Here is a 72,089-nt window from a genome sequence, read left to right as displayed (position 1 = left end):
GACTCAATAAACTGTGTATTTCCTCCCCTATATCTGTCTGTTCCCCAACTCTGTTCCCTGCTTCTGCATTAATTGTCGTATGTCTTTGTATTACCCGGTTCTGACACTGTTCCTGTCCTGTTCTATGTCTGTGCTAATTAAATGTTCACCTCTCCGTACCTGCTTCTCATCTCCAACTGTCGGTTCTAACACTATTGTTGTTTTAAATCAACCCTCTTCACCCTCATTATTCAGTTGGGAGTCATTTAAATGTAATTGTGAAGTGCACAATTATTGCCCATTCATCCATTTGTCATTCATTCAGTGAGGAGAGAGAGGCGCATTAGTGCCTAGCTGGGAACCATCGTCCTACAGCACATAGTCTTGGTGGGTTAAGTTGGGAATTGACATGAAAAACACTCTAAAGGCTCTAAATACTATGTTGTTTGTGATTTCAAAATTCTGTCAAATGAGCAGTGTAAAATACAAACAATTAGTAAAAGTCAGGGAAGAAGCAGGATATAGCTTCTTTGGGGGGGGGCAGATTTTTTTAAATGTACAATATCAAACTTCAGTGGCCGTTGGACTATGGCGGTTCTAGTGTTAATTGTAGTAGGGTAACTGTGTTATGATAGCATACCTAGAACAATAAGAAACTATTATTGGATATAATCAATGGGATAGTTGTTGTTGTCATGGGAGACTTTTAAAAAAATGATGTGGCTGGCCACCCCTTTACAACTCGGAAGGCAAGGTTTTGCAGATAGTAAATGTGAACTACCCAGTTTCGGTAAGCAATTGCCCTCAAACATTTAGTTTCAAGGTGAAATCATAGAAAGAGAAAACCTTAAACCTCAGTTTTGAGTTAGAGCAGCAGACAATCTGCAGCGGATGTTTTTACATAAAGCATAATGCACCCATCAACTCAGTGGCCTTGGGGTTAGAGTGTCTGCCCTGAGATTGGAAGGTTGGGTTCGATCCTCAGTTAAGTTGTGCCAAAGACTCTAAAAGCGGGACCCAATGCGTCACTGCATGGCATTAAGGAGTTGGATTCTGGGTAAGGCATTGCAATAGACTAGGGTTTGGTCCGGGGATGTACTTGTATATCAAGCTGCCTTAAACAGGACATATGCTTCTGCCCTATGGACTGTTAAGGCTAGGACAAGGCTAATTATAATGCAGGAGGTAGTGCTATTTCACATAAATGTTTCACCAAACCTAAACTTCTTAAGCATGTTGATTATGTTTACTATGTGAAATGCAAAGTTTTCTACATTGTTGACACTGAATGATGGTGAAATGTAATTCCCGATTGCGGATTGTTCTGTTACGCACCACAGATACAGTATGTCGTAGAAAACGATTGGAATTTTTTGGCACGATTCAGTTAACAGTTTGTGTGACTTTTTATTGGAACTTTTCATGACTAACATTTTCTTCTTTCAGACCGAGTGAATGATGTGCAAGTAGTGCTCTGCCTGTGTGTGCCGTAAGCAGTGTAAGCAGTGTCATTGGTCAGGTATATGCTCTGGCCTTGTACATGTAACAGTGTAGGTTCCGTCCCTCTCTTCGCCCCAACCCGGGCTCGAACCAGGGACCCTTGCACACATCAACAACTGACACCCACGAAGCATCATTACCCATCGCGCCACAAAAGCCACGGCCCTTGCAACGCAAGGGGAAACCCTACTTCAAGTCTCAGAGCGAGTGACGTCACTGATTGAAACGCTATTAGCGCGCACCACCGCTAACTAACTAGCCATTTCACATCGGTTACATACACTCCGCCAGCCTCAGACTGCAGTGGTCTGCTGACTACACGGAAAGAGGGAGAGCTCGGTTTGTTGGGGAAAGTTTTGAAAGTCTCTGAAAAAGTGTTCTATTGAAAAAGTTTGGTTACAAGGCGCTACCTTTTGAGTTTGGATTCTCTGATGCGGATGGCATCAGTTGTTGGGACTGTTGCTATATGTCCAGGGATCCTGCCTGGTCTGATGAGCTGCTTGGTTAGCTGCCTATCAAGCTAGCAGGGTTTCCTTAAGGGCTTGAACACAACCCGTGACGCGGTTAGCCCTTGTGGCTGGGACTGTGGATTGTCACATGGCTTATTGCTGTCTAGATCCCTGCAGTTTGTTGCTGTTTCCATCTTCCCTGTGACCTTCCCTGTCTGGAACTGCGAGGAGTAACAGTGTAGCCTACGTTGCTACCATGACAAAGACCAAAGCTGGTGGGAGTACCGTTGAGGACAGTGGTGTCTCTATCACAGGTGAAGGATCTTTTTAAACAAACAAAAAAAAGAGTTCTACAAGCAGTCGTTACAACAACAAGAAAATAGCTTCAAGTGTTGTGTCCAAGTACTGGTAGTGTCAACTAATAAAAGAATGAACGACCTGACCAGAGAGGTCCAGGACCTGATGAACAGTTTGCAAGTTCTCCCAGGGTCAGCTCGATGAGTTTAAACAGGAAAATTGCAAGATGACAGCAATCTATATGTCATTGAGAGAGGAAATCAGTTCTGTATGTGAATCCATGATAACAGTGATGGCGAAATCAGATTATCTCAAGGGACAATCCAGGTTGAACAACATTGTTGTGGACGGAATTGCAGAATCTCCACATGAGAACTAGACAGAGTTTGAGGACAAAGTGGGGGTAGTGATCTCGGAGAAACTGAAGTTGGACCACAGGAAGATTGAGGTGGAGCGCACCCACAGGAATGGAAAATCCACCACTGACCCAGGTGACATACCCAAGTGCAAGGTAGCTGTTCTGGAAAGAACCAAGAACTGTTCTGGAAAAAGCCAGGATAGTCCTCATTGAGGAACGTACATCTTCCTCAACGAGGACTATCCTGAAGCTGTGCGCCAGGAAAGAAAATAACTTATCCCGGCCATGAATATGTCCCCAGAGCTCATGGGGACATTGCTCACATCCGCTATAACCTGTTTGGGCTAGGGGGCAGTATTGAGAATTTTGGAAAAAATATGTGCCCATTTTTAACTGCCTCCTACACCAACTCAGAAGCTAGAATATGCATATTATTGTTCAGGTTTGGATAGAAAACACCCTAAAGTTTCTAAAACTGTTTGAATGGTGTCTGTGAGTATGACAGAACTCCTATGGCAGGCAAAAACCTGACAAGGTTTCATGCAGGAAGTGGCCTGTCTAACAAGGAGTCGTGCGTCTTGCATCTGTTTATTGAAGAGTAAGGATCTTAGCTGTAACGTGACAATTCCCAGGGCTCCAATAGGCTCTCAGAACCTGGGAAAAACCTGAACGATGACGAGGCAGCCTCTGGCTGAAACAGATTATCGCCTTATCCAAGTGGCCGATCAGAGGACCATTGAATGAGGCGCGTGCACGATTCGCCCCCGTGGAGAAATTTCATTCGGCTGTTTAGCTTATTGCAGATTCCCGGTCGGAATATGATCGCTTTTCTATGAGATAAATGGCATAAAAATTGGTTTTAAACAGCGGTTGACATGCTTCGAAGTACGGTAATGGAATATTTAGAAATCTTTTGTCACGCCATGCGCCATGCGCGCGACCGTTATTTACCATTCGTATAGTGTCTAGAACGCACGAACAAAACAGAGGATATTTGGATATAACGATGGATTATTTGGGACCAAACCTACATTTGTTATTGAAGTAGAAGTCCTGGGAGTGCATTCTGACGAAGAACAGGAAAGGTAAGAACATTTTTCTTATAGGAAATAGGATTTTGGTGAAGGCTAATCTTGCCGGGTGTCTAAATAGCTAGCCGTGATGGCTGGGCTATGTACTTAGAATATTGCAAAATGTGCTTCATCTGAAAAGCTATTTTAAAATCGGACATATCGAGTGCATAGAGGAGTAATGTATCTATAATTCTTAAAATAATTGTTATGCTTTTTGTGAACGTTTATCGTGAGTAATTTAGCAAACTGTTAGTAAATTCCCCGGAAGTTTGCGGGGGGTATGCTTTTTCTGAACGTCACATGCTAATGTAAAAAGCTGTTTTTTGATATAAATATGAACTTGATTGAACAGACATGCATGTATTGTATAACATAATGTCCTAGGTGTGTCATCTGATGAAGATCATAAAAGGTTAGTGCTGCATTTAGCTGTGGTTTGGGTTTTTGTGACATTATATGCTAGCTTGAAAAATGGGTGTCTGATTATTTCTGGCTGGGCACTCTCCTGACATAATCTAATGTTTTGCTTTCGTTGTAAAGCCTTTTTGAAATCGGACAGTGTGGTTAGATTAAGGAGAGTCTTGTCTTTAAATGTTTGAGAAATTGAAGTAATAGTATTTCAAACGATTCAAAAATCGCGCCACTGAATTCAGGTGGCTGTTACGTAGGTGGGACGAATTCGTCCCGCCTTGCCCATAGAGGATAACAGGCTCATTGTCCACCCTTCATTCCAAAATCCTGAAAAGGATGAGAGATCCAAGCCTATGGTTTCGTCGCTTCAACACCGCAGCACACACACACACTTACACACACCAACTGATTAATGGACTGCTGAATATTTGTTATTTTCCAGATTATGTCTATCTCTGAGAAGCTATCCAGGAAAGGGCTGAAAATAGCCCATATTAATCAAATCTAATTTTATTTCTCACATGCGCTGAATACAACAGGTGTAGACCTTACCTTGAAATGCATATTTACAAGCCCTTAATCAACAATGCAGTTCAAGAAATACAGTGAAGAAAATATTTACTAAATAAAGTAAAGTAAAAAAACGCTATTAAATCACATTACAATAATGAGGATATATACAGGGGCTACCGGTACTGAGTCAATGTGCGGGGGTACAGGTTAGTCGAGGTAGTAAAGTGCCTATGCATAGATAATAAACAGCGAGTAGCAGCAGTACAAAACTGGGGGGTGCAATGTAAATAGTCCATGTGGCCATTTGATTAATTGTTCAGCAGTCTTATAGCTTGGGGGTAGAGGCTGTAAAGGAGCCTTTTGGACCTAACCTTGGCCCTTCGGTACCAGTTGCCGTGCAGTAGCAGAGAGAACAGTCAATGACTTGGGTGACTGGAGTCTTTGACAATTTTTTGTGCCTTCCTCTGACACCGCCTAGTATATAGGTCCAGGATAGCAGGAAGCTTGGCCCCTGTTAAGGCAAGGGCTGATTTCAAGGTTTTACTGCTAACCTACAAAGCATTACATGGGCTTGCTCCTACCTATCTTTCCGATTTGGTCCTGCCGTACATACCTACACGTACGCTACGGTCACAAGACGCAGGCCTCCTAATTGTCCCTAGAATTTCTAAGCAAACGGCTGGAGGTAGGGCTTTCTCCTATAGAGCTCCATTTTTATGGAATGGTCTGCCTACCAATGTGAGAGACGCAGACTCAGTCTCAACCTTTAAGTCTTTACTGAAGACTTATCTCTTCAGTAGGTCCTATGATTAAGTATAGTCTGTCCCAGGAGTGTGAAGGTGAACGGAAAGGCTGGAGCAACGAACCGCCCTTGCTGTCTCTGCCTTGCCGGTTCCCCTCTTTCCACTGGGATTCTCTGCCTCTAACCCTTTTACAGGGGCTGAGTCACTGGCTTACTGGTGTTCTTCCATGCCGTCCATGGGAGGGGTGCGTCACTTGAGTGGGTTGAGTCACTGACGTGGTCTTCCTGTCTGGGTTGTGCCGTGGCGGAGATCGTTGTGGGCTATACTCGGCCTTGCCTTAGGACGGTAAGTTGGTGGTTGCAGACATCCCTCTAGTGGTGTGGGGGCTGTGCTTTGGCAAAGTGGGTGGGGTTATATAGGGTCAGTCTAAGGGTTAATTAGTATTGTAGTTTGGTCAGGACGTGGCAGAGGGTATTCGTTTTATGTGGTTCGGGGTGGTGTGTTTGTTAAAAGGGTGTTTGATTTAGTATTTCCGGGTTTTGGTTTATGTTTAGGTATTTCTATGTTTAGTCTAGTGTGTCTGGTTCTATGTTGAGTTAATTGGGGTTGGACTTCCAATTGAAGGCAGCTGTTTGGTGTTGCCTTTGATTGGAAGTCCTATATTAGTTGGGTGTGTTTGTCTTGTATTTTGTGGGTGATTGTTCTGTGTTGAGCCTATGCTTTGCCAGACTGTTGGTTGTTCGTTTATTCTCGTGAGTTCGTTTAGTTTTGTTGTTTTGATGTTCATTTAGTCTGTAAATAAATACACGCGATGAGCATACACATACCTGCTGCGTTTTGGTCCTCATTCACCGACGACAACCGTGACAGAATCACCCACCAACTATGGACCAAGCAGCAGAAGAAGGAGCAGAGGGACTTCGAGTTGGACTGGCGGGAGAAGTGGACCTGGGAGGAAGTACTGGACGGGGCCGGACCTTGGCACCAGGCTGGGGATTATCGCCGCCCGCAGTGGGAAATTGAGGCAGCCAAGGCAGAGAGGCGGAGGTACGAGGCCATGGACGCGCTGAGGGTGAAGCACGAGAGGCACCCCCAATAAAAAAATTTGGGGGGGCACACGGGTAGTTTGGCTAGGCATAAGAAGAGCCGGAAGCCAGCTACCCGTGGTTATATGGAGGAGCGTATGGGGTGGAGAGCGCCATGTTTCGCTGAGGAGCGCACTCTCACCCATACGCACGCACAGTCCGGTGCGCGTTGTTCCAGCCCCTCGCAGGTGCCGTGCTAGAGCGGGCATCCAGCCTGGTAGGAGGATGCCTGCGCAGCGCATCTGGTCGCCGGTACGCCTCCGAGGACCAGGCTACCCAACTCCCGCTCTACGCACGGCTACCATCAGGCCCCTGCACAGCCCAGTCTGCCCTGTACGAGCACCCCGCTCGTACAGGGCTACTAGTTCCATCCAGCCAAGGCGGGTTGTGCAGGAGGTAAGATCTAGACCGACTGTGCGCCTCCATAGCCCTGGGTTTCCAGCTCCTGTCTCTCGTGCGGACCCGGAAGTGCGTCAACCCAGTCCGACTCGTCCTGTTCCCGCTCCCCGCACTAGCCTGGAGGTGCGTGTTCATAATCTGGTAAGCCCAGTACCAGCACCACGCACCAGGCTACAGTCAACAGAGCTGCCCGCCAGTCAACAGTCGTCATCAGAGCTGCCCGCCAGTCAACAGTCGTCATCAGAGCTGCCCGCCAGTCAACAGTCGTCATCAGAGCTGCCCGCCAGTCAACAGTCGTCATCAGAGCTGCCCGCCAGTCAACAGTCGTCATCAGAGCTGCCCGCCAGTCAACAGTCGTCATCAGAGCTGCCCGCCAGTCAACAGTCGTCATCAGAGCTGCCCGCCAGTCAACAGTCGTCATCAGAGCTGCCCGCCAGTCAACAGTCGTCGGAGCTGCCCGCCAGTCAACAGTCGTCGGAGCTGCCCGCCAGTCAACAGTCGTCGGAGCTGCCCGCCAGTCAACAGTCGTCGGAGCTGCCCGCCAGTCAACAGTCGTCGGAGCTGCCCGCCAGTCAACAGAACTGCCGGAGCGGCCAGACTGCGCTGAACTGCCCCGAGTGGCCAGACTGCCCAGAACTGCCCCGAGTGGCCAGACTGCCCAGAACTGCCCCGAGTGGCCAGACTGCCCAGAACTGCCCCGAGTGGCCAGACTGCCCAGAACTGCCCCGAGTGGCCAGACTGCCCAGAACTGTCCCGAGTGGCCAGACTGCCCAGACTGTCCCGAGTTGCCAGACTGCCCAGACTGTCCCGAGTTGCCAGACTGCCCAGACTGTCCCGAGTTGCCAGACTGTCCCGAACTGCCAGACTGCCCAGACTGTCCCGAACTGCCAGACTGCCCAGACTGTCCCGAACTGCCAGACTGCCCAGACTGTCCCGAACTGCCAGACTGCCCAGACTGTCCCAAACTGCCAGACTGCCCAGACTGTCCCGAACTGCCAGACTGCCCAGACTGTCCCGAACTGCCAGACTGGCCCGACTGCCCCCCGGCGATGCCAGACTGGCCCGACTGCCCCCCGGCGATGCCAGAGTGGCCCGACTGCCCCCCGGCGATGCCAGAGTGGCCCGACAGCCTGGAACGGCCGGAACCAGAGCCACCTCCAGATATAGGTGGGTTAGGGAGGGGGGGTGTAGCACAGTGCCGTCGTTGACGGCAGCCACCCTCCCTTCCCTCCCTTTAGTAGAGGGGAATTTTGGTTTTGTTGTTTGGGGTTGTTTTTTTTTTTTTTTTTTTAAGGTGCTTCCGGGGTTAGCACCTTTAAGGGGGGGGGTACTGTCACGTCCTGGCCAGTATAAGGGTTAATTAGTATTGTAGTTTGGTCAGGACGTGGCAGAGGGTATTCGTTTTATGTGGTTCGGGGTGGTGTGTTTGTTAAAAGGGTGTTTGATTTAGTATTTCCGGGTTTTGGTTTATGTTTAGGTATTTCTATGTTTAGTCTAGTGTGTCTGGTTCTATGTTGAGTTAATTGGGGTTGGACTTCCAATTGAAGGCAGCTGTTTGGTGTTGCCTTTGATTGGAAGTCCTATATTAGTTGGGTGTGTTTGTCTTGTATTTTGTGGGTGATTGTTCTGTGTTGAGCCTATGCTTTGCCAGACTGTTGGTTGTTCGTTTATTCTCGTGAGTTCGTTTAGTTTTGATGTTCATTTAGTCTGTAAATAAATACACGCGATGAGCATACACATACCTGCTGCGTTTTGGTCCTCATTCACCGACGACAACCGTGACAATGGTTGAAAGAGCTGGGGCAAAAGGAGTGGCTCATAAGTCTGGCTGCACATCTGACTGACTGTCTGACTTACTGCAAAGTGAGATATTATGTGACTAAATTAAACAAAGAAGAAGAAACTGTATTATGAAACCAAGATCAATGATATCAATAACAATTTATTGATATATTTCTTTATACATAAAGGGGTCTTACATTTCAAATTCAATTATCAAAATGATCCTTGGTATGACCTTCTTAAAACAATTCCATATAGCTAAGTAGAACCCTCCCTGTTTAATGCCAAAAATAAGTGGTTAAATACATGTAAAAAAAACTAAAACTAATATTTCCTGCTCTTTCTTATATCACTCAGGACAGACACTTCTGACACTTTTTTTTAGAGTTCCCAGTTATCTTGACTGATTAGCACTGAAGTCGGAAGTCAGAGAATTACGAGTTCACAGTTGTTTTGAACATGGCATTTCTACCACTGTTCTTGTTGCGCGCTAGCTCGCAATGTCATCACGACAAGCGCTATTTGATTCACCAGATACTCTCCATGCCCATGTTTTGGATATGAAAAATGCTAAACGCCTCTCCCTGACTGAAATTGAAAAAGTATGACCCTTCCCCATTTTCCTCCGGGTAACTATTGTGTAAATTTCGACCAGTCCCTTATTAGGACCCCATCATATGTTACAATGCAGCAGCTACTCTTCCTGGGTTCCAACAATGATTAAGTTGTATCCAAGTATATCTCTTTACAGGACAATAGAACAGTGGTGGTAGCAGCAGATGGGTTTTTTGGTTTGCATAAGAAAAAGTAGTCCGGATCAAGTTATGAGCCACCAAAACATGAGGAAAAGTACTTTTCAAACTAAGCTGATGTGGATTGATTCATGTGCAAGCCCATATCACATACAGGGTCACTGCATTTTCAGGATGCATTACTTTTTGTTAAGTCCATTGTTACTTTATGCAGAACTGGATGGGAATGTGAACTAAACAGTCTCAAATCTACAAAGAACAAAAATATATATAAAGTGTTGGTCCCATGTCTCATGTGCTGAAATAAAATATGTTTATATTCCTGTTAGTGAGCATTTCTCTTTTGCCAAGATAATCCATCTATCTGACAGGTGTGGCATATCAAGAAGCTGATTAAAGAGCATGATAATTACACAGGTGCTCCTTGTTACACAGGGACAATAAAAGGCCACTCTAAAATGTGCCCTTTTGTCACACAATGCCACAGATATCTCAAGTTTTGAGGGAGCGTGACAATTGGCATGCTGACTGCAGAAATGTCCACCAGAGCTGTTGGCAGAGAATTGGATATTCATTTCTCTACCATAAGCCGCCTCCAACTTGGTTTTAGAGAATTTGGCAGTACGTCCAATCGGCCTCACAACCGCAGACCACGTGTATGGCATTGTTTGGGCGAGCAGTTTGCTGATGTCAACATTGTGAACAGAGTGCCCCATGGTGGCGGTTGGGTTATAGTATGGGCAGCTATAAGCTACGGACAATGAGCATAATTGCATTTTGTCCATTGTAATTTCAATGCACAAAAAAATACAGTGACGAGATCTTGAGGTCAATTTTTTTTAAATTCATATCAGATTCATATCTGTATTCCCAGTCATGTGAAATCCAGAGATTAGGCCCTAATGACTTTATTTCAATTGACTGATTTCCTCATATGAACTGTAACTCAGAAAGTTGTTGAAATTGTTGCATGTATAGAATTATTTGAACTCATGAACCTTGTCACTAATTCCTATTTAAATAATGCAGTTGTTTCTCCATTTCATCTGTTTGACTCTGTGATCTTAAGGTTGGAGACGGTATGTTATTTTTGTGTATGTTGAACATAATATTATTGGTTGTTTCACGCAACATCCATTTAGGCACTGAACCTGGGACAAGTGAGTGTTATCTGATTTGGGAAACAGCTCAGTTGTCACGTCCTGACCAGTATAGGGGTTATTTGTGATTGTAGTTTGGTCAGGACGTGGCAGAGGGTATTTGTTTTATGTGGTTCGGGGTGGTGGTTTGTTTAGAAGGGTGTTTGATTTATTATTTCCGGGTTTTGGGTTATGTTCTATGTTTTATGTATTTCTATGTTCTTTCTAGTTTAGTATTTTCTATGTTAGGTATTGGGTGTTGGACTCTCAATTGGAGGCAGGTGTTTGTAGTTGCCTTTGATTGAGAGTCCTATAATTAGGGATGGTTTTTGTTTGTTAATTGTGGGTAGTTGTCTTTAGCACTGCTGTTATGTGTATAGCCTGCTAAACTGTTTCCTGTCGTAGTTTCTTTGTTTATTGTTTTTTTGGTGTTCACATTTAATAAATTATAATGTTGAGCACGCAACCCGCTGCGCCTTGGTCCTCTCTTCACGAAGACAGTCGTTACATCAGTATGGTATACCTGTTGTCACGACCGTCGTATGAATAATTGGACCAAGGCGCAGCGGGTTCCACATTTTAATGATAGTGAAACTTCCAAAACAACAAAGATATAACGATCATGAAATACGTAGCGCACGTAGGCACTCATAGAAAACAATATCCCACCAAAAGGACACACTAAGTATGATCCCCAATTAGAGGTAACGATTATCAGCTGCCTCTAATTCGGAACCATACACACACACACCAACAAAGAAATATAATACCTAGAAACCCCCCCTAGTCACAGGGCGTGACAGTACCTCCCCCCCCCCCCCAAAGCTGCGGACTCCGGCTGCAAAACCTGAAACTAGATGGGGAGGGTTAGGGTGGGCAACTAGCGTCGGTGGCGGCTCCGGTGCAGGACGTAGCACCCGCTCAGACCGCGGATCCGGCCATGGAGCGGGACTGGACGCCGTGCCTGGACTGAGCACCGGCGCAGAGGAAGGCTCCAGCCATGGAGCGGGACTGGACGCCGTGCCTGGACTGAGCACCTGTGCAGAGGAAGGCTCCGGCCATGGAGCAGGACTGGACACCGTGCACGGATTGGGCATCAGCGCCGTGGACCGTCACTGGAAGCTCCGGGCCGTGGCCGGTCACTGGAGGCTCCGGGCCGTGGGCCGTCACTGGAGGCTCCGGACCGTGGACGTCACTGGAGGCTCCGGACCGTGGACATCACTGGAGGCTCCGGACCGTGGACCGTCATTGGAAGCTCTGGGCCGTGGATCGTCGCTGGAAGCTCCGGGCCGTGGACCATCGCTGGAAGCTCTGGACTGTGAACCTTCGCTGGAAGCTCAGGACTGTGAACTGTCGCTGGAGGTTCCGGGCTATAGACTGTCGCTGGAGACTCCGGACTGTACACACGCACTGGTGGACGAATGCGGGTAGCCGGCACAGGACGTACCTGGGCTGGGGAGGCGCACTGGAGGCCTGGTGCGTGGAGCCGGCACAGGTTGCACCGGACTGATGACACGCTCCTCAGGGCGAGTGCGGGTAGCCGGCACAGGACGTACCGGGCTGGAGAGGCGCACTGGAGGCCTGGGGCGTGGAGCCGGCACAGGTTGCCCGGACTGATGACACGCTCCTCAGGGCGAGTGCGGGGAGCCGGCACAGGATGTACCGGACTGGGAAGGCGCACTGGAGGCCTGGTGCATGGAGCCGGCACAGGTTGCTGATGACACGCTCCTCAAAATGCCTGCACTGCAGCATACTCCTAGCCAACATCTCTCTCCGATATCCCTCCTCAAACTGCTCCATCGACTCCCAGACGGTCTCTGGCTCTCTCCTCAGCCGACCGCCCCTTGTGCCCCTCCCCCAAAAAACCTTGGGGTTGCCCTTGGGTTGTTTGTGGCCGCGGACCCCGGCGTCGTCGCTGTCCTCCTTTACTCCTCGGCGACTCCCGCCAAGGTAGGGTCTCGCATCCACCAAGTATCTCTTCCCATGACCAACTCTCCTTCACCTCCTGGGCACGCTGCTTGGTCCTGTTTAGGTGGGATATTCAATCACGACCTTCGTATGAATAATTGGACCAAGACGCAGCATGAGTAGAGTTCCACATTTTAACCTGTTGGGGCTAGGGGGCAGTATTGAGAATTTTGAAATAAATATGTGCCCATTTTTAACTGCCTCCTACACCAACTCAGAAGCTAGAATATGCATATTATTGTTCAGGTTTGGATAGAAAACACTCTGAATTTTCTTAAACTGTTTGAATGGTGTCTGTAAGTATAACAGAACTCATATGGCAGTCAAAACCCTGAGACAAATTCTGACAGGAAGTGGATACCTGATGTGTTGAATTACCTTTAAGCCTATGCCATTGAAACACACAGGGGTTTAGTCATCTTTGAGCACTTCCTATGGCTTCCACTAGATGTCACCAGTCTTTAGAAAGTGGTTTGAGTCTTCTACTGTGAGAACTGAACGAACAAGAGCCTTGGAACGGTGATGGCCGATTAGACTCTGGCGCGCGAGTTCATGTTGGGTACTCTCGTTCCAATACGTTTTAAAAGAGAATGCAATCGTCCGCCTTGAATATTATTCATGTTCTGGTTAAAAAAGGCAGTAATGATTTATGCTATACAACGTTTGACATGTTTGAACGAACGTAAATATTTTTTTCCCCCTCGTTTATGAAGACAAGTCCGGCGGGCATAGATCATGGGCTAACAACACGGAGCTTTTTGGACATAAATTATGAGCTTTTTCGAACAAAACTACATTTGTTATGGACCTGGGATTCCTGGAAGTGACATCTGATGAAGAGAATCAAAGGTAATGGATTATTTACATAGTATTTTCGATTTTATATCTCTCCAACATGGCGGTTAGTCTATATCGCAAAGCGTATTTTTCTGGGCGCAGTGCTCAGATTACTGCAAAGTGTGATTTCCCAGTAAGGTTATTCTTAAATCTGGCAATCCGGTTGCGTTCAAGAGATGTAAATCTATAATTCTTTGAATGACAATATAATATTTTACCAATGTTTTCGAATAGTAATTATTTAATTTGTTGTGCTGATTGACTGGCGGTTATTGGAGGGAAACGATTTCCTCAACATCAATGCCATAGTAAAACGCTTTTTTTGGATATAAATATGAACTTGATAGAACAAAAAATGCATGTATTGTCTAACATAATGTCCTAGGAGTGTCATCTGATGGAGATTGTCAAAGGTTAGTGCATAATTTTAGCTGTTTTTCTGCTTTTGGTGACGCCTGTCTTTGAATTGACAAAACATTACACACAGCTATTGTCAATATACTCTCCTAACATAATCTAACTTTATGCTTTCCCCCGTAAAGCCTTTTTGAAATCGGACAACGTGGTTAGATTAAGGAGATGTTTATCTTTCAAAGGTTGTAAGATAGTTGTATGTTTGAGAAATTTGAATTATGACATTTAATTGTTTTCAAATTTGGTGCTCTTGATATTTCACCTGTTGTTGATAGGGTGTACCAGGGGTGGGACGCTTGCGTCCTACATAGCCCATAGAGGTTATTAATGATAGTAAAACTTCCAAAACAACAAAGATATAACGATCGTGAAATACGTAGCGCACATAGGCACTCATACAAAACAATATCCCACATAACAGGTGGGAAAAAGGACACACTAAGTATGATCCCCAATTAGAGGTTGCGTAATACCCTAGATGCAGTCGCACCCCTAAAAACAAAAAACACTTGTCATAAGAAACTAGCTCCCTGGTATACAGAAAATACCCGAGCCCTGAAGCAAGCTTCCATAGAATTGGAACGGAAATGGCGCCTCACTAAACTGGAAGTCTTCCGACTAGCTTGGAAAGACAGTACCGTGCAATATCGAAGAGCCCTCACTGCTACTCGATCATCCTATTTTTCCAACTTAATTCAGGAGAACAATCCAAAATGTATTTTTGATACTGTCGCAAAGCTAACTAAAAAACAGCATTCCTCAAGAGAGGATGGCTTTCACTTCAGCAGTGATAAATTCATGAACTTCTTTGACGAAAAGATCATGATCTTTAGAAAGCAAATTACGGACTCCTCTTTAAATCTGCGTATTCCTCCAAAGCTCAGTTGTCCTGAGTCTGCACAACTCTGCCAGGACCTAGGATCAAGGGAGACACTCAAGTTTTTTAATACTATATATCTTGACACATTCATGAAAATAGTAATGGCCTCTAAACCTTCAAGCTGCATACTGGACCCTGTTCCAACAAAACTACTGAAAGAGCTGCTTCCTGTGCTTGGCCCTCCTATGTTGAACATAATAAATGGCTCCCTATCCACCGGATGTGTACCAAACTCACCAAAAGTGGCAGTAATAAAGCCTCTCTTGAAAAAGCCAAACCTTGACCCAGAAAATATTACAAACTATCAGCCTATATCGAATCTCCCATTCCTCTCAAAAAATTTAGAAAAAGCTGTTGCACAGCAACTCACTGCCTTCCTGAAGACAAACAATGTATACGAAACGCTTCAGTCTGGTTTTAGACCCCATCATAGCACTGAGACGGCACTCGTGAAGGTGGTAAATTACCTTTTAATGGCGTCAGACCAAGGCTCTGCATCTGTCCTCGTGCTCCTAGACCTTTGTGCTGCTTTTGACACAATCGATCACCACATTCTTTTGGAGAGATTGGAACCCCACATTGGCCTACATGGACAAGTTCTGGCCTGGTTTAGATCTTATCTGTTGGAAGGATATCACTTTGTCTCTGTGGATGGTTTGTCATCTGAAAAATAAACTGTAAATTGCGGTGTTCCTCAAGGTTCCATTTTAGGACCACTATTGTCTTCACTATACATTTTACCTACTGGTGATGTCATTTGTAAACATAATGTTAACTTTCACTGCTTTGCGGACAATACACAGCTGTACATTTCAATGAAACATGGTGAAGCCCGAAAATTGCCATCCCTGGAAGCCTGTGTTTCAGACATAAGGAAGTGGATGGCGGCAAATGTTTTACTTTTAAACTCGGACAAAACAGAGATGCTAGTTCTAGGTCCCAAGAAACAACGAGATCTTCTGTTGGATCTGACAATTAATCTTGATGGTTGTACAGTCGTCTCAAATAAAACTGTGAAGGACCTCGGCGTTACTCTGGACCCTGATCTCTCTTTTGAAGAACATATCAAGACTGTTTCAAGGACAGCTTTTTTCCATCTACGTAACATTGCAAAAATCAGAAACGTTCTGTCCAAAAATGATGCTGAAAAGTTAATCCATGCTTTTGTCTCTTTTAGATTAGACTACTGCAATGCTCTACTTTCCGGCTACCTGGATAAAGCACTAAATAAACTTCAATTAGTGCTAAATACGGCTGCTAGAATCCTGACTAGAACCAAAAAATTGGATCATATTACTCCAGTGCTAGCCTCTCTACACTGGCTTCCTGGTAAGGCTAGGGCTGATTTCAAAGTTTTACTGCTAACTTACAAAGCATTACATGGGCTTGCTCCTACCTATCTTTCCAATTTGGTCCTGCCGTACATACCTACACGTACGCTACGCTTACAAGATGCTGGCCTCCTTATTGTCCCTAGAATTTCTAAGCAAACAGCTGTTGGCAGGGCTTTCTCCTATAGAGTTCCATTATTATGGAATGGTCTGCCTATCCATGTGAGAGACGTAGACTCGGTCTCAAGTTTTTAGTCTTTATTGAAAACTCATCTCTTCAGTAGGTCCTATGATTGAGTGTAGTCTGGCCCAGGGGTGTGAAGGTGAACGGAAAGGCACTGGAGCGACGAACCACCCTTGCTGTCTCTGCCTGGCCAGTTCCCCTCTCTCCACCAGGATTTTCTGCCTCTAACCATATTACGCGGGCTGAGTGTCTGGCTTACTGGTGCTCTTCCATGCCGTCCCTAGGAGGCTGCGTCACATGAGTGGGTTGAGTCACTGACGTGATCTTCCTGTTCAGGTTTGGCGCCCCCCTTGGGTTCGTGCCGTGGTGGAGATCTTTGTGGGCTATACTTGGCCTTATCTCAGGGTAGTAAGTTGGTGGTTGAAGATATCCATCTCGTGGTGTGGGGGCTGTGATTTGGCAAAGTGGGTGGGGTTATATCCTACCTGTTTGGCCCTGTCCGGGGGTATATTCGGACGGGGCCACAGTGTCTCCCGACCCCTCCTGTCTCAGCCTCCAGTATTTATGCTGCAATAGTTTGTGTCGAGGGGCTAGGGTCAGTCTGTTATATCTGGAGTATTTCTCCCGTCTTATCCGGTGTCCTGTGTGAATTTAACCTCTATGGGCTAGGTGGGACGCTAGCGTCCCACCCGTGGTGCACTCCATCAACAGCAGGTGCATTTCAAGAGCGGCAAATTTGAATCCAAATAAATGTCAAAATTCAAATTTTTCAAACATACAACTATTTTACACCCTTTGAAAGATAAACATCTCCTTAATCTAACCACGTTTTACGATTTCAAAAAGGTTTTACGGCGAAAGCATAAATTTAGAGTATGTTAGGACAGTACATTTACAAGAGTTGTGTGTCACCAAAACCATAAAACCAGCTAAAATGATGCACTAACCTTTTACAATCTCCATCAGATGACACTCCTAGGACATTATGTTAGACAATGCATGCATTTTTAGTTCTATCAAGTTCATATTTATATCCAAAAACAGCGTTTTACTATGGCATTGATGTTGAGGAAATCGTTTCCCTCCAATAACCGGCAGTCAAGTCAACACCACAAATTAAATAATTAAAATTAGAAAACATTGGTAAAATATTATATTGTCATTTAAAGAATTATAGATTTACATCTCTTGAACGCAATCAACTTGCCAGATTTAAAAATAACCTTACTGGGAAATCACACTTTGCAATAATCTGAGCACTGCGCCCAGAAAAATACGCGTTGCAATACAGACTAGACGTCATGTTGGGGAGATCTAAAATCGAAAATACTATGTAAATAATCCATTACCTTTGATTCTCTTCATCAGATGTCACTTCCAAGTATCACAGGTCCATAACGAATGTAGTTTTGTTCAAAAAAGCTCATCATTTATGTCCAAAAATCTCCGTCTTGTTAGCACATGATCTAAGCCAGCCGGACTTCTCGTCATGAACGAGGGGAAAAAATATATTTACGTTCGTTCAAACATGTCAAACGTTGTATAGCATAAATCATTAGGGCCTTTTTTAACCAGAACATGAATAATATTCAAGGTGGACGAATGCATACTCTTTTATAACGTATTGGAACGAGGGTACCCAACATGAACTCGCGCGCCAGGTGTCTAATGGGCCATCATCGTTCCATGGCTCTTGTTCGGTCAGATCTCCCTCCAGAAGACTCAAAACACTTTGTAAAGGCTGGTGACATCTAGTGGAAGCAATAGGAAGTGCCAAAATATTCCTCAGCCCCTGTGTTTTTCAATGGGATAGGTTTAAAGGTAATACAACACATCAGGTATCCACTTCCTGTCAGAAAATGTCTCAGGGTTTTGCCTGCCAAATGAGTTCTGTTATACTCACAGACACCATTCAAACAGTTTTAGAAACTTTAGAGTGTTTTCTATCCATATATAATAAGTATATGCATATTCTAGTTACTGGGTAGGATTAGTAACCAGATTAAATCGGGTACATTTTTTTTATCGAGCCGTGCAAATACTGCCCCCTAGCCCTAACAGGTTAATAGGGACAGATGTTCCGCTAGCGGAACGCCTCACCAATATCCAATGGTATAGAGTGGCGCGAATTACAAATACCTCAAAAATGCAAAAACTTCAATTTTTCAAACATATGACTATTTTACACCATTTTAAAGACAAGACTCTCCTTTATCTAACCACATTGTCCGATTTGAAAAAGGCTTTACAAAGAAAGCAAAACATTAGATTATGTCAGGAGAGTACCCAGCCAGAAATAATCACACACCCATTTTTCAAGCTAGCATATATGTCACAAAAACCAAAACCACAGCTAAATGCAGCACTAACCTTTGATGATCTTCATCAGATGACACTCCTAGGACATTATGTTATACAATACATGCATGTTTTGTTCAATCAAGTTCATATTTATATCAAAAAACTGCTTTTTACATTAGCATGTTTGGTTCAGAACTAGTACACCCACCGAAATCTTCCGGTGAATTTACTAAATTACTCACGATAAACGTTGACAAAAAACACAACAATTATTTTAAGAATTATAGATACAGAACTCCTTTATGCAATCGCGTTGTCCGATTTTAAAATAGCTTTTCGGTGAAAGCACATTTTGCGAAATAATCTGAGTAGATAGCCCGGCCATCATGGCTAGCTATTTTGACACCCACCAAGTTTGGCACTCACCAAACTCAGATTTACTATAAGAAAAATTGGATTACCTTTGCTATTCTTCATCAGAATGCACTCCCAGGACTTCTACTTCAACACCCAATGTTGTTTTGGTTCCAAATAGCTCCGTTTTGTTAGTGCGTTCAAATCACTATCCGAAGGGTGGCGCGCCGGCGCGTTTCGTGACAAAAAAAATTCAAAATATTCCATTACCGTACTTCGAAGCATGTCAAACGCTGTTTAAAATCAATTTTTATGTGATTTTTCTCGTAAAATAGCGATAATATTCCAACCGGGAGACGTTGTATCCGTTCAAACACTGAAAGAAGAAAATGTAGTCGTCACATTCATGCGCGCGCCAGTGCCATTGTTCTCAGAAGTACCACTCTCCAAAACCGTTACTGTTTTTCGCCCAGAGACTGCAGAGTTATCATTCCACGTTCTGGCGCCTTCTGAGAGCCAATGAAAGCCTTAGAAAATGTCACGTTACAGCAGAGATCCTGTATTTTCGATAAAGAGGCTACAGAAGGCCAAGAAATGGTCAGACAGGGCACTTCCCATATAGAATCTTCTCAGGTTTTGGCCTGCCATATGAGTGCTGTTATACTCACAGACACCATTCAAACAGTTTTAGAAACTTTAGGGTGTTTTCAATCCAAATCTACTAATTATATGCATATTCTAGTTTCTGGGCAGGAGTAATAACCAGATTAAATCGGGTACGTTTTTTATCCGGCCGTGAAAATACTGCCCCCTATCCCAAACAGGTTAAGTACGCTCCCTCTAATTCTCTCTCTCCCTCTCTTTCTTCTCTCGGAGGACCTGAGCCCTAAGACCATGCCTCAGGACTTCCTGGCCTGATGACTCCTTGCTATCCCCAGTCCACCTGGTCGTGCTGCTGCTCCAGTTTCAAATCTTCTGCTTGCGACTATGGAACCCTGACCTGTTCACCGGACGTGTTACCTTGTCCCGGACCTGCTGTTTTCGACTCTCTCTCTCTCTCTCTCTCTCTCTCTCTCTCTCTCTCTCTCTCTCTCTCTCTCTCTCTCTCTCTCTCTCTCTCTCTCTCTCTCTCTCTACCGCACCTGCTGTCTCTGGCTCTGAATGATCGGCTATAAAAAGCCAACTGACATTTGCAGACCTGTTGCACACTCTACAACCACTGTGGTTATTATTATTTGACCCTGCTGGTCATCTATTAACGTTTGAACATCTTGGCCATGTACTGTTATAATCTCCATCCAGCTCAGCCAGAAGAGGACTGGCCACCCCTCAGAGCATGGTTCCTCTCTCGGTTTCTTCCTAGGTTTCCTGCCTTTCTAGAGAGTTTTTCCTAGCCACCGTGCTTTTACATCTGCATTGCTTGCTGTTTGGGGTTTTAGGCTGGGTTTATGTATAGCACTTTGTGACATCGGCTGATGTAAAAAGGGCTTTATAAATACATTTGATTGATTGATTGTCTTAAGTGGTATTAACACAGATCTGTCTATCAGATAGTGTCATAGCTAATCAATAGATATTCACATTCACTGACACGTCAGCTATGTTACACTATCTTAGGTGACAGCTGTTTTGCCATACAATAATGGTTTACATACACAGAGAACAAGTGTAAAATATTACATTTGAAGGTCACTCTACTAAGGACATGGACTAATAAAGGATGCACGACCTGAGCTCTAGGAACATGCCTCAGGAATACCTGGCCTGATGACTCCTGGCTGTCCCTGTCCCCAGTCCAACTGGTCATGCTGTTGATGCAGTCTCTGCTGTTTCTGTCTGCTGCGGCTATGGGACCTGCTCAGGGATCACCTAAAGTGCTACCTTGTCCCAGACCTTCTGTTTGATCCTGTCTCTCTCTACCAGACCCACTATCTCAACCTCTAAATTCTCAGCTATGAAGAGCCAACTTGCATTTACTCCTGAGGTGCTGAACTATTGCACCCTCTACAACCACTGTGATTATTATTTGACTCTGTTGGTCATCTATGAACATTTAAATGTCTTGAAGAACGATCTGGCCTAAATGGCTGTACTTTTTTATAATTCCACCAGCACAGCCAGAAGAAGACTGGCAATCCTTCGGAGCCTGGCTCCTCTGAGTTTCTTCCTAGGTTCCTGCCTTTCTAGGGAGTTTTTCCTAGTCAATGTGCTTCTACATCTGCATTGCTTGCTCTTCGGTGTTTTAGGCTGGGTATCTCTATAAGCACATTGTGACAACTGCTGATGTAAAAGGGGCTTTATAAAATACATTTGATTGATTGCTTGTATATGCTTGTATTCATGTCAGTAACTTTAAATATGACATTGAGTTATCTTACATTTCCTCAATAGGACGTTGTACTTTAAACCAACACTTTTTCCTGGTCTTTCCTTCTGGGGACAGGGAGCTACAGGTTTGGGAATGGAGTACCTAGAGAATTGTAATATTAACAATAATTAGTTCCCACATTTAGGAATTAAATTACATTTGGGTTAACTGTGTATCTCATCTGATTGAGAATTGCTGATGATATACTGTACTGCCACTGAATCACACAATTCTATCTAGTGAGAGTGTACACAGAGTGCCACCAGAGATTCTGGGTTCGAGCCCAGGTTCTGTCGCAGCAGGCCGCGACCGGAAGGCCCATGGGGCGGCGCACAATTGGCCCAGCATCCTCCGGGTTAGGGAGGGTTTGGCCGGCAGGGATATCCTTGTCTCATCACGCACTAGCGACTCCTGTGTCGGGCCAGGCGCAGTGCACGCTGACCAGGTCGCCAGGTGTACGGTGTTTCCTCCGACACATTGGTGCGGCTGGCTTCCGGGTTGGATGTGCATTGTGTCAAGAAGCAGTGCGGCTTGGTTGGGTTGTGTTTCGGAGGACGCATGGCTCTCGACCTTCGCCTCTCCTGAGTCCATGCAGGAGTTGCAGCGTTGCAGCGATGAGACAAGACTGTACCAATTGGGGAGAAAAAAGGGCTAAAACATTTTTTTTACCATGTCAAAAATAACAAACATTTTTAAAGGGAGAACTGACAAAGAGGGCAGCGCTCTCAAGTAAAAGGCAGCAGCTATAGTAAGGATAAAGACAATGTTACACCACTACAACTGCATTAATGTGTGATCTCTCTATAATATTAGTTAGATGAATAATTTTCAGACCCACAAACAACAGAACAGTAGGAAGGCTATTGTTGCTGTATTGTAGCCTACTTTACCCTACCCCATCAACCAACTACTAGCTAGTGACAAGGCTACGTTGTGATCATGTAATAATGTTGTACTGTCGCCTACCTGTAGTCTACCTCGTATCAACCAACTTACCAACTAGTAGTGACAAGGCTTTAGTGCTGTCAATCAGTAATACTGTAACTGTACTGTAGCCTCAGTGGTGTAAAGTACTTAATAAAAAATACTTCAAAGTACTACTTAAGTCGTTTTTGGGGGTATCTGTACTTTTACTTTTATTTCACTACATTCCTAAAGAAAATAATGTACTTTTTACTCCATACATTTTCCCTCAAACCCAAAAGTACTCTTTACATTTTGAATGCTTTGCAGAAAAGGAAAATGGTCCAATTCACGTACTTATCAAGAGAACATCCCTGGTCATCCCTACTGCCTCTGATCTGGCGGACTCACTAAACTCACATGCTTCGTTTGTAAATTATGGCTCAGTGTTGGAGTGTGCCCCTGTCTATCCGTAAATAAAAAAAGTTCAAGCTGTCAGATCTGGAACGAATGACTCGGGCCTAGTCTGTACCGTCATTCATTTTGGACTCGGGCTGGATCCGGCTGCCAGACCCAGGCCAGCAGTCTTAGATCAGGCCAGATGTGGACCAGATGTTTGTGCTACCTGGTCAGCTAGCTAGCTACACGTCTAAACAAAATAATCCACTATGCAAGTAACCATTTCACTATACCATTTACACCTTCTGTATCCTGTGCATGTGACAAATAAACTTAGATTTTATTTGATAGAGTATGTGTTTACCAGAGACGGTAATGTGAAGAACAACATTACCTGCACCAAAGTTAAATTAGGATATAACGTTATATAACGTTATGTCTAAATAAATAAAACATTCTCAAGTAGAATGCCCTGCATTTATTTAGTCACACTCACAACCGTTAGCTATTTCCTGTAATTGGCTCGCCATTGCCTTGTAAATCATGATCTTGTTGTGAGTTTATTTTCCTGTAATAATGAATAAAAATTAGATCATTTGACTCATTAGTTCAAGGTTTTTTTAAATGTATTTTTTACTTTTTCTACATTGTAGAATAATAGCGAAGACATTAAAACTATGAAATAACACATGGAATCATGTAGTAAGCACACAAGTGTTAAACACATCAAAATAGCCTTCAAATAGCCACCCTTTGCCTTGATGACAGCTTTGCACACTCGTGATATTCTCTCAAACAGCTTCATGAGGTAGTCACCTGGAATGCATTTAAATTATTAATTTGTGGAATTTATTTCCTTCTTAATGCGTTTGAGCCAATCAGTTGTGTTGTGACAAGGTAGGGGGGGGGTATATTATACCTTTATTTCAACAAGGAACACAGACAGACCAAGGTCTCTTTTACAGCTGGGCCCTGCGTATACATGTTTACACATACAGTTTAGGTACAATGATTATTAAGAAATTACACAAGACAAACAAAACGATCACAGATAAAACAAAATACAGCAGTAGATTGTTACATTTACACACAGGTTATTCCCCTAACAGGACAAGAACTTGCATAACCCGAAGCAGTTACAAGCAATACAAAAATAAAAATCCTCCAATAAATGTTTAAAATGGGCAAGGGGAACAAGAGTCTCAAGTTTAGTCTGCAGGCTATTCCATAAACAAGGAGCGTAACAGGAAAAGGCAGCCATACCCAACTCTGTGGAGATCGCAGGGGCCTCAAGTGTAATCCATGCTTGAGACCTGGTTTTATGAATTATAATTATAATGTTGATGAGTGATGATAAATAAGAAGGTAGTTTATTCAGAAGTGCTTTTTAGACAAACACGAGAGCATGTTGTTCTCGCCTCATGGACAGCGAAGTCCAACCCACATTTTGATACGAAACACAGTGGTCAGTTCTGTAACTAGCAACCCGTAATAAACCTAAGTGAGCAATGATAAGTAGCAGTTTAAGTGTGGATGCCGTAGCAAGCATGTAAATAATATCCCCATGATCTATAACAGACATAAATGTTGCTTGCACAATTTGTTTTCTATTTTTAGAGGACAAACATGTCCTGTTCCTACAGAAATAGATTTTTAGCCATTTACAAAGTTTGTTAACATGCATTTTAAAAGACAGTTTTATATGCAGAGACCTGGCTGGAGACTTTAATGCAGGGAAACTTAAATCAGTTCTACCAAATCTCTATCAACATGTTAACCAGAGGGAAAAAAATTATAGATCACCTGAACTCCACACACAGAGACGCGTACAAAGCTCTCCCTCGCCCTCCATTTGGTAAATCCGACCACAACTCTATCCTCCTGATTCCTGCTTACAAGCTAAAATTTAAGCAGGAAGCACCAGTGACTTGGTCTATAAAAAAATGGTCAGATGAAGCAGATGCTAAACTACAGGACTGTTTTGCTATCACAAACTGGAACATGTTCCGGGATTCTTCCGATGACATTAAGGAATACACCACATCAGTCACTGGCTTTATCAATAAGTGCATTGAGGACGTCGTCCCCACAGTGACTGTACGTACATACCCCAACCAGAAGCCATAGATTATAGGCAACATTCGCACTGAGCTAAAGGGTAGAGCTGCAGCTTTCAAGGTGTGGGACTCTAACCCGGAAGCTTACAAGAAATTCCGTCAATACGCGTCAATACGCGTCAATACAGGGCTAAGATTGAATCATACGCTCGTCGGATATGGCAGGGCTTGCAAACTATTACAGACTACAAAGGGAAGCACAGCCGCGAGCTGCCCAGTGACACAACAAAGCCTATTCCCCCTCAGGAAACTAAAAAGATTTGGCATGGGTCCTGAGATCCTCAAAAGGTTCTACAGCTGCAACGTCGAGAGCATCCTGACCGGTTGCATCACTGCCTGGTACAGCAATTGCTCGGCCTCCGACCGCAAGGTAGTGCGTACGGCCCAGTACATCACTGGGGCAAATCTGCCTGCCATCCAGGACCTCTACACCAGGCAGTGTCAGAGGAAGGCCCTGAAAATTGTCAAAGACCCCAGCCACCCCAGTCATAGACTGTTCTCTCTACTACCGCATGGCAAGCGGTACCGGAGTGCCAAGTCTAGGACAAAAAGGCTTCTCAACAGTTTTTACCCCCAAGCCATAAGACTCCTGAACAGGTAACCAAATGGTTACCTGGACTATTTGCATTGTGTGCCCTCCCCCCCCGCTACTCTCTGTTTATCTTATATGCATAGTCACTTTAATTATACATTCATGTACATACTACCTCAATTGGCTCGACCAACCAGTGCTCCCGCACATTGGCTAACCAGACTATCTGCGTTGTGTCCCACCACCCGCCAACCCCTCTTTTTACGCTACTGCTACTCTCTGTTCATCATATATGCATAGTCACTTTAACCATACCTACATGTACATACTACCTCAATAAGCCTGACTAACCGGTGTCTGTATATAGCCTTGCTACTCTTATTTTCAAATGTCTTTTTACTGTTGTTTTATTTCTTTACCTACCTACACACACAAACACACACGCATACCTTTTTTTCGCACTATTGGTTAGAACCTGTAAGTAAGCATTTCACTGTAAGGTCTACACCTGTTGTATTCGGCGCACGTGACAAATAAACTTTGATTTGATTTGATTAGTACGAGAGCCATCTAAGCTCGTAAGTACAAGTATATTTTCAACCAACTTTTTTGGACCTATTAAAAATCATAAAATATGTTTTCTTTGCATTTAAAACAAGTTTCAGCTGTAAAAAAAGACCCTTGTAAAATCTTAAAATCTGTCTCCAACTGTGATAATGCTTGGTCAGTCTTTGAAACAATAGAGTACATGACAGTGTCACCAGCATATAGATGAATTTTACACTTTCTTACATCATCACTGATATTGTTTATGTAGAGAGTGAACAGTACTGGACCAAGTATAGAACCTTGTGGGACCCCTTTAACCAACTCCAATGGCTCCGACTGGATGCCGTCGACTCTAACAGCCTGACTTCTATGCTTTTGATAGTCATGAAACCAATGACAGGCATCCGATCGCAGTCCTATTACGACAGCTGACCCAAAAGTATCGCATGGTCTACAGTGTCAAAAGCTTTAGACAAATCTATGAACAAGGCGGCACAGTACTTTCTATTATCTAGGGCATTAGTAATATAATTTACAACACGTACAGTGGCCTTTGGGGTGCTGTGTTTGGGTCTGAAGCCAGATTGATTGCTAGAAAGAATATTGTTAACAGTTAAAAATGATTGTAGTTGCCTATTCACCAATGACTCAAGAATTTCAGCCAAACAGGAGAGCTTAGAGATGGGCCGATAATTATCCAATTCACAACCATCACCTCCCTTGACAAGTGGTAAAACAAAATCTGTTTTCCAAGCTTCAGGAATGTTTCCTACGACTAATGTTTGATTGAAGATGTACGTCACTGCACTAGCAATGATAGGTGCTGCACACTTGAGTAAATATGGCTCCAGATTGTCAGCGCCTAACAATTTCTTAGAATCTATAGCAGCTAGTGCAGATAAGACCTCATCTTCTGTGACTTTTTGGAAATGAAAAACCGGCTTACTGTTTTCCACATCAGCTGAAGGCCGAGGGGCTGAAACAATAGACCATTCAGGATCATGTTGGCCATTTTCTCTTTCAAAAAGAAAACTAGCAGAAATAAATTGCCTATTAAAAATATCACAAATTTCCTTTCAGTCACTGATGATCCCAGATTCCAAAGATAGCACTATTTGTTAAAAGACCAAGTCCATATTATGGCAAGAACAGCTCAAATAATCAAAGGGAAATGACAGTCCATCCTAACTTTAAGACATGAAGGTCAGTCAATATGGACAATTTCAAGAACTTTGAAAGTTTCTTCAAATGCAGTCACCAGAACCATCAAGCGCTATGATGAAACTGGCTCTCATGAGGAGCTCCACAGGAATGGAAGACCCAGAGTTACCTCTGCTGGAGAGGATACGTTCATTAGAGTTACCATCCTCAGAAATTGCAGCCCAAATAAATGCTTCCCAGAGTTCAAGTAACAGACACATCTCAACGTTAACTGTTCAGAGGAGATTGTGTGAATAAGGTCTTCATGGTCGAATTTCTGCAAAGAAAACACTACTAAATGACACTAATAATAATAAGATACTAGTTTGGGCCAAGAACCAGAGGAATGGCCATTAAACCGTGGAAATGTGTCCTTTGGTCTGGAGTCGAAATTGGAGATATTTGTGTCTTAGTGAGATGCAGCGTGGGTGAACGGATGATCTTCGCATGTTTGTTTCCCACCATAAAGCATGGAGGAGGAGGTGTTATGATGTGGGGGTGCTTTGCTGGTGACACTGTCTGTGATTTATTTAGAATTCAAGGCACACTTAACCAGCATGGCTACCACAGTATTCTGCAGCAATACGCCATCCCATCTGGTTTGGGCTTAGTGGGACTATCATTTGTTTTTCAACAGGACAATGACCCACCACACCTCCAGGCTGTGTAAGGGCTATTTGACCAAGAAGGAGAGTGATGGAGTGCTGCATCAGATGACCTGGCCTCCACAATCCCCTGACCTCAACCAAATTGAGATGGTTTGGGATGAGTCGGACTGCAGAGTGAAAGAAAAGCAGCCAACAAGTGCTCAGCATATGTGGGAACTCCTTCAAGACTGTTGGAAAAGCATTCCAGGTGAAGCTGGTTGAGAGAATGCCAAGAGTGTGCAAAGCTGTCATTAAGGCAATGGGTGGCTATTTGAAGAATCTCAAATATAAAATATATTTTGATTTGTTTAACACTTTTTTGGTGATTCCATGTGTTATTTCACATTTTTGATGTCTTCACTATTATTCTACAATATAGAAAATAGTAAAAATAAAGAAAAACCCTTGAATGGGTGGGTGTTCTAAAACTTTTGACCGGTAGTGTATATATTCAGATGCTGTACAAATCTACTATCGATTGTTAGAACTGATATGTAATTCCTAGGTTTTTTTTACCTTAAAAAACATCCTAACATCCATCCAATTGTCATCCATTGTAATTCTCAATAGTTTATTCAAAGCACTGTGTGTTATATTTAAGAAATAACGCACGAGGGGGTGTGGAATATGGCCACGGCTAAGGGCTGTTCTTCAGCTCTTAGATCAAAATGCTTAAAAATCTACCTTGAACCATGGATTAATTGCAAATCTCCAATATAAAGCCCAGAAGGTAGGCTACCATTATGTCAGATCGTGAAATGCGCATTCAAATACATTTTTACCAGAAAAATTATTAGATGGCTTGCAAAACTTTTCACTGACAATTTCCCCTCTTTGACAGTTATTTTTGTTACTTCAAATCAAATTTTATTTGTCACATGCACCGAATACAACAGGTGTAAACCTTACAGTGAAATGCTTGCTTCCAAGCCCTTAACTAATAACGCAGTTTCAAGAAAATATTTACTAAATAAACCAAAGTAAAAATTATAAGGCTATATACAGTGGCTACCGGTACCGTGTCAATGTAAGGGGGTACAGGTTAGTTGAGGTAATTTGTACATGTAGGTAGGGGTAGAGTGACTATGCATAGATAATATACAGCGAGTAGCAGCAGTGTAAAACAAAGGGGGGGGGGGTCAATGCAAAAATGGCCAATTGATTCATTGTTCAACAGTCTTATGGCTTGGAGGTAGAAGCTGTAAGAAACCTTTTGGACCTAGACTTGCGGCAGCAGGGAGAAGAGTCTATGACTTGGGTGACTGGAGTCTTTGACAATTTTTGGGGCCTTCCTCTGACACTGCCTAGTATACAGGTCCTGGATGGCAGGAAGCTTGGCCCCAGTGATGTACTGGGCCGTACGCACTACCCTCTGTAGCGCCTCATGGTCGGATGCCGAGCAGTTGCCATACCAGGCGGTGATGCAACCGGTCAGGATGCTTTCGATTGGATCTGGGGACCCATGCCAAATCTTTTCAGTCTCCTGAGGGGGAAAAGGCTTTGTCATGCCCTCTTCACGACTTTCTTGGTGTGTTTGGACCATGATAGTTTGTTGGTGATGTGGACACCAAGGAACTTGAAACACTCAGCCTGCTCCACTACAGCCCCTTCGATGTGAATGAGGGCGTGTTCAGCCCTCCTTTTCCTATAGTCCACGATCATCTTTGTCTTGCTCAGGTTGAGGGAGCGGTTGTTCTCCTGGCACCACACTGCCAGTTATTTGACCTTCTCCCTATAGCCTGTCTCATTGTTGTCAGTGATCAGGCCTACCACCTTGTTGGAGTCGTGCTTGGCCACGTAGTCGTGGGTGAACAGGGAGTACAGGAGGGGACTAAGCACGCACCCCTGAGGGACCTCCATGTTGAGGATGAGCGTGGCAGATGTGTTGTTGCCTACCCTTACCACCTGGGGGCGGCCTGTCAGGAAGTCCAGGATCCAGTTGCAGAGGGAGGTGTTTAGTTCCAGGGTCCTTAGCTTAGTGATGAGCTTTGTGGGCACTATGGTGTTGAATGCTGAGCTGTAGTCAATGAACAGCATTCTCACATAGGTGCTCCTTTTGTCCAGATGGGAAAGGGCAGTGTGGAATGCAATTGAGATTGCGTCATCTGTGGATCTGTTGGGGTGGTACGCGAATTGGAGTGGGTCTAGGGTTTCCGGGATGATTGTGTTGATGTGAGCCATGACCAGCCTTTCAAAGCACTTCATGGCTTTGAAAGGTGCTACGGCGGTAGTCATTTAGGCAGGTTACCTTAGCTTTCTTGGGCACAGGGACTATGGTGGTCTGCTTGAAACATGTAGGTATTACAGACTTGGTCAGGGAGGGGTTGAAAATGTCAGTGAAGACACTTGCCAGTTGGTCTGCACATGCTCTGAGTACATGTCCTGCTAATCCGTGTGAATGTTGACCTGTTTAAATGTCTTGCTCACATTGACTATGGAGAGCTTTCACCAATGTGATTCGGTTCCCGATGTTCACCAAAAGATCTGTTCAAAAAAATAACTGTTTATTTGTGAACGACTCATCACTACGCACAAGTCTTTTGTGACTCACTGGACAGAGCTAGCTTAACGTTCGCTAGCTAGTATAGCTAACTGTGACTCTTAGCTAACTAATGTTAGCTAGCTACAGTATGTCAACCGGCTACTGTCTTGCCTAGTCTTAGCTATATTACCGATGTTTAACAAACAAAAACACTAGGTAGCTCAATTTGCTGCCTAATGGCTAGATCGTAAATATATTCACTTACCTACTCTAACAGTTAGCTAAGATAGCTAGCTAGCTAACATTAACATTAGCTGACGTTGACAGTGAAAATTTGACAACAGCCATGAACAATCCAGAAATTAAGCTAGCTACAATGTCACAAGTAGCAACTGTGACAAAATGCACTACTACAAACACGATAGCTACAATGACCTGTTTTGAACTTTTTGGTAACTTCTTTGGCTGACCATGACTGTTAACCAACTGACTGATTCTCACAACAACCAGTGGAAAGTGAGGCGCAGAATATAATTTCAAAATGGTATGAGAAGAACGACATTGGCAGGGCAATTTAAGCATAGCCAATTCAAGCATAGCTAATATGCAGTGATAATGTATTGGGCCTATACCCTACTGCACAAATTGCATTGCAACAGAACTGTTTTTAATTGGTTAATCTTGCATAGGCTTACGTTTTTTAAGTCATGTTTTAAAACAATCTTTGCGGTAGATCTCGGCTTACATTTTGACTCTGTAGGCCTATTTTACATTCAGAAATTGCAAGAGAAAGCCTGCTTCTCTCCTCGAATAGGCTATTAGGACTAGTATAACAAATTCTACAAATAAATGTCCCATAGCTTTTATAGCTATAGCTTTTCCTGTGATTTCACAAGAAGAGAATAATAACACTGGCATTGCGTAGACTATTACGCACAGGAACAGCTGAAAGAGAGAGGCTATAGAGATATGGAGCCAAAGTAAAACGCTAAATAAAAGCTAGATATTAGGCCATTCATTAGCTAAATATTAGGGCTATAAATATTTACCTGCAATAGTGCAAGAAAGTTAACAGATTATGAAATGGCAGATATAGGCCATGCGTTCCTCTGAGGAATATGCAAAAAGCTCCACTATTGATTAGCCCTAGTTTTGTTTAGAAGAAAATGATTCTACCTAAGCTACAGCAATGAGGAATTGATTATTGTTAGTACACAATTATTGTCTAGGCTGTAAACTGCAGTAATGTAGGCTAATTTGAATAACCGCTCAAACATCCTTTTGAATGCATGTTTCATGCCAAAATTAAGCTCTGATTATACAATCAGTTATGGGTTTATTCTCGACTGTTTACAAGGTCCAGAAAGTTACATTAGTCCACTCATATGGTGTATTTTGTCAGGATGTATTGGCGTTTACAGATACCATAGGAAAATAGGCCACATATGACACTGAGATGTGCTGTCTGTCGTGGATCATCAAATCGTACTATAATTAATGTGGCCACCAGTATATTAAAAAACATTGTTGAGCCCATTAGGCTATATAGAATCCAGGATTGGCAGCAGGTCCGAAATTAATATAATTAATATGAGTGGGGTTCCCCCTAAAGAAATCTGTAGTAAAATCGAATTCATTTATAGCAACAGAGATTCTCTAAATTTGTATTTTCCTGGAGGTTATGATCGATGGAGGTTATGATATCGTTTAGGACTGTTTAGGTGCACCCATGACCAGCTCGGAAACCAGATTGATACTCCTCAGTCGAGAATAAACCCATAACTGATCCAAATGGTTGTCTAATCAGAGCTTAATTTTGGCATGAAACATGCATTCAAAAGGATGTTTGAGTGGTTATTCAAATTAGCCTACATTACTGCAGTTTACAGCCTAGACAATAATTGTGTACTAACAAAGCCAAGTTAACAAACAGATCACCGACCATTTCGAATCCCACCATACCTTCTCCGCTATGCAATCTGGTTTCCGAGCTGGTCATGGGTGCACCTCAGCCACGCTCAAGGTCCTAAACGATATCATAACCTCGATCGATAAGAGACAATACTGTGCAGCTGTATTCATAGACCTGGCCAAGGCTTTCGACTCTGTCAATCACCACATTCTTATCGGCAGACTCAACAGCCTTGGTTTCTCAAATGACTGCCTCGCCTGGTTCACCAACTACTTCTCAGACAGAGTTCAGTGTGTCAAATCGGAGGGCCTGTTGTCTGGACCTCTGGCAGTCTCTATGGGGGTGCCACAGGGTTCAATTCTCGGGCCGACTCTTTTCTCTGTATACATCAATGATGTCACTCTTGCTGCTGGTGATTCTCTGATCCACCTCTACGCAGACGATACCATTCTGTATACTTTTGGCCCTTCTTTGGACACTGTGTTAACTAACCTCCAGACGAGCTTCAATGCCATACAACTCTCCTTCCGTGGCGTCCAACTGCTCTTATATGCAAGTAAAACTAAATGCATGCTCTTCAACCGATCACTGCCTGCACCCGCCCGCCCGACTAGCATCACTACTCTGGACGGTTCTGACTTAGAATATGTGGACATCTGCAAATATCTAGGTGTCTGGTTAGACTGTAAACTCTCCTTCCAGACTCACATTAAGCATCTCCAATCCAAAATTAAATCTAGAATCGTCTTCCTATTTCACAACAAAGCATCTTTCACTCATGCTGCCAAACATACCCTCGTAAAACTGACTATCCTACCGATCCTTGACTTCGGCGATGTAATTTACAAAATAGCCTCCAACACTCTACACAGCAAATTGGATGCAGTCTATAACATTGCCATCTGTTTTGTCACCAAAGCCTCATATACTACCCACCACTGCGACCTGTATGCTCTCGTTGGCTGGCCCTCACTTCATATTCGTCGCCAAACCCACTGGCTCCAGGTAATCTGTAAGTCTTTGCTAGGTAAAGCCCCGCCTTACCTCAGCTCACTGGTCACCATAGCAGAACCCACCCGTAGCACTCGCTCCAGCAGGTATATTTCACTGGTCACCCCCAAAGCCAATTCCTATTTTGGCCACCTTTCCTTCCAGTTCTCTGCTGCCAATGACTGGAACAAATTGCAAAAATCACTGAAGCTGGAGACTCATGTCTCCCTCACTAACTTTAAGCACCAGCTATCAGAGCAGCTTACCGATCACTGCACCTGTACATAGCCCATCTGTAAATTGCAACTACCTCATCCCCATACTGTTAATTTTTTTCTCCTTTGCACCCCAGTATCTCTACTTGCACATTCATCCTCTGCACATCTATCACTTTATCTTGGCCAGGTCGCAGTTGTAAATGAGAACTTGTGCTCAACTAGCCTACCTGGTTAAATAAAGGTGAAATAAAAAAAATTAAATCTACTAGCCTAATTGACTGAATTTTAGCTCGTAAATGATTGAGCAAATTCGATTAGCCTATTTGCAGTTGAGATTATTATTAGGTCTTTGTTTTTTATTGTTCCGTCACCTGCCGAATATGAACCTAAAAGGGCCCTAGTCTACTCCTTAAAAAATTGGACGTGGCCAGAGTGCTATTAGCAGGAACCCAGAGTAATATGATTCTGCCGGACTTAGGAAGAGCTTGGCCCACATGAAGCCCTCCCCGAGTCCGAGTCGATGCCGAGTCCCCCGATTCTCAAACAGAATAGGCCCGAGCCCACCATGTTGACTGGGATTATGTTTACTGTTATTATTTTGAAATAACACATATTTGTTTGATTGTATATACATTGGGCTCCAAAATTACTGGCACCCCTGACTGGCAATGCACAAAAAATACTTTAAAAAATATAAACAATACAATTATAGAGATAAACTAAAAATACCAACATGTGAATGATACTGTACTTTGTAATGTTTCAATGGAACCCAACAAAATCATTTATTAATTTAATTAAAAATCATTGTCCTCCAAATCAACGTTTCACAATTAATGGCACCCTTAAATATTATTGTAAGTAACATCTACCAAAATGAAACTTAAATAATTGGAATTTAATTCCTGATTTATCTACGTGTTAAGGAACTATATAGAGCCATTACATCACTTCCTTTTTCACTAGGGTATAAAAATGAGGTAACACGCATGCAATATCCCTTTGTCATCCAACACCATGAAGAAAAGAAAAGAACTGGCAGTTCAAAAGGGACAGATGGTCGTAGACCTTCATAAATCTGGTAATGGCTACAAGAAGATCCACAAACAATTGAATATACCACTGAGCACTGTCAGGGCAATTATTAAAACATTCAAAAGATATGGAACAGTTGAAAACCTCACGGGTAGAGGACGTAAATGCATTTTGCCCCCCAGGATAGGGAGGAGGTGTAATGGCTGTCAAATGGAGTAGACCAAGGCGCAGCGTGGTTACTGCTCATCATGAATTTATTATACTGAGACCACAATAAACAGAGAAACAAAAGACGCCAGCCAAACAGTTCTGTCAGGTAAGAAATACTAAACAGAAATAAAACCACCCACAAAACCCAAAGGAAAACAGGCTACCTAAGTATGGCTCCCAATCAGCGACAACGATGTACAGCTGTCTCTGATTGAGAGCCATACCAGGCCAAAACAAAGAAATACAAAACATAGAAAAAAGGACATAGAACGCCCACCCTAGTCACACCCTAGCCTAACCAAAATAGAGAATAAAACCCTCTCTATGGCCAGGGCGTGACAGGAGGATTGTGAGAGAAGCAACAAAAGAATCACTGTGAAAGAATTGCAGGCCTTGGTGTCGCCAGGTTTAAAAAAGCAGCATCAGACACCACCTCCACAACCACAGGATCTTTGGAAGGGTTGCCAGAAGAAAGCCCTTAATGACCCCAAGACACAGACGGAAGTGCTTGGAGTTTGCCAAACGTCATTTAAATTATGATTGGAAGAAGGTCCTCTGGTCAGATGAGACCAGAATGGAACGTTTTGGTCAGATACAGCATCGGCATGTTTGGCGTCGAAACAGAGATGCATACAAGGAGAGGCACCTCATACTCACGGTGAAATATGGTGGTGGGTTAGTGATGTTTTGGGGTTGTTTTAATTCCAGAGGTCCAGAGGTACTGGTTAAGATTGATGGCATAAAGAATTCCACCAAGTATCAGGCAATTTTGGCTGACAATCTGGTTGCCTCTGCCAGAAGGCTGGGACTTGGCCGTATATGGACTTTCCAACAAGACAATGACCCAAAACATACCTCAAGATGCACACAGAAATGGTTCTGTGACAACAAAATCAATGTTCTGCCATGGCCGTCTCAGACGCCGGGCCTCCGTCCAATCGAAAACCTGTGGGCTGAGTTGAAGAGGGCAGTTGATAAGCGCAAACCCAAGAATGTGAAGGATCTTGAAAGGATCTGCATAGAGGAATGGTCCAAAATCCCTACAAATGTGTTCCTTAACCTTGTCAAACATTACAGGAAAATACCATGCAGTTATCCTTGCCAGAGGTGGTTGCACTAAGTACTAAATGAGGAGTGCCAATAATTATGAAACCTTGATTTTGGTGAAATGTATTAAATAATTGTATGTTTTTGGTGGGTTCCATTGAAACATTAATAAAGTACAGTATTTCTCACATGTTGGTATTTTGAGTTTATCTCTATAATTATATTTTTTATATTTTTTTAAGTATTGTTTGTGCATTGCCAGTCAGGGGTGCCAGTAATTTTGGAGCCCACTGTACGTTATATACATAGTCTTAGCAAGCGCTTTGGCAGCAATCTAAGCTTTTTTTGCTATAATATTTAGCTAGCTAGGTTTGCAAATGTTAGCCTAGCTAGCTAGCATGAAGTGTAGGCGGTATAAAAACATCTGTATAAACACCTCTGGCTTAGTTTAGAAGAAAGACTGACGAATATTTTTTACCAGAGAATTACTTTTGAATTACTTTTGATATACCGTAGCAAAGATTTGTATAATTAGCTCCTTGTTCTATCTGCGCCTGTAGTGTACAGCAGCTGCCATTTCTGCAGTAGCAAAAAATGGAAACCGGTCATCTCCCCAGAAATTAACCCCCCCCCCCGCCCCGCCACGAGAGAGATTGGCTCATTGGGAGATACAATTCCACTGAAACGCTACACTCAACTTCAAAATAACATTTCATCATCTGGAGAATACTCGCTCTCATGCACCAACTTTCCTGACAAATGTCATCATCTTGGCAACATTGAACCAATGTTAGACCACACCCCTCTCATATCTCTGCTGTGTGTCTCTCCCTCTTCTTCTGTCTCCCTTACTCTCCCCCTTTCTCTCTTTTGCATTGATCCTCCATATCGCCAGATGTTATAGCTTGTGTTGTCAATGGCTCTATTGGTCTGTGTAACCGTGTGTTGTTATTTATGTCAATGTGGTCTGTAAATTTTGATTTCTTTTGAACTCGAGGCAAATTTGTGAATAAGACCAATAAAGTGGATTCGGCTGAACTCTAACACTTTGACAACTCCAAGTTCACCATAATAAAAATGTATATAATTTGTCTGACTCTTAAGGATATAATACATTCAATTCCACATCCTTGGGTCAGGGTCAAGGAGTAAAGGCTACCTTGTTGGCACTAGGACCCAGCAAAAAATAATGACATGTGGGAAGCCATGTAAGTCAGTACTGGAGAACTTGCAGCAGAGAATGGAAAATGATTCAGAGAGGGAGGGAATGAAAGAGACCACAAACAAAGAACAGAGACAGGGAAAGAACACAGGGAGGAGGGAGTTAGATAAAGAGAGACAGAATGACGCGGGGCAGACAAGAGGAACAGGGCTGCAGCTGGAAAGAGTGACAGCTCAAGATCAAGAGGCTGATAGAGTGAGAGTGAAGGAGGAGCCCACTAAGAAGGAGGGAGGGAGGAGGAGGAGTCTTGAACAACAAGAGAAAGATTAAAAAAATCGCTTGGGAGAGAGAAAGGTCTACAAACAGAACCAGTCCAAACACAGCCATTACACTGGAGCAGCATGTTGAGCCCAAGGAATATGGATTGAAGTCAAGACAAGTTGGAAATCTATCTGGGAACAGGACACCCTAATTAAACCGACAACCAAAGGAACAACTGCTATAGCGAAGAGAGAAAGACAGACAGTGAGAGGGAGCAAGAGAAGAGAGAGAGAGTACAGGGCAGTGAACGAGTAAGGGAAAAAGAGTGGCTAGACAGAGGAGGGCAAAAGAAGAGAATTAATACCACCCACTGTGCCAATACCACACACAGAGTAAAATTGTTACACACATACACACATTCAAAGACAGAAATCCTGCCTGTGCCACACACACAGTATTTATGTCTCACATATTGGCAATACCACACACACTGAATTTCTCAAACAAGTTTGCATGCAACATATGCAGTAAGTATTCGACACGCTGAAATCAAAACATTTATATCAACAGAAACGGAGAGAAACAAAGAAGATAAAGAGGCATGGAGAGACATTAGAGCGTCATATGGGTTGGTATTACTACGCACAGTGACATAGACAGACAAAACGCAACATAGTGGCATCACGGGGCCTCCACAGGAGAAGGAACTCTTCGAAAACTAACCTGAGGAACTATACTGCCAACTTAACCCCAAAAAATAATCACCACAGAACTGAAGGCCGGTGATTCTTCTACACTTTGACTACAATCCTACTACCATTAACCAGCAGCAAAGCAGAGCAACTGTATTGAGGATCTATCATCTCCGTAGGATGGGTGCCTAAGACAGGCGAGCTGAAGAGCTGTGTCCCTGGAAGGAGCACCACCAGCCCTGCAGCCCCTCCCCATCATGCTGCCCCGGACGGCCCAGGGCAGGGGCACCTTAAGCAGGGTACGAGGGCTCCTGCTGCTGCCCCTCCTAATGGTTCTGCTGGTGACTTTTTGTGCTGCACAGAGCGAGAAGAGTCAGGAGAACCAGGGAGAGAATAACACTGGCAGTACGGAGAGCCCGGTACGTCTCTATTTTCACACACACCATTACCAATACGTCTCTCACATGTACACACATAATCGCACATTAACAATTAAACATGTTTTTTTCTCTCCAAATGGCAGTATGTGCCTGACTTGATGAATGACTGTTATGATGGGTATAAGGTAGTGAGTCAGATATAATTGCTGTGGTAAATATTATGATATTGCTGTTCAGTGTGAGGACCAAGTGGTTACAGTCTGTATGGTTTAAGGGGATATTTTTCAACATTCATGGTAGTAGTAACTCATTGTAATTGCAGGAGACTGTCTCCTCAGATGTGGCCATCGTCAGTCCTCGTAACTCCTGGCTCGTCTTCAGACACAACTCCAACAAAGGAGAGAACAAGAAGACCAAGCCACCAAAGAGGGCATCTAAGGTGAGTAGATATACAAATGGAAACCCACACAGATCTACACAGAAGGCTAATACAAGCCTAGCTAACACAGGTACAAGCTAGCTAACACAGGTACATTCACATTCTGGCTTATATAAGCACTGACAAAAATAGAAACACAACATGCAAAGATTTTACTGAGTTAGAGTTCATATAAGGAAATTGGTCAATTTAAATAAATAAATTAGGCCCTAATCTATGGATTTCACATGACTGGACAGCAGCGCAGCCATGGGTGGGCCTGGGAGGGCATAAGCCCACCCACTGGGGAGTCAGGCCCAGCCAATCAGAATGAGTTTTACCCCACAAAAATACTTTATTACAGACAGAAAAACTCCTTAGTTTCATCAGCTGTCCGGGTGGCTGGTCTCAAACGATCCCGCAGGTGAAGAAGCCGGATGTGGAGGTCCTGGGCTGGTGTGATTACACGTGGTCTGCGGTTGTGAGGACATACTGCCAAATTCTCTAAAATGACGTTGGAGGAGGCTTATGGTAGAGAAATAAACATTAAATTCTCTGGCAACAGCTCTGGTGGACATTCCTGCAGTCAGCATGCCAATTGCATGCTCCCTCAAAACTTGAGACATCTGTGGCATTGTGTTGTGTGACAAAGTGCACATTTTAGAGTGGCCTTTTATTGTCCCTAGCACAAGGTGCACCTGTGGAATGATCATGCTGTTTAATCAGTTTCTTGATATGCCACACCTGTCAGGTGGATGGATTATCGTGCCAAAGAAATGCTCACAAACGGGGATGTAAACTTTTTTTGTGGGTATGGAACATTTCTGGGATCTTTTATTTCAGTTCCTGAAACATGGGCCCAACATGTTGCGTTTATATTTTTGTTCAGTATATATACAGTGCCTTCAGAAAGTATTCATACACCTTGACTTATTCCACATTTTGTTGTGTTACAGCCTGAATTCAAAATGTATAAAATCTTTTTTTTCACCTATTTACACGCAATACCCCATAATGACAAAGTGAAAACATGTTTTTAGAAATGTTAGCAAATCCATTAAAAATGAAATACAGAAATATAAAATGTACATAAGTATTCACACCCCTGAGTCAATACATGTTAGAATCACCTTTGGCAGCTATTACAGCTGACAGTCTTTCTGGGTTAGTCACTAAGAGCTTTGCACAACTGGATTGTACAATATTTGCTCATTATTATTTTTACAATTCTTCAAGCTCTGTCAAGTTGGTTGTTGATCATTGCTAGACAGCCATTTTCAGCCATAGATTTTCAAGCCGATTTAAGTCAAAACTGTAACTATGCCACTCAGAAACATCTATAGTCGTCTTGTAAGCAACTTTAGTGTATATTTGGCCTTGTGTTTTAGGTTGCTGTCCTGCTGAAAGGTGAATTTGTCTCCCAGTGTCTGTTGGAAAGCAGACTGAACCAGTTGTTCCTTTAGGATTCAGCCTGTGCTTAGCTCTATTCTGTTTCTTTTTATCCTAAAAATCTCCCTAGTCCTTGCTGATGACCATGCTTTAAAATATGAAGAGTTGTACTCAGTGATGTGTTGTGTTGGATTTGCCATAAAAATAAAGCTATGTATTCAGGACGTAAAGTTCATTTCTTTGCTACATCTTCTGCAGTTTTACTTTCATGCCTTATTGCAAACAAGATGCATGTTCTGGAATATTTTTATTCTGTACAGGCTTCCTTCTTTTCACTCTGTCATTTAGGTTAGTATTGTGGATTAATTACAATGTTGTTGATCCATCCTCAGTTTTCTCATATCACAGCCATTGAACTCTGTAGCTGTTTTAAAGTCACCATCGGCCTCATGGTGAAATCCCTGAGCGGTTTCCCTCCTCTCTAGCAACTGAGTTAGGAAGGACATACATATCTTTGTAGTGACTGGGTTTATTGATACACCATCCAAAGCGTAATTTATAACGTCACCATGCTCAAAGGGATATTCAATGTCTGCCTTTTTTTTACCCATCCACCGATAGGTTCCGTTCTTTACGAGGCAATGGAAAATTTCCCTCGTCTTTGTGGTTGAATCTGTGTTTGACATTTAATGCTCGACTGAGGGACCTTACAGATAATTAATTGTATGTGGGGTACAGAGATGAGGTAATCAGTCAAAATTCATGTTAAACACTATTATTGTACACAGAGTAAGTCCATGCTACTTATTATGTGACTTGTTAAGCTTTTTTTTCTCCTGCACTTATTTAGGCTTGTCATTACAAAGGGGTTGAATAGTTACTGATTTGACATTTCAGTTTTTCATTTTACTTGAATTTGTAAGAATTTCGAAACATTTTTGTGTGTATGCCAGTGACACGAAATCTCAATTTAATCAATTTTAATTTCAGGCTGTAACACAACAAAATGTGGAAAAAGTCAAAGGTTTGAATACTTTCTGAAGGCACTGTAGGTTTAATCTATATAAGTTTAAATAAGTATACTGCTAAGCAGGTATGACGGTAACATAAGCGAAAACAGGTGAAATGGGTTCAAAGAAGCTAATGTTAGGCTAACACGTCAAAAGTCATACCAGGTAATCAATTTGTGTAGCTGAAGTGTTTAAAATATAAAGGTAATTTATAACTGAGCCGACATATGCAGTGTTTACCGTGAATACAGTCTCCGCTAAAGTGGGACCATTGCCTTAAAATCTGAATCACGCTGTAAAGCTGAACTTCAGCAATGTGGATTGAATAGAGCCCCTAGTGTCAACACAGTTGAATAAATACTGAGCAGTATAGTCACCTAGGCTATGTGTGGGTTCCCCTGGATTTACAATTAGCAGCAGGTGTATTGCTAACAGCTAAATAAATATACAGTACATGTGTGCAGCATTAAAAAGATGGATACAGGTTAGTTTATATAACAACATAGCTATTGAAAGAGAGGCTGCACTTAATTACCAAAAACCTATGTATTTACATGGTAGTTAAGGTATGTACAATGTAATCACTCTAGGTACATATTATTACATATGTATTACAACTGCACAATATCAAGGATTTGGACAAACTCTCAATGAAGACAACTGAATGCTGGTGAGCGAATGGGTCTACATTAGATACACTGTGTCTTTGTTGTTCATTTCATTCATTGTAAGTCAAGGTAGATATCCTTATGTTTCACCTTAGTTCAAATTCAAATACACATGCGATAGGAGGGGTCTGAGCATTGGTAGTTTAGGGCGCCCGCTCAGGAAGAAGTAAGGCATCTCTGCTATTTCGTGTTAGATGGTGGGAGTGATAGATTGCTTAATTGTAACAGGTGCCAATTCGACCAAGTTGTCAAAATGATGGGCAATGATTTTAATAAAAAAAGAGTGGCTAGGTATACCGCATTTAATCTGGATTTGATGATGGCAATTTATAGTCTAGCATCTCTTGCTTGCTTTTTATCATGATCCATCGAGAATAACTGTAGCCAATCAGTTTTAGGTGTAGACGCCTTTAGATATTCCCGTTTGTCTGAACTCATTGAGGACTGATCATCGAGGACTGGTTTCATAATTGTTTTTTTGTCTCTGTCTGTAGCATGGTCTACCGGGCCCCCCCGGACCACCAGGCCCTCAAGGGCCACCCGGCCCCCCCCCGCCCCCCTGTTACCTCAGCAGGAAGAGCTGATGCAGGAGTTCCAGCTACGACTGAGAGGTACGTAAGAACAGAACAATGGCAGACTCTGAAATTAAGAGACAGACCTGGATGTCAACCAGTTATTGGTCTCCACTAGGCTGCGACATAGTGTCAAGTGTATCCTAAGGTTCAAATTTTGTTCAATCATGGCCTGGGGTGGTCTAGCGGTTACAGGCCCATCGTGTCGATTCTGGCCCACGCCCTTCTGGCACAAAGAACTCGATCCCCCGATTGGCTTGATATATTTACACATTTCAAATATGGACAGTCCAGGGATATTTTACCCCCGATCTTGATAATAAATTACCATACCAGACACTTTTGGATAACAGAAATAGGGAACAATTATAACAATAGGCCTCACAAACATGAGTTTCCATTCATACAAAATGTTGGGTAAATTTCCACAGTAGGTTTGCTGTGGTAAACAATTAAATACGCCATTAGTCTGTTCAAAAAGGTCTAAGTTGTTCCGATTACAATACCAACCAGAGGCGAACATATCTTAAGACTTTGGTTGCAAGCAGGACTACGGTAATTCCGACATATTTTAGGAAGCGGTAATGAGGTGACCAATAATGGTGACAGTTGAGATCAGCTGTGTGGGGGAATTTAGAGCGTATTGATGGTTTATTGAGACATCAGGTGGCGATAATCTAGTGCAATCGATGGTTGCAATAGGCCCCATATTTGATTATATTCCAATTGGCTACATTCTGTAGGCTACCCGTTTGCCTATTAATCGTCACATAATTGTGACAATGGTGCTAGTACGAACTCGGACCCAGGCGCAGAGAAACACAGCAGGCAGAGGTAAGGCTACATCCAGAATATTTACTTAAGGTCTTCATAGCAAAACATCAAAGCAAGGGCACACGAGAACACTGAACAAAACATGAGACCTGAGCAACTGGCCCAGTCCACAGAGGAACCCAAATAGTCATCCAGCAGGTGATCCCAATAAGCCCAATCAGGGTCACCTGGATACTAGATATAACCCAAGGGTGCTCTCCAGTGGCAACCTCAGGTAGTACACTCAAGGGAGAAAACCTGACCTGTGACAGGACCCCCCCTACCCCCTCAAGGAATGGCTCCTGACGTTCCACCAGGGGTAGCTGAACGTCGACGAATGAGTCCGGGGTCCAAAATGTCCCGGGCCGGAACCCAGGAACGTTCCTCAGGCTCGTAACCCTCTCAGTCCACGGGACACTGAGTCCCTCGCCGGAACTGACGACTGGAGAGGATGCGTCGCACCGTGTAGGCTGGGTGTCCCGCTATCATGCGAGGCGGAGGTGGAGGCCGAGTGGCCAGAACCAGAGGACTGTACACCACAGGCTTGAGTCTGGAGATGTGGAAGGTGGGATGAACCCACATGGACCAGGGAAGACGAAGGCGATAGGCTATTGATTGATGCGCTGTAGAACCTTGAATGGCTCAACGTACCGGGGAGCCAACTTCCTTGCTTCCATGCGTAGAGGCAGATCCCTAGTAGACAACCAGACCATCTGGCTAGGACGCAGGAGGAGACTCGGGCGGCGATGACGGTTGGCCTGTTGTTGAACCCGAGCTGAGGACCTCAGGAGCACTGACCAAGCCCTCTTCCAGGTCCAGCGGCAATGAGAGGTGAGGCATTGAGCTGACAGAACCGTCACTTCAATCTCCTGACCTGGAATGGTGACAGGCCAGTGGAGGAACACTGGAGAGTGTTGTGTGCATACTCCACCCAGGGAAGGTGCTGACTCCAAATGACGGGGTTGGCGGACACACAGCACTGTAAGGTGGTCTCCAGATCCTAGTTCACCCGCTCAGTTTGACCATTGGACTGAGGGTGATAACCTGAGGACAGACTGGCTGATGACCCCTGAAAAGTACAAAATGCCCTCCAAAATCTGGAGGCAAACTGGCCCCGGTCGGAGACTATGTCCAGAGGAAGTCTGTGAAGGCGGAAAACTAGCTGAGCAGTCTCACGGCAGATGGGAGTTTAGGGAGCAGAATGAAATGTGCCTCCTTGGAAGAGCAGTCCACAATGACCAGAATGACCGTGTGTCCCTCTGAGGATGGAAGGCCTGTGATTAAATCCATAGAGAGATGGAACCATGGTTGAATGTGTTGGCAGCGGATGAAGAAGCCCCAGAGGCTGCTGACTAGGAGTCTTGTTCCGGGCGCATGTCGGACAGGCAGCCACAAAGGTCCGAGTATCTGCATTCACCGAGGGCAACCAAAACCTCCTCCTAAAAAACTCTAGCGTTCACTGCCCTCCCGGATGAGAGGTGAGATGCGACGAGTGAGCCCACTGAAGAACAAAAAGTATGTTAGGTGGACAGCTGTCTGGAACTGCCTCCCTACCTTGCACCTCCCTCACTACAGTCTCTATACCCCAGGACCCCCCGGCACGGGGATGAGCGACCTGGCGATGATGGGTTCGAACGGCCGATCCTCACTGGAGCTAGGGAACTGGCAAGAAAGGGCATCTGGCTTCACGTTCTTAGACCCCGGACGGTAAGATAACGTGAATCTAAACCAAGTGAAGAAGAGAGCCCAACTAGCCTTTCGGGGGTTGAGGCATTTAGTCTTCTGGATGGAGGCCAGGTTCTTGTGGTCAGTCCAAACCGTAAAGGGATGTTCCGAGCCCTCCAACCAGTGCCGCCACTCCTCCAAAGCCAGTTTGACTGCAAGAAGCTCCCGATTGCCGACATCATAGTTACTCTCCTCTGGAGTGAGACGCCTAGAGAAGGCGGCACAGGGATGAAGCTTTAGGTCTTTCACCGAGCGCTGAGACAGAACCGCCCCCACGCCAATGTCAGAGGCATACACCTCTATCACGAAGGGAAGAGAAGGATCCACATGAACGAGAATGGGTGCAGAAGAAAACCAACGTTTCAGGTCCTGGAACGCCTTCTCTGCAGCAAGGGTCCAGCATACATGCCCAGCCGAGCCCTTGGTGAGCATTGTCAATGGCGCCGTCAACGGTTCTTGATGGTAATGTTATTTAAACCCCGGTAATCAATACAGAGACGTAATCCCCCATCCTTCTTCCTAACAAAGCAAAAACCCGCACCTGCAGGTGAAGTGGATGGCCGAATAAAATCAGCCGCCAGCACCTCCTCAATATAACTGTTCATGGCTGCAGTCTCTGGACCTGAGAGAGAATACAGCCCTCCTCTCGAAGGAGTGGTACCGGACAGGAGGTCGATGGCACAATCGTAGGGCCTGTGAGTAGGTAGTTTGCTGGCCCTTTGTTTGCTGAAGACCTGACCCAAATCCCAGCAATCCCGAGGTACGCAGTAACGGTCAGGCTTGTCATTCCCAGCTAGCGGAACAGGAGCAGAAGTCTCCAGACGAACAGGTCTGGAAAGGTGTGGAGAGAGCTGCTGGCAGGTGAACTGGCATGAAGGATTCCATCCCAGAACGCTTCCCGAAGGCCAGTCAATTTGAGGATTATAGGTGGAAAGCCATGGATGTCCAAGAACCAGGGGAAGCTCAGGAGAGTCCACCAGATGTAACTGAATAAGCTCCACATGGTCATCCAGAACTCGTAGCTGAATAGGCATGGTGAGTTGCTTCACCTTCCCAGACCCTAGAGGTTGACCATCCAGCGCAGTGACCGACAATGGAGTGTCCAGCTTAGTGAGTGGCAGCCTCTGTGGGCGAGCTAATGTGCGATCCAGAAAACAGCCAGTAGCCCCAGAGTCTATGAAAGCAGGAATGTCCAACTGTCCATTGTCCCACCGCAGGTTGGCCGGAAGCAAGGTGCGTACCGTATCGGCCGCAGGAGACCATCTGACTCTCCAGAGCGGAAAGTCTGGTGCCTCCCAATTGCATCGGATCCTCTGAAGTAGAGGTCGACCGATTATGATTTTTCAACGCCGATACCGGTACCGATTATTGGAGGGCCCAAAAAAGCCGATGCCGATTAATCAGCCACTTTTTTTATTTATTTATTTGTAATAATGACAATTACAACAATGCTGAATGAACACTTATTTTAACTTAATATCAATATCAATGAAATCAATTTAGCCTCAAATAAATAATGAAACATGTTCAATTTGGTTTAAATAATGCAAAACAAAGTGTTGGAGAAGAAAGTAAAAGTGCAATATGTGCCACGTAAGAAAGCTAATGTTTAAGTGCCTTGCTCAGAACATGGGAACATATGAAAGCTGGTGGTTCCTTTTAACATGAGTCTTCAATATTCCCAGGTAAGAAGTTTTAGGTTGTAGTTATTATAGGAATTATAGGACTATTTCTCTCTATACGATTTGTATTTCATATACCTTAGACTATTGGAAGTTCTTATAGGCACTTTAGTATTGCCAGTGTAACAGTATAGCTTCCGTCCCTCTCCTCGCTCCTACCTGGGCTCAAACCAGGAACACATCGACAACAGCCACCCTCGAAGCAGCGTTACCCATGCAGAGGAAGGGAAACAACTACTCCAAGTTTCAGAGCGAGTGACGTTTGAAACGCTATTAGCGTGCACCCGGCTAACTAGCTAGCCATTTCACATCGGTTACACCAGCCTAATTTTGGGAGTTGACAGGCTTGAAGGGGTGGGTATAATTTGTGGAACGTTCCAACAGGAATCTGTTCCAAAAAACGTAAAGTAAAAGGTTGCCAACCAACAATGCATACAAAGTAGCAACGCATACAAACCTAGCTAACTAGCTGCCGAATAGGCATCAACTCACCACGTAGCTTATTCTTAATGTTTGTCCATAGGCAAACAGACATGTGAGGAGAGACATTTTTCGGAATAAACGTGATGAGTGAAAAACGCAATGAAATAGACCACTCCCTACCTGGTATCTTATTCTGCCGCTATACAACTTTGTATGCGTTGTTTTTTGGAAACCTTGTTATTTACAATGTTTTTGGAATAGATTCCTGTTGGAACGTTCCACAAATTATACCCACCCAGGTTGAAGTCATAACCTCTCTGGGCTAAGCGGGACGAAATCGTGCCCACCTACGCAACAGCCAGTGTAATCCCGTGGCGCGATTTTCAAATACCTTAGAAATGCTATTACTTCAATTTCTCAAACATATGACTATTTTACACCATTTTAAAGACAAGACTCTCGTTAATCTAACCACACTGTCCGATTTCAAAAAGGCTTTACAACGAAAGCAAAACATTAGATTATGTCAGCAGAGTACCCAGCCAGAAATAATCAGACACCCATTTTTCAAGCTAGCATATAATGTCACAAAAACCCAGAAGACAGCTAAATGCAGCACTAACCTTTGATGATCTTCATCAGATGACACACATAGGACATTATGTTATACAATACATGCATGTTTTGTTCAATCAAGTTCATATTTATATCAAAAACCAGCTTTTTACATTAGCATGTGACGTTCAGAACTAGCATACCCCCCGCAAACCTCCGGTGAATTTACTAAATTACTCACGATAAACGTTCACAAAAAACATAACAATTATTTTAAGAATTATAGATACAGAACTCCTTTGTGCAATCAAGGTGTCCGATTTTAAAATTGCTTTTCGTTGAAAGCACATTTTGCAATATTCTGAGTACATAGCCCAGCCATCACGGCTAGCTATTTAGACACCCACCAAGTTTAGCCCTGACCAAACTCCGATTTACTATTACAAAAGTTTGATTACCTTTGCTGTTCTTCGTCAGAATGCACTCCCAGGACTGCTACTTCAATAACAAATGTTGGTTTGGTCCAAAATAATCCATCGTTATATCCAAATAGCGGCGTTTTGTTCGTGCGTTCAAGACACTATCTGAAGTGGAAATAAGGGTCACGAGCATGGCGCAATTCGTGACAAAAAATTCTAAATATTCCATTACCGTACTTCGAAGCATGTCAACCGCTGTTTAAAATCCATTTTTATGCCATTTTTCTCGTAAAAAAGCGATAATATTCCGACCGGGAATCTACGTTTAGGTAAACAGAGGAAAGAAAACAAAGCATTCGGTCGACGCGGGCACGCGCCTGAGTCTCACAGTACTGTAACCAGCCACTACCCAAACGCGCTACTTTTTTTCAACCAGAGCCTGCAAAGCCACGATTCAGCTTTTTGCCCCCTTCTGAGAGCCCATGGGAGCCGTAGGAAGTGTCACGTAACAGCAGAGATCCTCTGTAATGGATAGAGATAATCAAGAAGGGCAAGAAATTGTCAGACAGGCCACTTCCTGCATGGAATCTTCTCAGGTTTTGGCCTGCCATATGAGTTCTCTTATACTCACAGACACCATTCAAACAGTTTTAGAAACTTAAGGGTGTCTTTTCTATCCAAAGCCAATAATTATACGCAATTTCTAGTTACTGGGCTGGAGTAGTAACCAGATTAAATCGGGTACGTTTTTTATCCAGCCGTGTCAATACTGCCCCCTAGCCCTAACAGCGCAATGCTTGAAGCACAGCGAAGGGCTGTTTGAATGAATGCTTACGAGCCTGCTGCTGCCTACCACTGCTCAGTCAGACTGCTCTATCAAATCATAGACTTAATTATAATATAATAAACACACAGAAATACGAGCCTTAGGTCATTAATATGGTAGAATCCGGAAACTATCATCTCGAAAACAAACGTTTTTTTCTTTCAGTGACATACGGAACCGTTCCGTATTTTATCTAACGGGTGACTAAGTCTAAATATTCCTGTTAGGCATTGATGTTTATGGTTAGGTACATTGGTGCAACGACAGTACTTTTTTCGCAAATGCGCTTGTTAAATCAACACCCGTTTGTCGAAGTAGGCTGTGATTCAATGAAAATTAACAGGCACCGCATCGATTATATGCAACGCAGGACACGTTCGATAAACTAGTAATATCATCACCCATGTGTAGTTAACTAGTGATTATGTTAAGATTGATCGTTTTTTATAAGTCTAATGCTAGCTAGCAACTTACCTTTGCTTCTTGCTGCCCTCGCGTAACAAGTAGTCAGCCTGTTAATCCTTGTGGAGTGCAATGTAAGGCAGGTGGTTAGAGCATTGGACTGGTAACTGAAGGTTGCAAAAACGAATCCCCCCTGAACAAGGCAGTTAACCCCCGTTTCTAGGCCGTCATTGTAAATAAGAATGTGTTCTTAATCTGACTTGCCTAGTTAAATAAAGGTGTAAAAAAAAAGAAGAAGAATAATAATAATTAAAAAAATAATCGGCAAATCGGTGGCCAAAAATACCGATTACCGATTGTTATGAAACCTTGAAATCAGCCCTAATTAATCGGCCATTCCGATTAATTGGTCGACCTCTACACTCAGAGTTCCAATGTGGCAATTGTTTGCTTGCCGAGGATTATACGCTTGAGATGGCTTCCTTGATCACACAGGTCGCCAGCTTACGTAAGAAACTGGGGCAAACGCAGAGTGGAATGTTAACCTTTTCTACACCGGTGGCTGGGCGGCGTTCACGCTTGCTGGATGCATCTCCGCCTTATCGTTTGTTGTTATCATACTGGCCGGTGTTGCCTGGAGTTCATTCACCAGGGGAGCCATCTCCTGCCTCTCCTCCCCCATCTGATAGCGGAGTCAATGGAGCACTGCAAGAGGAACATGGCAATCAACGATGGTCGCATGTCACAAGCCGTGGAAGCCGAAGACAGCGGCCTCTCGCAAAGCAGTCTACACTCCCAACGAGAGGCCCAGAGCGGATACAACCAACGAATAGTTCCGCCGTCCTGGAGCCTGATCTTCCTGCACCTGTGTCTGCGGCCGCAGTGCCTACTCCTACAATTTCGAAGTCGATGTCGGCAACCTGCTCTGGATCGACCGGGGCTTCTCCATCTGTCGGAGGCCTGCACCAGGCGCCAGGAGCAATGGGCTCAGGTTATCCTGCCTCTCGCCCATCCATAAAGGGTTCTCCAAATCTTTTGACGCGTGGGAGCCATCGGATTATCTTGTCCTTCTCACCAACCATGATTTTGGACAGCTCTCGGTGCAAAAACAATGTCCTATCCAGGAGCGCGAGTAATTTACATTACTAAACTGCTCCCGAATGTACTACGTCAGGACATGGAAATTGATTCTATCGTAGTCCATGTGGGTTTTAATGACATTATGAAGGGCAGCTCTGAACAGTTCAAACTGGATTTTAAAAAGCTGATTGACTCTCTTCTAGACACTAATAAAAGACCCATCATATCTGGCCCTGTGCCCTCTCTGAATTGTGGCATTGAACACTTTAGCGGGATTCTTTCTCTTCACAACTGGCTACGTGATTATTGCAGCTCAGTGAGTGTAACTTTTGTTGACAATTTTGATACCTTTTGGAAACAAAACATGTTTTATAAGGAAGATGGGATCCATCCAAATCATTTGGATACCTGTACCCTTTCACAGCATTATAAGGCTACATTGAGACAATGACTTATCAATGACCCAAGCCCAGCTCAGTAAATCCCTACAATTGTGCCACTGAGTTGTCATAATGCTTCAGCAACTGTACATTATATCAGGGGTGTTGGTAGACACAATGTAAGTAACCTAATTTATTGATGTAAAGAATATTTGTTGGTCTCTGGTGTGTAATGAGGGGCAAACAGATGCTGCACTTGACACATTTATTAAATTGCTTATTCCAGTTACTAATAAGCATGCACCCATTAAGAAAATGATTGTAAAAGCTGCTAAATCCCCGTGGATTGATGAGGAATTGAAAAATTGTATGGTTGAGAGGGATGAAGCAAAAGGAATGGCAAATAAGTCTGGCTGCACAACCGATTGGCAAACAAATTTCAAACTGAGAAATCATGTGACTAAACTGAATAAAAAGAAGAAACTACACTACGAAACAAAGATAAATTACATAAAGAATAATAGTAAAAACTTTGGAGCACCTTAAATAAAATGTTGGGAAAAAAGGCAAACTCATCTCCATCATTCATTGAATCTGATGGCTCATTCACCAACTGATATTGCCAACTACTTTAGTTGTTGGCAAGATTAGCACATTTAGGCATGACATGCCAGCAACAAACACTGACACTACACATCCAAGTATATCTGACCGAATTATGAAAAATGATTGTTGTCTATCAACAATGACAAGCCAACAGGGTCTGACAACTTGGATGAAAAATTACTGAGGATAATAGTGGACGATATTACTACTCCTATTTGCCACATCTTCAATTTAAGCCTACTCGAAAGTGTGTGCCCCCAGGCCTGGAGGGAAGCAAAAGTCATTCCGCTACCTAAGAATAGTAAAGCCCCCTTTACTGGCTCAAATAGCCGACCAATCAGCCTGTTATCAGCCCTTGGTAAACTTTTGGAAAAAATTGTGTTTGACCAGATACAATGCTATTTTACAGTAAACAAATTGACAACAGACCTTCAGCACGCTTTTAGGGAAGGGCATTCAACAAGCACAGCACTTACACAAATGACTGGCTGAGAGAAATTGATGATTGTGGGGCCTGTTTTGTTCAACTTTAGTGCGGCTTTTGACATTATCAATTATAGTCTGTTGCTGGAAAAACGTATGTTTATGACTTTACACCTCCTGCTATATTGTGGATTAATAATTACCTGTCTAACAGAACACAGAGGGTGTTCTTAAATGGAACCCTCTCCAACATGATCTAGGTAGAATCAGGAATTCCCCAGGGCAGCTGTCTAGGCCCATTACTTTTTTCAATCTTTACTAACGACAGGAGATGCGTCCATCCATGAATGATGGATACGGGTAAGATAGTCTACCTAGTTACATTTTCAGATATTACGGGTTTCTAATTTTAACAGAAAGAGCCATTTTCTTGGTTATCTATATCCTAATTGAAGCTAGCTAACATTCAACCTGGTTGGTTAGCTACATGCAGATTCATGTAGGGTAGTAACGTCATGAGTTGTGATTATGGTTAGTTGTTTACCATTGCTAATATTAGCTGGCTGGCTCGCTAGCTAACGTTACATGTATGACCTTATTATTCGTATCTCAGAGCCATTTTCTTAGCTAGCTATTGCCTAATGTTAGCTAGCTAACATTGAACCTGGTTGGTTAGCTACCTGCAGATTCATGCAGGGTAGTAACGTCATGAGTTAGGATCATGGTTCATTGTTTACCTAGCTAGCTAACATTAGCTGGCTGGCTGGCTAGCTAAAGTTATGTGTATGACCTTATTATTCGTATCTCAGAGCCAATTGCTTGGCTAGCTATAGCCTAATGTTAGCTAGCTAACATTGAACCTGGTTGGTCAGCTACCTGCAGATTCAAGCTGGGTAGTAACTCCATGTGATTATGGTTCATTGTTTACCTAGCTAGCTAGCTACATGTCTTAACAAAAGACTCCACTACGCAAGTAAAAATTTCAGGTGCGTTCGTAAATTCAGTCTGGCTATCTACTCCAATTTCAGAGCACTCTCGTCTGAGTGTGCCAGTGCGCAGAATAACTGATGAATTTATGAACTCTCAACACCCATGGAATATGACTGGTGTCAGTAAACGTAGGCAAAAAAGCGTAAATAAATTGTTTCCCAGCAGCACAGTTACAGTCACCATCACTCTGGATAACATGAAAACAGCCTAACCAGCTCTGCTAGGGCGATTCAAATGGTCAGAGTGGGGTGTTCTCTCATTATGTGTCTGGAAGTAGCTAGCAAGTTAGCAAGTTAGCCAATGTTAGTCAGTTATCTTGGGTGCTTGACTGCCGTTGTGAGGTCAGAACGTTCGTTCGGATCAACCCTACTCATCGGCCAGAGCGTCTGGTGTGAGCTCTGAACGCTCCGAGAACGACACGTTTTGAACTTCCGAACGGACAATCTGACAGCACAGTTGTAGTCACCAACGCTCTGGAAAACATAACAGCCTAACCAGCACTGCTAGGGCGAGTAATGTTCAGTGAGCTGTTCTGTCATTTGTGTCTGGAAGTAGCTAGCAAGTTAGCTTGGTTGCTTTACTTCTGTTGTTAGTACACAGCGCTCGAATCAACCCTTAAAGAGATGGGTGGGGCTAAAGCTTCAGAGCGTGTGAACGATGCTGAATGGGTGTAGACAAAGAAGAGCTCTCCAGTAATAGTACCAAAAGATCCAAAGGCCATTTTCTCAAAAGTGAGTTTACAAGTTTAACAACTTTCAAAGCAAAATTGCTTTCCCATTGTTCCTCATCTGTAGTGTATGATATACCATTTTGTATCTGAGTCTCTACATTTTATCTAATGTAAAATACACAACTTCAAATGTTTCTACATAAGACCGGTCAGTCACATTTATGAGAGGTATTGACATGTTGAATGCACCGAGCTGTTTGTCTAAACTACTGGCACACAGCTCAGACACCCATGCATACCCCACAAAACATGCCACAAGAGGTCTCTTCACAGTTCCCAAGTCCAAAACAGACTATGGGAGGCGCACAGTACTACATAAAGCCATGACTACATGGAACTCTATTCCACATCAAGTAACTGATGCAAGCAGTAAAATTAGATTTAAAAAACAAATAAAAATAAACCTTATTGGACAGTGGGGACTGTGAAGCAACACAACCATAGGCACAGACACATGCATACACACACACACACACACACACACACACACACACACACACACACACACACACACACACACACACACACACACACACACACACACACACAATAACATAAGCACTGTACACACACGTGCACATGGATTTGGTATTGTAGATATGTGGTAGTGGTGGAGTAGTGACCTGAGGGTACAGTGTGTTGTGAATGTATTGTAATGTTTTTAAAATTGTATAACTTCCTTAATTTTGCTGCTAATGGGGATCCCGGATAGATACAAATACAAACAGCATCATCTAGAGTAGCACCATGGTGTAGCCGGAGGACATTTTGTGACTATGACGTATTTTTCTCCGCTATTACAGGAGTAACAAAGGCCTAGTTCACACATTTTGTAGCTTAATTTTTTTTATAGGCTAGGTTGTAGCAACATCATGATGGGTATAGGGCAAATTAAAATATTTGAACTGGGTGAATGGAATATGAATGACAGTCATCCAATATTCTTTTATAGAAATAAGGCCATGCTAATAAAAAAAAAAGATTGTCCTTCCTAATCATAAATGGCACCAACCGCCACTGATCTGAGGACATCATAATGATGACAAGGAGTTGCCTATTAATTATTTGTCTTTTTTAGCAATGACGTCTTATTTTTAAGCAACTACGAAATCATCACTAGCCGTTTAAAACTAGTGGACACCGAAGTTGGGAATCAGTGGCCGCTGAGAACGTTCATAACAATGGAGTGATGTTATAACAATAAACGGCTAGTGATGACCATGAAATCCATAAAAAGGTATCAATTCGATATTGAAGAAAAACCACACCCGACTCTAAAGCAGAACCCACAGTGCTAGTTGTTTGAATCAGAGATCACAATTGTTTATATTTTGCAACATGATTATTGAATTATGACTTATATCTTGATTATCGAATGCAGCCAGAGCTTGAAAACTGTCATCTGAAATGGAAAAAAATAGCCCTAACCCTAAAATACTACAATTGCTGCAAACTGTCACGTCCTGGCCAGTATAAGGGTTAATTGTTATTGTAGTTTGGTCAGGACGTGGCAGAGGGTATTTGTTTTATGTGGTTCAGGGTGGTGTTTTTGTAGTAAGGGCATTTGATTTAGTATTCCGGGATTTATTGGGCACTGTTTGAGATTCATGCATTCTATGTTTAGTCTAGGTAGTCTGTTTCTATATTGAGTTAATTGGGGTGGACTTCCAATTGAAGGCAGCTGTGTGGTGTTGCCTTTGATTGGAAGTCCTATATTAGTTGGGTGTGTTTGTCTGTGTGTTTGTGGGAGATTGTTCTGAGTTTATCCTTGTCCCTTGCCAGACTGTTTGTTGATCGTTCGTTCTCTTTTTGTTATTTTGGTGTTCATTTTGGAATTTAATGCGCCATTTTGGTCCTCCTTAACCAACGACGACCGTGACACAAACAATATACGGAATACATACTCTGCGGTGCATGCAGTGTATTCACACTACAAACACAGCATAACTCAGTACATGCTGCCTAACAATGCACAGCCACTACATTTTCTGTATTGGTTACAGTTGGTTTTTCTAAACAATGTGGGTGAATGTAGGATATTTTAAAAAAAATGCTTGGGAGGCTGTTTGTCTGATTGTGGGCTGGTCTGATCCCTTAATAGAGGTAATTTTCCAGAACGTGGATGTGACTTGGCTGGGCTGTAAAATTCCTCAGATTCCTCCAGACTCGCTAGTGTGTCTTTGTTACTTTGTGTGTGTGCTTGTGCGTGAGTACGTGTGTATGAGGTATTTGTGCTTGTGCGTATGTTTCCAGTTGGCATTTGTGTGTTTGTAATAACTGTCTGTGTGTGGAATGAGAGTTGGCAGGCTGCCATGTGAGTAGACACGGGTCTGTTTGTGCTCTCCGGGAACTGCAGGCTGTTCTCACAGCCCTCTAAAACATAAAGACTTCTATTCACACAGCCGAGCAGGGTGGCGCCGTACACACACTCTCGCAGACACGCTACAGACACTAGCACACAAACTAAAACATACTCTTTAACACTTAAACTCACACACACACACTGCTGATATTCAAACAAATGTATATTCACACCACTGGTGTACCACACACCCCCACAGACCTTCTGGGGGTCGCCCCCCCCCCCCCACCCCCCAGGGAGCATATGAACAAGCCTTAAATATTTACAATTACAGGAAATGTGCTTTAAAACGGCAACATTTTCTCTCAGACTCATTGCAAAATGTGTAGAATCTCAGGAAATTAGCTTTAAAAATGCAAAATCTTCTCTCAGCCTGACATTGACAGACATTGATAGTTCAATTATTTTAATTCCATTTCATTCAGTTTTTTTTTCTGTGAGCTCAATGCACACATTTCACTGCAGTTTCTCTAGAGATAAATCAGATCATGCCTGAACAGTTGGGAGTTGTAGTATCATACAGGCCAATGTTCTACATAGTTTAGTGCACAACATGTGATAATTAATTACAATAGCCATAATCCGTTGCGCAGCTACTTGTCCGGTCTGTTTCTTTTATGCCTGCTACGTAAGGGACAGTAATCAAGAGGGGATGCATAGAAAGCAGTTTCTTTGAGGTATCTCTACCTGAAAATACATCATCTAAGTGATTGATAGTTGATATTCGGCAGTCATAAAACTATGCCTTATTTACTTTGAAGAACTACTTGTGATTTTGTAAGACAGCACAGGCAGCATCTCTATAGAGATGACATGATGACTTGGAATCAAATAATAAAGTCATCAAATAAAACAAATCTAATATACACAATAATTTAAATATTTTATTGAAGTAAAGTAATATGAATAACTGATGGTTAATAAGTGATCAGCAGTCATGGGCAGTCACTACCATCATGGGACTTTTATTAATTGTTTTATTCTGTGTTACAGCATTTAACCCACAATGCATAGTGCATTTAATGTAAAAATATATATATCGAAAGATTAGCTATATAAAAATGTGTAGAATTGCAGGAAATGTGCTTAAAAACAGCAACATTTTCTCTCAGTCTGATGGCAAAGGTGTAGAATAGCATGAAACTGCACATTTTTCTCTTTAGCCCATGGTTTAGGCTAAAGGGGGGTGGGGCTCTTGTGAGGGGGACCTCATGAAACTGCAGTATGCCACTGATTTGCACACATCAACACAGATCAATCTCAAATATATTTATATTAGGCATGTACACGACACTCTCAGATTCTTAATTCAAAAAGCAATGTAAGACAGCAAATCTCACACACCACAACTCAAACATATATTCTTTAAGAATATAAACAACACAAAACAATTCCGTCTTTCACTTCAGAACCTTTTTGATTATTCTGACACTCAATCCACATTAATCTAACTCATCTCCCCTCCTCTTGCCATTACAGAAAACTCATACAGTATCAACATAATCAACATTTATCAAAGCCTGGACTTTTCAAATACTTTGACAATGCATCCTTTCCTTCTTTCCTTCCTTGAAGGTGTTCACCTATCCAGTCATTGATCTGCCTTGACTGGGTAGGTGAAAGCCATGAATAGTCTCTGTGTGCGTCTCAAATAGCACCGTATTCCCTATATAGTGCACACTACTTTTGAACAAAGCTCTATGGGTCCTGATCAAAAGTAGTGCACTAATGAATTGAGGGGAATCTGTCTCTGTCTCTCTTAAAAATAAATAAATAGGTCAACTGATCACAGGAACTCTCTCCCTCTATCTCAGAGATGGCGGGTGGTCCCTGTCTGCTCTGTGAGCGACCTCCCCGTGTGGCCACCGCCTTCCACTGCCGCCTGCACCACCCCCTCACCGTGCCACGCCGCAGTCTGCTAGAGCTGCAGCCATTCAGCAGTGTGAGTGAATCGCTCATACACACACACACACACACACACACACACACACACACACACACACACACACACACACACACACACACACACACCCTAAATATGCCAAGGCAGGCACACACTCACAAACACACATGCATATGGTTACAGACACAACTCACTGGAGCCCCAGGCCTTCAACTGTATGAGTATACACACGCTACAATAAACTCATGCACGTGCACACACATGCACAGTAATATTACATCATCAGATATTAGAGCACCTTCTATCCCTCCAAAAGCAAGTGAAAAAAATGGCCAAATACGACTAGGCTTAAATGGTTTATATTTTAGTAAAGGCAGTATCACTTGACCATTGACCTTTGTCTCCCTGTTTCACCCCTCCAGGTCTCGGACACTGAGCAGAGCCTCCAGAGGGGCCAGGGCTTCAACTCTAGCAGTGGCCGCTACACGGCTCCCGTCTCCGGGTTCTACCAACTCACCGCCAGCCTTCTCATAGGTGAGACTTCCACACCGGCCCATACCAGTGTTAAATTATGGGGGTGAGGGGGTTTGCAGTACATTGGGGCTGAATTGATTCCCATACCACAAAAAGAGGGAGGGAGAGGAAGAGGTTCAAGAGGGAGGAGGACAAATAGATAGAAAACAGAGATATAACAAGGGGAAGAAAAGTGGTTAGACAAGGAAATTAGGAAGATAGGAGCTGGGGAGTGGCTAGGGAGTGAGAGAGGGGGATGGATAGACGGAGAGAGGAGACTATCAAGGAAAGAAGAAAAATGATGGGAAACCATACAAAAGAATGATTTGTACAAACAAACGCATCTCCACAACAGATAAAATACAAATCAACATTACAATAACTCCATAGCAATATACAGTATATATTTTTCACTAAGTAACTTTTCCCTCATAACCTAGAAATATATCTGACCTTATTTTTTGCCTGCAAGAGGCCAAGTGGAGAAGTGAAGATGGCAGCCAGGCAAAAAACGGTTTGAATGTTTTGGGTGTGTCATTGGCTTACACCAATCAGAAGTGGCCTAGGCACTGCCCTGGCCAATCAGTGTCAGATGTTGAGAAGATAAGGCCTGGCCAAGTTCTGAGGAACAGGGGTGGGGTCTTTCCTCAGAAAGTCCACCCAAAGGGAAACCACCCTACACCACCACTGTAATGTGTATGCCTCTGTCAGTGGCCATTTTAGCATGTAAATCTTGGTGGAGCAAAAAAAAAAAGAAGTGGGATGCATGCCAGCAAAACAACTACACGTAAAAACATAGCTGATATGGCAGACTTGCTTAAACAAATGTGGTTTCTAATGACAATTGAGATGTACAAACTATGGCATAAGGGGACGACAAGCAGACAAGAGGCAATCCGTAACTTCGATGAAGACATTAATGAGCAATCGACGACGGACATAGTTAATATAACTATTTGTTCAGCACTTTTGAAATGTACAGCGACAGCATTGAGAACATGGGCCGTTCTTACAGTGTACTCCCTGTACACGTCAGAACCGTAGGATAAATAAATGGGGCATATAAACAGACAATGAAAGCTCTTACAATATTCAGTGATTACATTTCTCTAAAACAGGTTATAGGCTATTTGTTCACCACCAAGTTAGAACAGTAGGCAAAATTAAGAGGTGAAAATAGACGAAATTATTAGGGTGAGGCACATGGACTACTAACAGCTTACTACACAACATATACTTAGTTTTACTTTCTTAGCTACAGTATACATTTCTCCCTTGCGTATTACATCATTTATGCAACAGCATACAATACATTTTTGGACTCACCTTGTGAAGTTGGCGCAGCGGTCCTTTGTTGGCAAATTTTGTCATCAAACTTTGTCATCAAAGTCTGGCATTGAATAGCAGGCTAACGTTAGTGGTTTCTTTGCAACGCTTGCAGTTAGCCACCGATTCCTTCCAAACGACTCATTGTTGAATTTGCGATTTCTCACTTGTTGTGTAATCTTTATGTACAATGGCTGATGAGGACCGATACGTTTTATCTATAATTTCTCTTCATATGACATATGATTTGCCAGTAGATTGTCAACTTGATTTATGATGATGACTGCTAGCTAAGACTTTGAAAGTAAGATGTTGACATGATCAGTCCAATCAAAGCTACAGTAGATATAACGTGATTTGATGTCATTCTATCTGTGGCCAATGACCTTGAGCCTTCTTGGATGGGCACTTCTAATATAACTCTATGGCAGAACCCAAGGGGATAAAATATTCGAGCTCTGAACTTAGAATTGGGGATGACGTACTGTCCCATGAGTGACAGAAAACTGGGCCAATCATGACAGAAAACTGAGCCAATCAGCGCAACGCTCTGTATTTTCTGCTGGCTCGCCCCACCACCACAGAAAGCACTGGGCTAGGCTGACACACCTGCATTTACCCTGACACACCTGACTTACTCAAGAAAGCAAAAAAAGAGACCATGTTTGTATGCGGCTTTATTAACTCAACTACATTTTTTTTTTTTACATTGTTTGCAAACTGATATGTGACACGTATTAATAATGCCAAAATAACAAGCAAAACAGGCAAGCCCCACCTGCCCTGAATGATGGGTTGTCACTGGCCTCTGTGCATGTGATGTAAATGGTGTGTGTTCTCAGAGCCCAATGAGAGGTCACAAGCCAGGATGAAGGATAGTGTGAAGGCTTCCATCTGCATTGAGTCCCTATGCCAGAGCAATGTGTGAGTTCTAGTACACACACGTGCACGCACACACGCACACACAAACAGGGTTGTATTCAATCATTGCCAGTTGTTCCTGCCTGTTTTTCCTGAGCTATGCCTCTGAATGTTCCAGGTCTCTCGATTCGGTGACAGGGGTGGGTAGTTCAGGAGTCTTCAGCATCTTACTGACAGGAACCCTTTACATACAGGTAATATACTCTCTCACACACACAGGGTATTATTACACGTTTACGCACACGCACACACAAACACAGTATAGAGTTAAACGTATATATGGCCACCCATTCACAACAATCTGATATCTGCACACACTCCTATCAACACTCTCATCTCCAGATAAAGACATATACTTTGACAATTATGTGCAATTACCTTGTTTGCCAGGAATGATACTGGCAGTCAGAGTGATAGATGAGCATAAACACTGCTCTTGGTGAAAGGATTGAGAGTAGAGTGCGGAGTGACTGATGGTCTTTAACCCTTTATGTTCTGGCTTGCAGGCGGGGGAGTATGTGTCCATTTTCGTCGACAACGGAACAGGCTCAGCACTCACAGTCCTCCAGGATACTTTGTTTTCCGGGATACTCCTGGGAGTGTGAACACAGTAAAACAAATGATACACACACATACGTAAGCAGATCCACACACACACCCATAGACTGAAATGAACAAATATATTAGACCACGTACAGTACCAGTCAGAAATTTGGACACACCTAATCATTCAAGGGTTTATCTTTATTTGTACTATTTTCTACATTGTAGAATAATAGTGAAGACATCAAAACTATGAAATAGCACGCATGGAATCATGTAGTAACCAAAAAAGTGTTAAACAAATGAAAATGTATTTTATATTTGAGATTGTTCAAAGTAGCCACCCTTTGCCTTGATGACAGCTCTGCACACTCTTGGCATTCTCTAAACAACTTTCATGAGGTAGTCACCTGGAATGCATTTCAATTAACATGTGTGCCTTGTTAAAAGTTAATTTGTGGGATTTATTTCCTTTTTAATGCGTTTGAGCCAATCATTTGAGCCAAACAATCTGGATGGGAAATTACTGAGGATAATAGCAGACGATATTGCCACTCCTATTTGCCACATCTTCAATTTAAGCCTACTAGAGAGCATGTGCCCTCAGGCCTGTAGGGAAGCTAATGTCATTCTGCTACCCAAGAATAGTAAAGCCCCTTTACTGGCTCAAATAGCTGACCAATCAGCCTGTTACCAACCCTTAGTAAACTTCTGGAATAAAATGTGTTTGACCAGATACAATGCCATTTCACAGTAAACAAATTGACAACAGAATTTCAGCATGCTTATAGGGAATGACACTCAACAAGCACAGCAATTACACACGACTGATGATTTGCTGAGAGAAATTGATGATAAAATGATTGTGGGGGATGTCCTGTTAGACATGCAACTTTTGACATTATCGATCATAATCTGCTGCTGGAAAAACGTATGTGTTATGGCTTTACACCCCCTGCTATAATGTGGATAAAGTGTTACTTGTCTAACAGAACACAGAGGGTGTTCTTTAATGGAAGCCTATCAAATATAATCCAGTCAGAATCAGGAATTCCCCAGAGTAGCTGTTTAGGCCCCTTGCTCTTTTTGATTTTTACGAACGACATGCCACTGACTTTGAGTAAAGCCAGAGTGCCTATGTATGCGTATGACTCAACACTATACATGTCAGCTACTACAGCAACTGAAATGACTGCAACACTCAACAAAGAGCTGCAGTTAGTTTCAGAGTGGGTGGCAAGGAATAAGTTAGCCCTAAATATTTCTAAAACTAAAAGCATTGTATTTGGCACAAAACACTCACTAAACCCTAAACAACTAAATATTGTAATCATGTGGAAATTGAGCAAGTTGAGATGACTAAACTGCTTGGAGTAACCCTGGATTGTAACTGTCATTGTCAAAACATATTGATGCAGTAGTAGCTAAGATAGGGAGAAGTCTGTCTATAATAAAGCGATGCTCTGCCTTCTTAACAACACTATCAACAAGGCAGGTCTTACAGGCCCTAGTTTTGTCGCACCTTGACTTTACATACACATTCAGTCGTGTGGTCAGGTGCCACAAAAAAGGACTTAGGAAAAATGCAATTGGCTCAGAACAGGGAAGCACGGCTGGCCCTTGGATGTACACAGAGAGCTAATATTAATAATATGCATGTCAATCTCTCCTGGCTGAAAGTGGAGGGGAGATTGACTTCATCACTACTTTTATTTATGAGAGGTATTGACATGTTGAATGCACCGAGCTGTCTATCTAAACCACTGGCACACAGCGAGGACACCCATGCATACCCCACAAGACATGCCACCAGAGGTCTCTTCACAATCCCCAATTCCAGAACAGACTATGGGAGGCACACAGTACTACATAGAGCCATGACTACATGGAACTCTATTCCACATCAAGTAACTGACGCAAGCAGTAAAATTAGATTTAAAAAACAGATAAAAAAACACATCGTGGAACAGTGGGAACTGTGAAGCAACATAAACATTGGCACAGACACGTGCGCACACACATACACACATACACACACACACGATACACACACGACACACACGCACTATACATACACATGGATTTAGTACTGTAGATATGTGGTAGTGGTGGAGTAGGGGCCAAAGGGCACAGATTGTGTTGTGAAATCTGTGTATGTATTGTATGTTTTTAAAATTGTATAAACTGCCTTAATTTTGCTGGACCCAAGGAAGAGTAGCTGCTGCTTTGACAGCAGCTAATGGGGATCCATAATAAATACAAATACAAATTTGTGTTGTGACAAGGTAGGGGGAGTATACAGAAGATAGCACTATTTGGTAAAAGACCAAGTCCATATTATGGCAAGAACAGCTCAAATAATCAAAGAGAAATGACAGTCCATCATTACTTTAAGACATGAAGGTCAGTCAATGCAGAATATTTTAAGAACTTTGAACGTTTCGTCAAGTGCAGCCGCAAAAAAACATCAAGCGCTATGATGAAACTGGCTCTCATGAGGACCTCCTCAGGAAAGGAAGACCAAGAGTTACCTTTGCTGCAGAGGATAAGTTCATTAGAGTTACCAGCCTCAGAAATTGCAGCCCAAATAAATGCTCCACAGATTTCAAGTAACAGACTCATTTCAACATCAGCTGTTCAGAGGAGACTACGTGAATCAGGCATTCATGGTCGAATTGCTGCCACTACTAAGAAACCACTACTAAATGACATCAATAAGAAGAAGAGACTTGCTTGGGCAATAAACACAAGCAATGGACATTAGACCGGTGGAAATCTGTCCTTTGGTCTGGAGTCCAAATTTGAGATTTTTGGTTCCAACCACCGTGTCTTTGTGAGACGCAGAGTAGGTGAACAGATGATCTCCGCATGTGTGGTTTCTACCGTGAAGCATGGAGGAGGAGGTGTGATGGTGTGGGAGTGCTTTTCTTGTGACACTGTCTGTGATTTATTTAGAATTTAACCTCTTGGGGCTAGGTGGGACGCTAGCGTGCCACCCGTGGTGCACTCCATCAACAGCAGGTGCATTTCAAGAGCGGCAAATTTGAATCCAAATAAATGTCAAAATTCAAATTTTTCAAAAATACAACTATGTTACACCATTTGAAAGATAAACATCTCCTTAATCTAACCACGTTTTACGATTTCAAAAAGGTTTTACGGCGAAAGCATAAATTTAGAGTATGTTAGGACAGTACATTTACAAGAGTTGTGTGTAATGTTTTGTCAAGTCAAAGACAGGGTCACCAAAACCATAAAACCAGCTAAAATGATACACTAACCTTTTACAATCTCCATCAGATGACACTCCTAGGACATTATGTTAGACAATGCATGCATTTTTAGTTCTATCAAGTTGATATTTATATCCAAAAACAGCGTTTTACTATGGCATTGATGTTGAGGAAATCGTTTCCCTCCAATAACCGGCAGTCAAGTCAGCGTCACAAATTAAATAATTAAAATTAGAAAACATTGGTAAAATATTATATTGTCATTTAAAGAATTATAGATTTACATCTTTTGAACGCAATCAACTTGCCAGATTTAAAAATAACCTTACTGGGAAATCACACTTTGCAATAATCTGAGCACTGTGCCCAGAAAAATACGCGTCGCGATACAGACTAGACGTCATGTTGGGGAGATCTAAAATCGAAAATACTATGTAAATAATCCATTACCTTTGATTCTCTTCATCAGATGTCACTTCCAGGTATCACAGGTCCATAACGAATGTAGTTTTGTTCAAAAAAGCTCATCATTTATGTCCAAAAATCTCCGTCTCGTTAGCACATGATGTAAGCCAGCCGGACTTCTCGTCATGAACGAGGGGAAAAAATATATTTCCGTTCGTTCAAACATGTCAAACGTTGTATAGCATAAATCATTAGGGCCTTTTTAACCAGAACATGAATAATATTCAAGGTGGACGAATGCATACTCTTTTATAACCTATTGGAACGAGGGTACCCAACATGAAGTAGCGCCAGGTGTCTAATGGGACATCACCGTTCCATGGCTCTTGTTCGGTCAGATCTCCCTCCAGAAGACTCAAAACACTTTGTAAAGGCTGGTGACATCTAGTGGAAGCAATAGGAAGTGCCAAAATATTCCTAAACCCCTGTGTTTTTCAATGGGATAGGTTTAAAGTCAATACAACACATCAGGTATCCACTTCCTGTCAGAAAATGTCTCAGGGTTTTGCCTGCCAAATGAGTTCTGTTATACTCACAGACACCATTCAAACAGTTTTGGAAACTTTAGAGTGTTTTCTATCCATATATAATAAGTATATGCATATTCTAGTTACTGGGTAGGATTAGTAACCAGATTAAATCGGGTACATTTTTTTTATCCAGAGGTGCAAATGCTGCCCCCTAGACCCAACAGGTTAAGGCACACTTAACCAGCATGGATACCACAGCATTCTGCAGCTATACACCATCCCATCTGGTTTGGGCTTAGTGGGACTATCATTTGTTTTTCAACAGGACAATGACCCAACATGCCTCCAGGCTGTGGAAGGGCTATTTGACCAAGAAGGAGAGTGCTGCATCAGATGACCTAGCTTCTACAATCACCCGACCTCAACCCAATTGAGATGGTTTGGGATGAGTTGGACCGCAGAGTGAAGGAAAAGCAGCCAACAAGTACTTAGCATATGTGGGAACTCCTTCATGACTGTTGGCATTCCTCATGGAGCTGGTTGAGAGAATGCCAAGCGTATGCAAAGTTGTCATCAAGGCAAAGGGTGGCTGCTTTGAAGAATCTCCCATATAAAATATATTTTGATATGTTTAACACTTTTTTGGTTACTACATGATTCCATATGTGTTATTTCATAGTTTTGATGTCTTCACTATTATTCTACAATGTAGAAAATAGTAATACATTTTATTTTTTTTATTTTTTTTTAAACCTTGAATGAGTAGGTGTGTCCAAACTTTTGCCTGGTAATGTATGTACACAGAGGTGGGCAAAGATACATTAAAATGTATCTGTTACAAAACATCAAATACCCCAAAGACCAATGTATTGTAATGAACTACAAAATACTGGTGCCAACAAATGTATTTGATGAAAATACATGTATTTTGTATTTTCAAAATACAGAAAATTCATTTACAGGCAGCCTCTTTAAATGAATTATAAAACAGCCTGTGAACCTTGGCTAACACTCTATGAACAGTATCTATTGCTTAGACAATTGGCACAGTTCATAGTGTTAATCTTCAGAGCTTTGTGGCCGCATATTATTCCAAATTCGCTGCATTGGTGTCAGAAAGGAGATACCATATATTACTACAAGCCTTACATCAGGGACTGCGGTTGAAAATTAGCCGGCTGGCTAAAACCGGCACTTTTACTGAAACGTTGATTAATGTGCACTGTCCCTGTAAAAATAAAATAAACTCAAATAAACTCAAATCATCAGAGGGTGTAGGTGGATGCGCAAATGTGTTTGAAAGAAAGTCACTTGCGAATGAGAGTGAGTGTAGTAATACAAATCAAATTCACTGCATTATCCTCTCTCTTGAAGTGTACTGTATCTTCGTGAATTAACTTTTTTGCAAGCTTCTCCACCAACAACTCTCATTGCTGTACACGATAGTGTCATAAGACTTCTGAAATGGGGACACAAAATTGTGAACCTCTATGAAAAAAAAGGTTATAAAAATATTTTGAGTGTTTTGAAAATACAAAATACCATTCATTGAAGTATCTTTTTACAAATTACTTTTTCAGTACTTTCAAATACAAATTACAAAATACTCAAAAGTAATTGAAATACCTATCCAATCTCTGTATGTACAAACAGAAATTATTTCTCAAAATTGTAGACTCTCTGTCTAGAGTGGCACACAGCTATATGCCACTCCGGGCAGAGAGCAGAGAATGCCTCACACTGTTAACTATGAGTGGGATGAGTGTGTCATTAGCAAACATCATCAATATTCAGACCAGCCTCTGTAATTATCCATAACAGCATTGCTAAGACAACAGGGTCGTATTCATTAGTGCACACAGTAGCAAAATATTTTGCAATATAATTTGTTTCTTATTAGACAACTTCAGGTAGTCCCTCCCCGTTTTGGTCCGTTTTCTTCCGTTTGATTTCTACTGAACACGACCCAGGACATTTTGTTAACAACATTTTAAATAACCATTTTGTCTATATATACTTAGATGTATTTTTCTAGTGCTACTTTCATTGTCGATGATTCGCTTTAACACGCTATTCAGAATATTTATTTTCCTTTTGGATGTGAAATGAATACCATATATGAAAAGTTGTGGATCTTATTGCTTGTAATAAAACATTTATTGCAATCCAGGTTAGGATATTCTCGCTGGTGTTTGTTTTTTGTGTAAATTTGGAATAATCTCCAAACGTTCTATTTGCAATTTCAATTCCTAGTGTAATTATAGGCTGATTGCAGCGATGCATAGATGCTCATGCTTTCTTCTGGGCTTTTATTTTAGTGTTGTTTCACTGTAATTTCTCAACGTATTGTGAAGTGGAATCTATGTGGAAAATACATTGGATTTGAATAAAATTGTTTTAAGGGTGAAGTTTCAACCACATGATTATGTCATCATGGTAACCAAATTTCAACATAGACAAACCTTGTATAAAATATATTCAATTTGTACCTTTAAAACAACGTCAGATCTTCAACGTTCTATCCACCATCAGAAAGAAAACAATAGGCTGGGCAGCACCCACTCCTCCCTAAAGGCTGTCTCATCATCATCGGTGATCAGGCCAACTACCGCGTTGTCATAAGCAAACTTAATGGTGTTGGCGTTGTGCGCTGCCACCCAGTTTTGGGTGAACAGGGAGTACAGAAGGGGACTAAGCACGCACCACTGAGGGGCCCCTGTGTTGAGGGTCAATGTGGTGGATGTGTTGTTGGCTACCCTTACCACCTGTGGGGGGGCCTGTCAGGAATCGAGGATCCAGTTACAGAGGGAGGTGTTCAGTCCTAGGGTCCTGAGCTTAGTGATGAGCTTGTAGGGCTCAATGGTGTTGAACGCTGAGCTATAGTCAATGAACAGCATTCTCACATAGGTGTTCCTATTGTCCAGGTGGGAAAGGGCAGTGTAGAGTGCAATAGAGATTGCGTCATCTGTGTATCTGTTGGGGCCGTATGTGAATTGGAGTGGATCTAAGGTGTCTGGGATGATGGTGTTGATGTGAGCCATGACCAGCCTTTCAAAGCATTTCAAAGCACTAGTGTCCTGCTCCTTGAAAGTGGCAGCTCTAGCCTTTGGCTCAGTGTGGATGTTACCTGTAATACACGGCTTCTGATTGGGATATTTACGGTACATACAGCCATTGTGAGGACGACGTCGTCAATGCACTTCTAAATAAAGCCGGTGACTAATATGGTAAACTCTTCAATGCTATTGGATGAGTCATGGAACATATTCTAGTCTGTGCTAGCGAAACAGTCCTGTAGCTTAGCATCCGCTTCATTGGACCTCTTCCATATTGAGTGCTTCACTGGTACTTTCTGCTTGATTAGTTTTATTTTATACAGTAAATTTGGACTTTTTCCACATTTTGTTACGTTACAGCCTTATTCTAAAGTTGATTAAATAAATGTTTTCCCTTATCAATCTACACATAATACCCCATAATGACAAAGTGAAAACAGGTCTTTAGAATGTTTGTAAATGTATTAAAAACAAAAAACAGAAATACCTTATTTACATAAGTATTCAGACCCTTTGCTATGAGACTCGAAATTGAGGTGCATCTTGTTTCCATTCATCATCCTTGAGATGTTTCTACAACTTCATTGGAGACCACCTATGGTAAACTTTATTGATTGGACATGATTTGGAAAGGCACACACCTGTCTATATAATGTCCCACATTTGACAGTGCATGTCAAAGTTAAAACCAAGCCATGAGGTCGAAGGAATTGTCCGTATAGCTCCGAGACAGGATAGTGTCGAGGCACAGATCTGGGGAAGGGTACCACATTCTTTTGGCAGCATTGAAGGTCCCCAAGACCTCCATCATTCTTAAATGGAAGAAGTTTGGAACTACCAACACTCTTCCTATAGCTGGCCGCCCGGCCAAACTGAGCATCATGCTGTGGGGATGTTTTTCAGTGGCAGGGACTGGGAGACTAGTCAGGATCGAGGTAAAGATTAACAGAGCAAAGTACAGAGAGATCCTTGATGAAAACCTGCTCCAGAGCGCGCAGGTCCTTAGACATTAACATAACAACAACCAAACATTTCCAATAATACAAATAAATACAGATTATAATATGCAATCGCAGATCATGTAGATTACGCTTCAACCACCTAAAAAAATAGAGAATATTCAGATTTACAGTTCCAACTTTCATTTTTTACATCGAGAAAACGACAACATTTAGAAAAGTCCCAAAATCACACATCTAGGTGCACTGAAACCGCCTCAGCCCATAGAGACGGACCGTAAAGTTTCTGTCCAATGGCTCTTTCAGGGACCCCGTCGCTTCGCCTGGAAAAAGTGCATTTTCAGCACTAATTAAGGTCGCTGATGGCTGACTTGATGGCAGTATAATATATTGGCATTGTACATTTTATATTGCAAATGGACAGTGTACATTTCCAATGTATTTAATGAGGGATTTACCATCACCAAATGGACAGGCTGAAATCAACACCAACGAGCGATGGAGAGGAACCACTATCGTTGCTCGGCCATCCCGAGTTCAACGAGCCAGTCAATTGGGCATTTCTGCAGTATATTAGAGCATGTCCAATTTGTGATGGTAAATGCCCATTGTAAGACATTGCAAATGGACAGTGTACAATTTGTTCAATGAGCCAGAGACAATCTAATGTTAAATACTGTTGAAGTAATATGGCTACAGGTTCATCTGCCTCACCTGCGTGAGGCAAATGGTGGTCACACCAGAGACTGACTGGTTATCTGATACACGCCCCTACCTTTTTTAAAAGTATCTATGATCAAAATATGCATATGTGTATTCCCAGTCATGTGAAATCCATAGATTAAGGCCTAATGAATTTATTTCAATTGACTGATTTCCTTATAGGAACTGTACCTCAGTAAAATCTTTAAAATCAACCCGCTGTGCTTTGGTCCATGACGTACGACGACCGTTACAGAACTTCCCACCACAAATGGACCAAGCAGAGGGGTAAAGAGCAACAGAAGAATTATGTGGACTATCGGGAAACTTAGACATGGGAGGAGATCCTGGACGGGGCTGGACCATGGTACCAGGCTGGGGAATATTGTTGCCCACCGGAGGAGATAGAGGCAGCCAAGGCGGAGCGGCGCTGGTATGAGGCTCTATACACACGGTTGGCATTTAAGCCTGAGACGCAGCCCCAATACATTTTTTGGGGGGGGCACACAGACAGATCGGCGGAGCCGAGGATGGAACCAGAGCCAGTCGGGGTGAAATTGGAGGTGAGCGAGAGACTGTAAAGGAGTTGATGGGAAAATTGGAGGGGAAAATTGGAGGAGAAAACTATGAGAGAGGTGCTGTGTTGGTGTTTTAGGCACGACATTCGTCCTACGGAGCGTGTCCTAAAATTGATGTCACCTGAGGTGCGTGCTAGCCGTCTGGTGAAGACAGTACCAGGCCCACGCACCAGGCCTCCAGTGCGTCAGCCCAGTCCAGCTTGTCCTACTCCTGCTCCTCGCACTGCTCCTGAGGTGCGTGTTTCCAGTCTGGTACCTCCAGTACCAGCCCCACGCACCAGGCTTCCAGTGCATCAGCCCAGTCCAACTCATCCTGTTCCTGCTCCTCGCACTAGCCTTGGGGTGCGTGTATCCAGTCTGGCATCTCCAGTACCAGCCCCATGCACCAGGCCTCCAGTGCGTCAGCCCAGTCCAACTCGTCCTGTTCCTGCTCCCCGCACTAGCCTTGGGGTGCGTGTATCCAGTCTGGCACATCCAAAGCCAGCACCACGCACCAGGCCTCCAGTGCGTCAGCCCAGTCCAACTCGTCCTGTTCCTGCTCCCCGCACTAGCCTTGGGGTGCGTGTATCCAGTCTGGCATCTCCAGTACCTGCCCCGCGCACCAGGCCTCCAGTGCGTCAGCCCAGTCCAACTCATCCTGTTCCTGCTCCTCGCACTAGCCTTGGGGTGCGTGTCTCCAGTCTGGTACCTCCACTACCAGCCCCACGCATCAGGCTTTCAGTGCGCAGTCCCCGTCCAGAGCTTCCGACGACAGTACCCCGTCCAGAGCTTCCGGCGACAGTACCCCGTCCAGAGCTTCCGGCGACAGTACCCCGTCCAGAGCTTCCGGCGACAGTACCCCGTCCAGAGCTTCCGGCGACAGTACCCCGTCCAGAGCTTCCGGCGACAGTACCCCGTCCAGAGCGTCCGGAAACAGTGCCCCGTCCAGAGTGTCCGACGACAGTGCCCCGTCCAGAGTGTCCGGCGACAGTGCCCCGTCTAGAGATGGCCCACAGTCCGGAACCGAGTGAGACGGCCTACAGTCCGGAACCGAGTGAGACGGCCTACAGTCCGGAACCGAGTGAGTCGCCCTACAGTCCGGAGCTCCCAGAATCGTCCTTCTGCCTGAGGTCTACAGCGACGTGCCTCAGCCAGAGGTATTCAGCGGGGGTGGACAGGTTAGGTGGTGGACTAAGGCCAGAGCCTGAGCCACATCCACAGTAGGAGGATTGGGGAGGGGGGGTGTAGCACGGGAACCGTCAGTGACGGCAGCCACCCTCCCTTCCCTCCCTTTAGTTTGGGGGGTTTATTTTGTGTTTATTTTTGTGTGAGGTGCATCCAGGGTCTGCACCTTTGGGGGGGTACTGTCACTTCCTGACCAGTATAAGGGGTTATAGGTTATTGTAGTTTGGTCAGGTTGTGGCAGGGGGTATTTGTTTTATGTGGTTCGGGGTTTAATGGGTTATGTATTTATGTAAGTGGGGTGTTTGATTTCTGTGTTCCGGGGTTTTTGGGTAATGTTCTTGTTTTGTATTTCTATGTTTTTCTATGTTGTGTATTTCTTTGTTGGCCTGGTATGGCTCTCAATCAGGAACAGCTGTACATCGTTGTTGCTGATTGAGAGTCATACTTAAGTAGCCCTGTTTTCACCTGTCCCTTGGTGGGAAGTTGTTGTTGTACTGCTGTGTGTTAGCCTGCAACACTGTTCGTTCGATCGTTTTCTTGTTTTGTTTGTTACGTGTTCTAATAAAGTTAAGATGAGCACTCAACCCGCTGCGCCTTGGTCCATGACTTACGACGACCATTACATGTTCATTAAGTAGGCCTCAGGGGCCTTATCTATTCAAGATGACAATCGTTGGCTATTACATTATTAACATGCTATTATTATGTAACATAAAGATATTATTGTTATATAATAAATATTTTCATCAATTGATGTTCATTAAATCTGATCAAATAAATAATATATTATTTACGATCTAAAAACCAAAACTGAACAAATTAGAATTATATCTATCTGATCAAGTCAGACAGATATAAAAGATACAAAAGTTCTGCAATGGATAACTACAGACGATAATATGTGGTCATGGTCGATGTTGACAGCTCATT

The 72,089-nt window shown here is 43.1% G+C and overlaps 1 protein-coding gene across 1 annotated transcript; it reads left to right on the top strand.

Annotated features, from left to right (window-relative positions):
* Positions 1-36,618: 36,618 nt before the first annotated feature.
* si:ch1073-184j22.1 (erythroferrone) lies at positions 36,619-61,670 on the top strand. The gene is made up of 8 exons (XM_014139157.2): positions 36,619-37,892; positions 38,176-38,292; positions 41,833-41,949; positions 57,141-57,268; positions 57,652-57,763; positions 59,911-59,992; positions 60,108-60,183; positions 60,496-61,670. Exons 3-8 carry the CDS (start codon positions 41,922-41,924, stop codon positions 60,592-60,594), a joined length of 525 nt encoding a protein of 174 aa, XP_013994632.2. The 5' UTR covers positions 36,619-37,892; positions 38,176-38,292; positions 41,833-41,921; the 3' UTR covers positions 60,595-61,670.
* The last annotated feature ends 10,419 nt before the right edge of the window (positions 61,671-72,089 follow it).

Source organism: Salmo salar, chromosome ssa14, assembly GCF_905237065.1.
Source record: "Salmo salar chromosome ssa14, Ssal_v3.1, whole genome shotgun sequence".
NCBI classification, from domain to species: Eukaryota; Metazoa; Chordata; class Actinopteri; order Salmoniformes; family Salmonidae; genus Salmo; species Salmo salar.
Note: the sequence above shows the minus strand (reverse complement) of the source record. Positions and strands in the feature narration are given on the sequence as shown.

What these genes read in the sequence shown, in the direction of transcription:
- si:ch1073-184j22.1 (XM_014139157.2), top strand. Translation starts at nt 41,922, where the DNA reads ATGCAGGAGTTCCAGCTACGACTGAGAG. An exon ending in AGCTGCAGCCATTCAGCAGT is followed by an intron (nt 57,269 to 57,651) that starts GTGAGTGAATCG and finishes TCACCCCTCCAG; the next exon opens with GTCTCGGACACTGAGCAGAG. An exon ending in CACCGCCAGCCTTCTCATAG is followed by an intron (nt 57,764 to 59,910) that starts GTGAGACTTCCA and finishes GTGTGTTCTCAG; the next exon opens with AGCCCAATGAGAGGTCACAA.